This window comes from Helicoverpa zea, chromosome 10 (assembly GCF_022581195.2).
Source record: "Helicoverpa zea isolate HzStark_Cry1AcR chromosome 10, ilHelZeax1.1, whole genome shotgun sequence".
In the NCBI taxonomy this organism is placed as follows: domain Eukaryota; kingdom Metazoa; phylum Arthropoda; class Insecta; order Lepidoptera; family Noctuidae; genus Helicoverpa; species Helicoverpa zea.
The window spans coordinates 4363980-4436068 of record NC_061461.1 but is presented as its reverse complement, the minus strand read 5'-3'; the positions used below and the strand labels follow the sequence as shown (position 1 = coordinate 4436068).

The window sequence follows — 72089 nt, the reverse complement described above, 5'->3', positions numbered from 1 at the left end:
TTCCGTTACGGATTTATTTTTAATTGGAGTAGAGTAAGCGCTCCTTTTATACTCTGCGTGTCTCGTTTCAATAAAATTGATCGTAATCGCGCTCGTATGTTTTATCTACAAAGTCAGTTTTTGAGCGGCATACCGTGGCCACAATAAATCGTTGTTCATTACAGAAATCGCCGTAAAATATCTGAGCGATTCGACATCGATTCGAGGGATGCGCGGGCGGCGCGAGCGAGCCAGTGTGCGTGCATGCGCGCTCCACACCTCGGCGTACGCCGGTGTCGGGAACAGGTAGTGTTGTGTATAAACAAATAAGAAAATCGACTTGTCTTACAGAGCGCGCCAAGGTCGGCCTGGCCTGCCCGCGCCCGACCTGCCGCGCCGTCCATCCACAGTTCACTTTTGTACTTTTTTTTTCTTCAAAAGCCCTTATTTATTGTGATGGCTGAGTATTTGGGCGCACAGTTTGTATAAGCAATCAATTTTATTCATTTTGACTGAGCAAGTTCTCTTCTACAAATAAATAAGTGAATATAAAAATATTGTTACTGCCGACCGGGTTCTTGAGTCATCGAATGTAAGCAATTACATAACCGGACCGAAAAATATTTGTATTGGCCAGATCCAGTATAATCGAATACCGTAAAAAACATACATCCGCTAAACAAAACTAAACTTAACGGTGATAACCTAACAAATGCTGGGGAACGTGTCCGTGAAATCGATATCTCAAACGTTTGATTCTTCGATCGATTTCGTGATGAATGGTGGGTGATATTTGATACTGGATCGATTAGTGAATGGCGGCGGAAGTGCGAGCGTGGTTGGAGTAGAGCGTAAGCCACGGGGCCCCACGATCTAGCTCTGTGACAAATCGCTGCGTGCCATCACTCCTTCTAATCGTTCTGCTTTGCGTTCACAATAATATCGGTTTAATTCAATTAACGCTTCAATGCATTCTGCCCATGTGAACGGTTTTACAAGAACAAAAAACTTATAATTATTTTCGTCCGTGCTATAATTAATCTGATTGATGTGCATGCAGTCATGGTTCGTTTTGATTGATATTTGCTATCTCATGAAAACTTATGTATCCTTACATGCATCGAAGCCATATAATGTCTTAAATGTAAAAACAAATAATGACAAATGAAGTCGCAGAAGAATGCCAAGCTACAATAAAATCTATACGTGGCAATTATGCTGACCATACAATTAGATATTAATTTCATTCTAAGCTCGTGGGCACTGGGTGACAAAGACAGCCGGTCTACTAACAATGATGGTAGCGCTATTTTCCCATACACTTCACGTTATAAATTCTTAGAACAATGTTCCATATTGTAGACAACTAAAGCCCGCAGTTTAGTCATCAGTAGCTGTATTATTGTAACTTTGAGACAGTCGTAGCATGCCTACTTGAAGTAAATGAGTCTTTGATTACAATAATTGATCCATATTTTTCAACCATCCTTCTCCCTTCTTCTCCACCCTGAATATAATATGGTCCACACTTAATAGTTACATGATAAGCAGAAACAAAAACGAATCAGCTACAAAGTGGTTTACTTGTAATAAGCGGCGACAGGAAGAAAGCTAACCAGCAATTTTCCACAATTATCATATTCTTGAAATTGCTTCTAATGTCAAGAATTTCATCACAAGCCTCCTTGTTAGCGACAAAAAACGTCACGAGTAACAAGACAGTAGCTTGTATTAGGAGCTGTCAAAAAAAGCTTGTAAATCGATCCGAGACACGCAACTGCTCGCATGTCTCTGCCAAGTGTAACTGTATTGGGTTATGGGGTTTTTATAGAAATTTGTATTCCGGTGGCATTCGGAATAATTATGCGACGGAAATTCTCGAATTCCATTGAATTTTGTTCGTTAAAAGTGGTTTACTCGCACTAGATCATTGAGGAAAGCTGTAAGACCTACCTACATAGGTGTACATTTTTAAAAAGTAAATAAGGATGCCACTTCATAAGCATAACTTTCATCTAGGATTTCATAAGACGCAAAGACTGATGTTACTTGATAAAGCTCAACGAAAAAGAGCAGAACAAATAAAATAAATACAACAGAATGGTATGAAGCTCACGGACAATCACAAGAAACTGGTGATTACCCCGTGAATGCCAGCGATTGTTTCAAGACATCATAACGCACCCACTCGAAAAGGAATGCAAGCATTTTACATAATTGCAACTTAAAAAGACATAACACATTATATTTTCCTTTTATAGAAATCCTAACATTATTTTGCTTAAGCTATGTGCAGCTAGAAGCTGAGATCACCGCCTCCGTTCCCAAGCCAAGCCTTGACACATATCATCCGACAACAATGAGCAAGAACATAGTAAACGTCAATTACAGCATTACTCGTGTATCGCTGACTCAATCGTAGGCACATGCGGAATCGAACAAGCGACATGGTGCGCCGCTTATGAGAACACAATTACAATCCATTATATTCGCCTGAGACCTTTTAGGGCCGAGCTAACCAGCTAACCGGCTCGCAGGAGCAATGCGTAGCAGTCGGCAGACGAGGAACACAGGAGTCCGTGTCGAGGCAGAGCCGGGGCACAACATTATGTCCCCCATCCCGTATTGTTTGTCACTCAGACGGATTTCACGGCGACAAATGGCCTCGGAGATCCAGGATAAACACGCCACAGCACAATGCCTCTCGTATAAAATTAAAACAACTCCAACTTAATAAGAGTTTAGTGAGCTAGTTATAAAGGCAATTTTCTAAACGACTGCCTGTACGACTTCATTCTATACGTTTCTTCGTCTCTGAACGGCAGCAGAATAGTTCATTGTGGATACCTTAATGAACGTCGCCCATAAAAAAACGTAGGTGGAAACTTTCGTTCTTACAATCAACATGTGTATGGCTAATGATCATTATTCCGACAACTTTGTTTATGTATTCGAAAGTGAACAAAACTCGTTCGCCCATCAAAATTAAACCGCGAACGTAAAAGTGTATCGAATTGCAAAGAGCTCATCATTATAATGTTTGGAAAATATTGCGATGTTCGAGTGAAGTCATGTGGGTTGGCAATTGCTGCCGTAGCTATTAATGTCTATGCTAAACATTTATGTATTCTGAATGGCCTTTTCCGTGTCACCCTACACTCATTATGCAATAAACAGTGACGATTTGCAACCTAAAGGGCAAACGAGTGCGTACGAAATTGCGTCCAATTTTCCTCTCTCTCACACAATTGTAGGATTAGAGTAAAATTTATATGTCTGGCTTTTTCAAATTAGAGCGGCTGGGCTTAATAGCGTCTGAGGACAGCAGCCATTTCATTTGTCGCCTAACCCAGGGCTATCGTAACAATACGACTTTACCTTAACCTAGGTGGGCTTAAGTAGGCTCAGGCAAACTTTAAACACCATCTTCGCAGAAATATTTGTTGTTGCCTTTTTGCGTAGACCGTGTGACTGCTTTTGAATGGTAGGCACTCATTCTTCTTGTCACTGAAAAATATCTCAACATTCTAAATGTAAACCTATTTTTCTTATTTCTTTGAAGTTAAAGTTTGATAGCAAACTTGAATTTGGTATTTATTTCACACTACATAATCGTTTAATTTATTTTTCCACACTTCTATTACACAATAATTTAAGTGTTTTGTTACTAGGTATTCCAAATTTTTGGGTAGTAATTTCTATCTTACGTAACTTGCACCTTAGTAAAGTCAACAAAACCATAATAAATTAGTGCAGATCTTGGCAGATAAAGAAGATATACATGACATTAAGAGGCTGATAACCTTTATTCAAACCGTATAATTATTGAAGATACCATTTGCCGAGACTACTAATGTTTAAGTACACGAGTCTGATGATTATAGAAATATGAACTTTACTGCGTTGAGATAAGAGCTATGAGTGTGTTGTTCAAGTCCACGGTCCGTCAAGACTCGGCTGGCACGTAGCCTGCGTCGCCGCCACGAATTGGTCTATAATTAAGAAATAAGTTGAGATACGGTTTTTAGCTGACTTTTTACAAAGCATCTTACGGGCCAACGCAATTAACCCGCCTTGTAAATTGAATGTTTGCTTTATAGTGATTATATAGTAATTAACTTTTAAGTTTTTATAAAAAGTATAAGAACCCGTGCACGACCACATTGATCTTATTGATGCTGATTTTGTTTTGTTTATAGCGCGCAACTCAATTTTGTACACGGGGTATTAATTTAACCCGTGCTTCGTTTGTTTTTCTTGTAATAATAGTACGGTCTCTTACTCAAGTATTAAAATTACATAGAGTTAGTAGTATGAAAGGTGATCAATACATTCAGGGGGACGCTAAACAGTGTATCGAAATGTTGTAGTTATTTCCTCATGTTGCGTCACATAGTAAAATAACAAGTTTTGGTGGAAACTTGATATATCCAGTGAGCACATTTATTTTCTTCTCAATCATGTCGGCACGTTACCAATTTTTGATAAAGAGTCTTCAAAAACTTAAGGCTAGCACTTGCCAGATAACAAGTGTTAAAAAAGATATTATGACACAAAATGAAACAAAACAGCCACACATTATGTAGGTACCATTATTCATCAACACAGATAACATGGTTTGAGTACGTACTCCAGATCAGATAACCTAATCACATCCTGAGCTAAACGGTGGATGAGTAATTTTGGTATCAGATACAAAATCCTTTTTTACCGCAAATGTTGCACTAAGTATGAATACGTAGTAGACATGGGCGCCGCGCCGGCGTCGCCACGCCGCGACACGACCGCGCGCCGCCGCCGCCGCCGACATTAGCTGCGCGGCGTGAGTTAGGTTAAGACGTGCCATTTTGTTCGCAATTATTTAGGCAATACTCTTCTTCCTCCGAGCCTTTTTCCCAACCATGTTGGGGTCGGTTTCTAGTCTAACCGGATTCAGCTGAGTACCAGTGCTTTACAAGGAGCGACTGCCTATCTGAACGAAATGGACACTTCAGTTTCTTTAAATATCAGTAGTTTTCATCAATTTTGAGTAAACTATCCAAAAAACATAGTGCTGTTGGTCATGGAATCGAAGATGATCCATTAGATCAAGAATGTTGGCAATATCTTGCTTCTGCTATTGGGGATCGACCCATTTCCAAAATGCGGACCTTCCATCATTTTGGAATGAGAAGAAGACAGAATTTCCATGGCTGTCTACATTTGCAAGGGCTCTGCTGTGTATACCCGCTACAAGTACTCCGAGTCATCATCATCTTCCTGCCCTGTTCCCAAGTCATTTGGAGTCGGTGCAACATGTCTTTTTCTTCCATTCCTCTCTGTCAGACATACTTACATCCACTCCCTTCTGCTTCACGTCCTCTTTCAGTCATCAATCAATCCATCTTTTCCTCGGTCTACTTAGCACACTCTTTGTGACATGCGTTTCACACCGTCTCATCACATGCCCATACCACGACAAACTCTTCAAGGCTTCCTCTGATATACTCATTCCTGACTTTGTCCATTCTGTTAACCCCACACCTCCATCTCAACATTCTCATCTTTGCTACATGCACTCTATTCTCATCCTTCTTTTTCAATGCCCAACACTCTGATCCATACAGGACGACAGGTCTTATTACGGATTTGTAAATTTTGCCCTTCAGTTTGAGGGGCATCCGGTGGGTCACAAATAGTGCTAGTTACCTGTCGCCACTGCATCCATCCAGAATTGATCTGATGCGTAACATCCCTGTCCACCTCATCGTCACTTTGGACGAGTGAACCAAGGTACCGGAAGTCGGAGCAGACTGGTAGGGGCATGCCGGCTAGGGTTATGGTCATGGGTCTTGATATACCGCCAAAATCGCAATGTAGGTACTCGGTTTTGCTCTTGCTGACCTTTAAATCTACCGTCTTCAGTCTTAGCCGCCATGCCTCCAATCTGCTCTGGACCTCTGGCCCACTCTCCCCCACCAGAACAATCATTGGCGAAAAGCATACACCAGGAAACCTCCTCCTGTATGTCCGCTGTAAGGGCGTCCATTAACAACAGGAAGAGGTAAGGACTGAGCGCCGACCCCTGATGTAAGCCAACCCCTACACTGAAACTGGCGGTAGTGCCGGCTGTAGACCGGACTTGTGTACTGCATCTGCCGTACATCGCTCGAATCAACTGCACATGAAGTATGTGCAGTTGATTCGAGCCTGGCATACCTTTCTCCTTAAGGGCCCACCACAAAACCTCACGAGGTACCCAGTCATATGCCTTTTCAAGGTCAACGAACACCTTATGTAAGCTATATGTCGACAGGGTGAAGCCCTGTTGCTACCGGCTACTGCGTTTGATCTGGCAGTGGTCAACACGTGGTTCCAGAAGAACTCGGAGCACAGGATCACCTATAAAAGCGGTCCACGTGCCACACAAATTTATTACTTTTTGGTTAGACGCAGTAATTTGAAGAACATAAAAGATTGTAAGGTTATACCGGGTGAAAGTGTAGTCTCGCAACACAGACCCCTTGTTATGGAAGTGGCGTTTACAATAAAGTCAATAAAGGGCAAAGAAAAGTTACCTCCAAACATAAAATGGCACAGGTTGGAAAGGGCCGATTTGGCGGAGCAATTTAGAAATGCGGTGGTAGATTAGATGATTGAAATGGGAGATATGAATGAAAGGAGTATGAGTGTTGGAGGGAAATGGCAATGACTATAAGGATGACAGCAAGAATAATTTTATTAGAATCGAAAGGAATTGCAAATCTATTAACATGTATATCATCCACGCCGCCGGCGTCACGCCGCCGCTGTGTAAAATTCATCAGCGCGCCGCCGCCGCAAAATACTGGGGCGGCGCCCATGTCTAATACGTAGTAATGTATGGATTTTACTGAAGGCGTTTAGGTCTAAATGGACAGTTTGACAATAGTTGACGTATCTAGAGCTGCATACATAACCTCGAAAGGTGGAGAATATTGTTTAGTCTAATCTTTCCTGGCCCTCCTAAATAGATTTGGATCTACGACGTAGCTCTCAGTAGGTGCTATTTTATTAGTGCTTATGAGAAGTAAGCAAATCACTTTATTTCATAAACCTAGTTTTTGCCCTAACCTTCTCCGTCAACTTGCTCTACGACATCCTCGATAAACAACTTTCTTAAGCAAAAACAGCCACTACATATTCTGCAAGTCGTGATAGATCGACAGGAAATCAAAACATTGTAAAAGAAGCGATACCCGCACATAACCATGCATATTTCATAGTCAACAATATCACGGAACACATAACATATCCCAGTCTCAATATTCGATCAATTAGCAATAAACCATTTCGTCGTAGGGCGGTCGCAATCCTGCATAAATTCAATTAGAGCAACCTCGGTGCCGGTCCACAATTCCCACTGCCTTTCGAGACATAACTATATGGAATAATTGATCGGTCGACGATGAAACCCGGGAAACCCTTTAGGAATTGATATCGGAAATTATTGTCTCTTGCGCGTGATATGAGTATATTTATTTGCAGTAAATTATTGGGTTTATGAGCTATCGCTAGTTTCTGTGACATGGTTGCGTTATTGGTTGTTGATATGGTTTATTGAAATCGAATGGTGGCCTGTTTTACATAAAGGAAGTGTATGCAGTAAACTGACGGGTTAAACGATCATCACATTAGATCGTAAATATCTATTATTGAAATCGGTCGCCCTACAAACCGGTGTAACGGTCCGTCCAGTATCTACGTGGGATATTTCTGATATCATCTTCCTCCTGCCGATTTGCTATTTCAAACCCAGAACGACTACGCCGGTGTTATAAATGAATAAACTTCAATAATAGCAAAGGCTTCAAAAATGTCTGAAGTCTTGAGCTTAGTGACACTACTAGTTACTTAAAAACTCATGTTTTGTAGTAAAGATTACATACAAGAAATGCGATGTAATAGCTAATCCATTTTGGGTAAATCCCTTGATTTCAAGAAACACTGCATAGTTGTGACGATGATTCATTGTGTTGCCTATCAGTAGATCTTTATCGACCAAGATAACGATAATTACCCTAAGTAAGTTTTGACTACCATAATATTTACCGCAATTTAATAACTTAAAGAATACGTTTAGGCAAGGGCGATAATAAATTGTTTCTTAAACTAAATTGCTAAGAACTAAGAAAACTCAATAGTGATTTAAGATCCATACTTAAAGGAAGTGTACCATAAAACAATTCAGAGCACGTAAAGCATTTTATCGAAGCTATAAAATACAGCAGAAGTAAAGACCAGTGTATTGCCCAAGTCGTGTGCTGAGCAATACTGGATCGCACGCGCCGTAAGCACATGCATTGCATTAATCAGATTCGCTGATAACACATGTTAATATCGTATTCATTTGACGTATTGGGCACTTGGGCTTCCTTCAGTTCCTGATCAGATGGAGTGACGACATCGATAGCAATTGGCTCGATAGTGGGTCTCAGTATAGGTTATGACTAATCCTGTCTAACACTTGTATTTACGTCCGTAGTCACCTCATAAATACACAACGGTAATATCTTGATCTTCATCATTCGAAGAACTTTTATAATATAGACAGATTTGTTAGCCAAGACATATCAAAAGAAAGAAAGTCCCCGAAATGACATGTCAAAAGTAGAACCTAAAGAGTACCGACACTGATCTTACATGTGATCTTAAAACGGTCGCATCAATAGCTTATGAGAACAAAGCCATCTCTTATCTCATTCAAAATTTATTCCATTGATCAAAGTGATTCCGCACAACTATATACAGATTCTGAAATAAGTACTCTGGTTGCAATAATGTGGCCTTAAAAATAAATTGGTATACCAGCATAAACTGCTTTGAAATATTCCGACAAAGATATTTCCACGGAAGAAAATCCTAAGGCGATGAATTTTATGACTGATCCATCGAAGGTTGAACGAGAGAAATAATATCATTTCCGGCTTTTTAGGATTTGCCATAAAAACCTTTTACCGTAACATATTTTGCTTGAAGAAATTTTATAGTCATCTTGAATGGGCAAATCATTCTCTGATGAATGAATGAACATAGTGAGTAAATACTGCAGAAGAGGTATCAAGAATGAGGTATCAATCATATCCTTATTTTAGTAAGTAGAAGAGAAGTCATACACAATTCCGTATCGAATGCCTTCCGTAAAGATCTTAACGACTCTATTGCTATTGCAATTGTCCATCAATAAACGTTGGCCTATCACGTTTACTTTGATTTTACGCTATCATGTACGGCAAGGCTATTGAAGTCCTGGCGTCCTTTTTATTAAAGTCCAAGGAAAATGTTCTATCGGCGAAGCAAATAAAACAAAGCAGCATATAGTAGCGTCACGGAAGAGGGAAGCCTCTTGAGAGTACAACACAACATAATCTCCCGCCGCTGAGCCGACCGCTCCATTTATTTATTTATGGAGATTATTATCGTGCGTAATAATTCACTAAGTTTCAATTGCATAATGACGGCGGACAGGGCTACTAGGCCTGCTAGCTAGCGCTTAGGGCGGACGCACCGACTAGCGACCACAGATAATCTTCCACGCGAGGACTATTATTAAATAGGGGGCTGTCAGTGAAACGGCAGGCCGCCTCCTAGCGCGATCCCGCGATGTTATGTCCGACTTGTAAGACTGGCAACATCGAACAGCACAACATTCGTATTTTAAACACTTGATTAACGTTCCAATGCGTGCAAAATGTATTACTACATCGAAAATCGGTGAACATTAGACAACACTGGGATCTAGATTTTAAGATTTACGAGCTGGAAGTTGTTCCACTTATATAAACAAGATAAGAGATATCGGTAATCTTGTTAAGATATGCGTAAATCATTGAGAATTCGATCGAGGTGAACATATTATCACCTATCTCAATGTTATCTATGCAGAGTGGCTTCTACGCACAGTAATTCAATTGCAAAAATAAGAAACAGAACAGTTGCACAGTTACTTCGAAGACTTTAGATAATGATGGGTGCTAGAATCAACTTTAAAACGGACTCATCGACGTGATAAAGCGTGACTCCATCAACACTGAATGCCGGTAACCCATTACAAATCTGTTTCATTGCTGTACAAAAAGTAGGAATTTCACGGAACAAAGAAATTGCGAGAACGTGTGAATGATAGAAAGTATTATTACGGATATCAACAACTAAGTAACCGCTCGTTCGACCATCAACTAGGTGACGCCCTTTACATTTTTCGAATTCAATAGAAATTACTGCACGCCACTATTCAGTAGACAATGAATGAGCTTGTGAAACGTTGGGTAGAGCTGCGAAGTTAGCGGTCACCACAAGGTTCCACGTGAAAAACCAACAAGCGCTTCACACAGGAAAACTTCGTCATTCACAAACTAACACCAAGCCACCAACGAAGAGGGAAGTAAGTCTGTATTTGGAAAACTCCTGTACCGTTATCCGACATTGTTGTACAAGCACGCTTGTTTAGAAGCCAAACGGCGGAGCTCCCAGCCCCACATTCCCATCACTACGGCATCTCGCGCCGAACACCGTTACCTAAACAGATATTAATCATAATTTTCACTGACGCCTGCTCAACTATTTTAGATGATAGTTATTAGCTCATTTTGATTGTGACCCGACTGCGTGTGGGCAAATTCGAAAGAGCAGCTACTGGAAAATTGCCGTGTGACATCTAAAGGGTAATGGATTTAAAACTGCTCTCTGAGACACCTTTAAATAGCAAAATAATCACTTCCTGCGCAATTACCTTCACTGACATTACGACAACTTGTCTTGGTAGTTTACAGCCGTTTGTCTTTAAACTTTTAACATACTTGTAAGTTCTCTTGATAAGTATCGGACGTTTAACATTCGCTAGTACAATACGAACATTATGTTGGCCTTAACTTCGTTTGATTCATTTAATTCGAGGAATCCTTAACGGGAATGCGGACTTCAAGAGAACAAACGAAGCTAGTGAGAATGCGAAGGAATCCGACGTAAAATCTACACGTTTTTATAGTTCTTAATTGTTTAGAGACATACGCATGTAAATTAACAGAATACATTAAGACGGGTGTGGGAAGAACGGAGTATGTGACAGTATTCGTACAAGATGAATACCATGGCTTTTGTTACCGTCAAACACCAAAAATATGATTTATATGACTAGAAGATCGTTAGGAAGATTGCAAAGTCATAATATGTATTCTGTAAATCAATTTTATGACTCATCTAATCGACAATTTATGCAACGAATTATCAAATATTTAGTATTAATTTGCTAATAGCCACTAAGCGACCAGTGATTGAGAAATACCAAACGTTTTTGTATGACGCCCGAGGCTAAAAAACATTTTAAATCAAATTAATTTAGATGTCTTGACCATACGAGAGACGAATCGACGTATATCAAACGAATTGACGGGTATAACGTCTTAAATGGATTTTAATTCAATTGGTGACGAGGCCTAGTTGTCTCCGGGATTTATTCGGGTTCAATCAGATCAATTAGAAGACGGCAATTGTCATTCTCGAGGGCTGTTTGAACGGACTTGCTCGTCCACTATCTTACTTAGGAATATTTATGTCCGTACTGGGATAAATCTTAGATGTTCCCCATTAAACCGGAATGAATGAAGACCTAGAAACGTGGATAGCTTCAAATTGCTTAATGGATAAGGACTTATTACGGCAACTTATCTTAAGACTTCGATTTGGAGAGTCAGTATGGACTCTAAAAACTATCAAAATTCCCAAACTGCTCAATTTGTTTCCGTAGAACAAGGAATTCCAAACACAATACCATCAAAGCTTGCGACAAAACCTGTTTAATCATCAAGTGAGGTGCGTCACCAATTATCAAATATCTATCACCGCTTATTGCGCTCAGAAATCCGTGGAAAAGAATTAACTAAAATCGCATATCGAATCTGAGATGACTGCAGTATATTCTTGTGTGAACAAAACTTAGTCATCAAAAACGTATATTTTAAAAACTATCTTAATTGTTGTGATATTCCGTCATTATTTGGCACTATAGTTCGGCCATTCAGAGAATGCGTTCCTGACACGTCGCGATTGAACTGACGACGTAATAACATTCATTGATTATTGATATAATAATGTTGTTTTAATGCTCCTCAATTGTTAAAACGGTAAACAACCAGCAAAAATATTTTTATCGTAACTGCAACGCCATTGCAAAGTTACGTCGTCAGTTCAATCGCGACGTGTCAGGAACGCATTCTCTGAATGGCCGAACTATAGCTAGTTTCACTCAGAAACCGTGGGGGCTACCCACTACCCGTACTCGGATAAAAAATATAATATAGGACTGGAAGCCGACCACAACATAGTTGGGAAAAAGGCTCGGAAGATGATGATGAGTACTGGGGGATATAATCCAGCTTCCCGAGAAGTGGAGTGTGGAGTTGAAAAGCTAGGTACACTCTAACCGAGTAACATAGACAAGATTTTATAGCGGTACACGGGACACGGGTAAAACCGCGGGAAAATTTGTCATTAGTGCAATAATAAAGAATGTGAAAAAGAGTAAAATAACTTACTGAAACTAAACTTCTCTGTAGCGTTAATACAGTCATGTAGCATTGCTAAAAATATTATACCTTAATTTTACTGTTGTGCATTGTATTTCATTGATGCAAGCTGTAAACATGGTAGCGGTGACAACACTAGCGAGTCGGGACAGGCAACGTCATCCGATGTGGCCACTTGATTTAATTGAATTAAATTGAAACAATCGATGGCAGTTACCATCGGTTAGCTGACTGCTCTCCGATTTATAGCTACACAGTATAGGCACAGCGTGGTAGAAATATTTGTCCGTTGAATTGATTAACTGAAATCATTTGCTTTGAAAAAATGTAGACCGGTATGTATTTTTTTTCTTTGAAGATAAAAAATAAGCATATTCATTCAGCATATTTTTATCCTTATGAAGCAGAAATAGATTAAACGCGACTGCATTCCGACAATCTAATCTAGATAGAGATACCCACTTTCATGTTAACGACCCTTCATTATAACCCAGACGACAACAACACAAATATGCAACTAATTATGCGATTGTGTCATCACAACGTTATTCATGCATATGTGTAGTCAAAAATAACGCACACACACAAACAGGCGCGCGCGCACATTTGAATGACGCAAGAAAAAAAACAAAAGAGAGCTTTTATCAAAGCATTCGAATGACTAACAGCTGAAAAGATATTTTTAAAAGTCAACGTCAGTGTTCAAAAAACGCTAGCATTTATTTTCATTATAGCAAACATTTCACGAAAGTAACAACTTATTCACTGGCACTGGCTCTTGTTGCTTTTTAATACCCCCGAGGCACTAATCGTCGTACACTGTGGCTACAGCTGCTATGCGCCGTAATTGCTCACATATCAATCCACGAACAGTAAGTGCCAACTTAACATCCGTTTAAGATAAACAACCTGCTCCCTTTAATACAATTTATTAATCATCACACTTTTGTACAGATAACGTTATTACGAATTTTATTTAGGCATCGTTATCTTCCTATATGTTTATTTGTGGATGAGTCAAACGATGGACAAATATATAAATGTCGCAGCGAAGTAACGATATCTGTAACGTTTAAATAACAAAAGGACATCGATACTAACGCATATCCGGGCGAATCGCCACGTTCAGGGCCTTTAAACGCAACCGATAAAAACATTACTCGACGCTCTCAATAAATACACATTAATGTCCTGGAGCATTCTGGTTTACATTCCGTGCGGTTTCCAACGAGTTTTATAAAAGCTCCGTTCGGCCGCACACGCAATTACAAGCGCCTCTTTGCGGTACAATCAATATTTATTCCCTTACGAGACAATACAGGACACACTACTACATTACTGCGCGGGCTCCAGACCACGAACACGCCATGTTTGTGAAGCCGGCAATCAATTCCCGACTCTAAATTTCGTTCACGTTACAAGCGTAGCGATTTATGTAAGGGTGGGCGCACACTAGCCGGCCCGCAGAGTTCGTGTCCGTGCATAAATAACCCACCGTGCAATCTTCCAAGTTAATGATATTGCGATGCATTATCATTTCAGTCATTTGAAATCGTTCGTTTCGTTTTTCACGTCAAATCGAAACCTTCGAAGGCGCAAACAAATGACCTTTCAGCGAAAAATAAAGTGAGAGATGTCATTTAATCAAATTCGTAGCATGATTGTTTTTGCTTTCAATTTATAACTTAGATTCATGGATGTTCGAAGAATAAAAATAAAAAGGAAATTAATTGTGCCGACAAGACAGAATACAGGCAATCATAAAATAAACGGATAAATTTTATGGCGCGGAAAACAATGCTCGATTCGAACAATCGAAATCGCCGATGCAATGCGAAGGGATGTTGAAGTGAAAGCGCATACGCTGATACAAGAAAAAGCTTCGCGAGCCAACCAGTTATTACACTAATCGCAGCGATATAATTCCCGAGTCAACTTAAACACAGGTTCCTTGCGGATCGAAATGCAAACATGGCGGGCGCTTTGAGCTCGATAGCGCGGGAACTGACGGGTGCCGCCTGCGTCTTACGAATATCATGTTACTGAAAACTATCAATCTTAACCTAAACGAAACTTCCACACCATTAAGAAATACTTTCTTCGACAAACCACAACTTTCCTGAAGCAACGTCATTTATCTTACATTTGATATTGTCGATTTCTTTTAAAACATGTACCGCTTACAAGAGAGAGTAAACCACTAAACAACACTGTCTTAATTCTGTGATAGCTCTTGAAACAAACAATACGGTCCAATGAAGTTACCTAAAGCAATCCCAAAGACTACCTCGACAATAAAATGTTTAGATTCGGCATAAGTAGGACGCACTTACGGTCGCACCCGGCCCGTTTCGGTCCATCAAAACCCAGCGCGAAAGTCGCGAGCTTCGTTTTATCGCGTTCGCGCCAGAGTTATCTGGCCAATGCGCTCGCGCAGCGCCCCGGTACAAAACGGTTGCTCGATACAACTCTTTATATCCCCATAAACGTTTTACATGTTATTTATCACGATCTTAGTGGGTGACCCGCTTTATTTATGATGCTAAATAATATAATCGTCTTACTGTAACCTGATATTCAATTGAGTGTCTATATTTTACATTATACTATTGAACTTTACAGGATTCTTGAATAATTTCTATGGTTCTGCCTTAGTTTAACGGCACATTTATAGCAGAACACTAGCGGTTTTATTAATATTGTTGTTTTACTAAATTATGCCCATATAATTAAACAAAGAACAGAATTGGGCAATTTGGTTATTTATGGTTACGCATATAAATTAAAATGCGAATGTATTCGTAACACCTAGGCGGTAAAGGTGACTTTTACGAGCGATATGGTACCTTAATATTTATAGGCTTAGAACAAATTGAAAGTATAAATTTAAATTTTGAGGAACTAAAAGGTCCGAAAAGCATAATCATGCTGTCACTTGACTACCAAATCCTGTTTATTATTGTTGTACCCACTTGTCTCAGTCACCCGGAGTGAATTTTAATGGAATACACCTTTACAACTCGTATAATTCCTTCTATGTCTATTCAGTAACAGTTTATAATGCCACCATAATAAAACAATCCTATTCTTTTTTTTATACAGACTTTCATTAATTACATGCCACATTATTTTATTGGATAAAGCCTCTAAACTGCCATAAAATTTGAATAAATTCGGATTATGAAATTGAATAAATTAAGTATAAAAAAAACAAAAGTGTTAAATATTAATACATAGGCCTGGGGAATGGTAAAACTAAGCTAAGACGAACCTATGAATCTCTGCAGGGCCATCTTTAAACTATTTGAGGCCCTGGGCACATTAGGATCATGGGGCCCCTATGACCTTGAGAAAACACTATTTAGTCATAATATATAAAGAAAATAGACAAACAAGGTTCTAAATTTATTTTTATTTAGTTATTATTAAAAAATAGGATACATAAAAAATAATCTACAAAAGTAACTCGCTTTGCATAAAATCCTTAGACTAACTCTATGTTGATTGCAAAGGTACCCTTCTAGATTTAAGATGAGCAAAATCGTTAATCACTTCTTCAAAATCTATGGTAGGTATTGAGAATATCACATTCTATGGACATCAGCGACAAACTAGTTAATCTCTCTTGAAGCATTGTACTTCTTAATTCATTTTTTATTCGTTTCAATTTGGAGAAGGAGGGTTCTCCGCTAGTGGCGGCGTAGCGTCGGGTAGCACCCGGGCGGGCTAGGTACTTATTGAGTAAGTATTGATGTAAAGAATTCAGAGAAAACCACTGCTAAAGTGTAAAGCGCGAGCGCAGCGAGCGAAATTTTTGAGATTTTTAACACAAAAGTACCCAAACAAGTTTGAAAAAAGCACTGTAAAGTGAAGAAGGCGCGAGCGCAGTGAGCGCGTAATTTTTGATATTTGGGACGCAAAAAGATGTCTAAAGAAATTAGAGAAAATCACCGTAAAGTGTAGGGCGCGAGCGCAGCGAGCGCGAAATTGTTGAGTTTTGGAACACAAAAGTACTCAAACAAGTTAAAAAAAAAAGCGACCAGAAAGTGAAGAAGCGCGAGCGTAGCGAGGTCAACATTTTTTAACATTTGGGACGCAAAAGTTCTCCACCTCCGCTTACAAATAGCGCCTAAATAGCTTAGAAATATCCACTGTAAAGTGAATTTTTTTTAATTGTTATTTTGAGGACTCTCTAATTTACCTCAGAATTAAGCACAAATTAAAAGAAACCGCGAAAATTTTAAGCGAGCGTCAATTGTTTTTGCTACTTCAGTGCTTTAACTTTTTGCTAGATTGAGGACTCAAAAAATAAGCGCAGAACAAATTAGAAATGAAGAAGAGGCATTTTTTTTCTAACTTTGAGGAATTCATTAAAAGTAATCAGATAAAAGCAAAAATACAAAGAGAAGGGTGACAGTCGGACTGAGTGGGGTGACTGCCTCGATGTCTCACACATGCACTGTTGTAGGTTTTTTTTAAATTGGTAGTCAACCTAGGCTTCGCAGATTAGAATGACACCCTTAGTGACTTGTCCCTTCTGCCCGCGCCATCCTGGTCGTGCAGATATGTGCCGACCAAGATGGCACCCCCCGAGATGTGGCACCCGGGGCGGACCGGGGTGGCAGGAACTAGGGGGCCCCATTCGATCGCGGGGCCCTGGGCACTTGCCCATAGTGCCCAGTGGAGAAGAGGGGCCTGAATCTCTGCGCAGATTCATATATATAAACGGAAATTACAAGCAATATATCATTGATAGACCTCCTAGCAGTTGGATTAAGATTAGGCAATTAAAAAGATGTTCTTTTAAGGGTAGCAATTGAGCCGTAATATATTACCGCGGAGGCCGGCCACACAATTATTCGCTTAACCCCCCACGGTCGGCTGCACAGAGCACAGAACACCGGACTATATTTAAAATTTATCACTTCGATATTAAATGTCGACCCACATATAAATTACTGTCTGTAAACCGCGGTATTGGCACGATTACTGCACAAGTGATTTTGTATCGAGTTAATTGGAATTATTAATTTCTAATTGCCTTCTTCGGTACTTAATCGACTTCATCTAGTTAATAGTGAGTTTCGTATATAGGCTTGAGAATAATCGGTAGCATTAGTCACTAAAGTGCGGCCCATCCTACCAATTTTCTGCTAAATGGCCGATAGAACCTTCACCATTTTTTTATTCAACTAATATAACAAATTATATCAATTAATGCTAAGTTAACTTACTTCAAAAACATATAAACATTTAACTTTAAAAGCACTCGAACTGGCTTGCTATTTCACTAAGTGAGATTTTCCAACACAGAAACATTTCCAACTCACTTGAAACTGTATCTTTGCATCAATAATATATAAATAAGTCTGTACGAGCTACAAGCAGGCAAAAACTTACTGAAGCATATGACGTAGCGCCCTCTCTCGTTCCCTCCTCGCACAAAATGGTCAACTGAAAACTGAAAAGGTCGTATTTAAAGTCGTACAGTCGGACTGTTTTCAGTAGCGCTACGCACATTGCTGGGGACTCTGTTTGAGTTGACAATCCGCGAATGTATTACGACTACGAGTCAAAAGTTTGTTTCGTTCATTTAACTTCAGGTCAGTATTAATTACTCACTTATGCATACCATTTATCTTTAAGAGTTTAGATTGAATGACTACCATAAAATAAATAGTGAGTAAACATTGCTTAAGCTACACCATAAATCATCAGTAGATAATAATCACAGCTCCACACCTCGGTCGAGATCAATCTCAAAACATTTGAATTCCATTCAAATTAATTACTAAAATGTCACCTATTTTTCACTCCATAGCATCGTGACTGCAAACACGGTCTAGATCATTAACGTCATTACCTGCCTAGCTATTTTATAAATCTTAACCTGTTTCAGTAATTAGATAGACGTCTCCTACTGTGTCCTAAACACACCGCGACAAATTATTTAACCCCGCTGAGTTTTGAACTTGTCGTCCGCTCCCCAAAATAGTACGTCGACAAGGCCAGCGGAACAGGTTTAGTCAAACGTAAAATTATAACTTCGAATGCAATCTGTGCAAGTTCGCTTTCATTGCGAACTACTAAGGACAGCTCGGTACAGGTGGCTCCTACCTCGCACGGCATCGTATTTCGTTCGATTGTGTATCGCGAATTGCGATCGAACCTTTCCGGTCGGAACTGGGTTGCACGCCCATCGTAAGCCATTGTGAGATCCACATTAATTGGCCTCAGCCGCAGTCATTTAATATCTCGTAATGCGCTCGAAAAAACACAAAAAGGCACCCCGAAATCTCCCAAACCTTCAACATCCGCGCATTCAATGCGCTCGGTGTATAAACTGTAATGCGATATTTTCTTAAGCGATTTGTTGGCAATAGCAGATGGGTGTGTCTCGAAACAGGAAATAATTTCGAACTTGTTGCCACTGACTGATCTGTCTGCGTTGTGTTCGTTTTATGAACAAACCACGTGTATTTATCTTGGAGTTTCTTCCATTGAAACATGACTACTTGTATACGTAGTTATTATATTCATGCTCGCTGTAGTAGGGGAGTATTGAATTTCAAACATAAACACCATCTGCTGCTGCGTTTTGCTTTTTGTAAATTTTAAAGCTAAACTACCGAATACTATGTTGCACAACGGCAACTAACTTCGCAATTTATGCTAACTAAAGTCGGACTAATTTATAGGTTTCTTTAGTGTAATTACCAGAAGAACCGCCTTCCTTTAATCTTGAGAGGACAATCCCAAGCTGTTTAGGATTATCCAAACACGACAACGACAAAGTAGCGACGGTAAATTATTCAAGTAAAGCCTAGTAGAAGTTTATTCCTGTCAAATCTTAAAAAAACACTTCGTCTATTCGTGGGCACACATTTGTTTAACGGGACCTATCGCTAACTAACTTACCGTTCAGGTAAAGATAATATTTTTTTCGACGCACGATCTCCTCGCTTTCGTGTCGAAACGCCACGACGAGGGATTATTATTTCAGTAACATCTGTACGAGTAACTCTAACTAGATACTAATAGATAACCACTGATGTTTTTTATGCGATCCCGCTTTTTAATCTTTTGTATCGGGTCGTACACCAAATGTGCATTTTTATTTATAGGGGTCCGTTACAATGGAATATATATTGGGGTACTCCATTCGAAAATACAATAAAATGAATGATAGAGGTCGCACTTGTGACCACTTGTCGCTAATTGAATTTTTTATTAACAATAACAAACAAGTGTGTGGAATTACACTGACATTTGCGTTGGTGGTCCATGATGGGCCTGCGAACAAATACAAGTTTTAATTAAATTAACTTAATTTGTGGCAGGTACGTAATTATTCAGCGTAGTACTTAATCACAATTGTAAGCGACAGGCCGTCCGAAAAGTTCCAATAAGCTACTGCTAATTACGTAATTCAAGCACGTGACCGAAATAAAAAAGCTAGAATAAGTGGAGCATTGTGGCGGCAAAACGTAAAGGGAATGTGGATCCGGGGAGACGGGGCGACGGGACGAGCGTCACATTCTGTGGAACTGAGTAGTTGCGTTCTTGTTCCTTTTGTTACAGTCTAGGATGGAGGAACAGTGAATTAGCTGCAACGAATCTCTTGGCTGTTGGCCTTGAATACCGTTTCAAGCAGGCTTGATAAATGCTATTTTATACAGAGGCTACGGAAGAAACTATTCGTCAAAAATCTCTGCCAATGCTGGTTCAAATATAAATGATCAAAACATAAATGTTTTTATGGATTGTTCTATCCAAATTGACAGGTAAACTAAAATTCTTAAAAATAATACCTAACGTTTTACAAACGCGCTTAGATATCCCTTTTAACTTGTAACTCGGGGTAGTTTTTAACGAACACATATTGCGGGCAAGGCGCGACATTCTGTCTCCTAATCAATGTATTCAATTTCATCCACTTATTATGTTTTGTGACGCACCCCTACAATTTATTCGCATATGCCAGATTTTTGCTAACCACATGCATTGTGTTTTTAGTTAAATTTTCAATGGCTTTTAAATATTTTTATCTTTATGGGATTTTAATTAAGTGTGTTTAATATTCAAGTTGCAAGTTGAGATAAAATCAATTGTATTTTGACTTAACTAATTTTATACACATATGCATTTAGATGAATTATTAAATCTGAAAATACTTATATACCTACAATAAATTATTTAAAAGTATTGTGGGGAAAAAAGTTCTAAAAACGCACTTGTACAAAAAATCATAAACAAAATAAGAACCACTCCACAGATACATAAAAGAAATAGATAACATAAAAGAAAATCAAGAAAACACGTTTTGCTGTGGTACTTGAGCATATTTGCTAAGATTATGCAAATAAATACTTAAGTATGGTCAGTAATTATTTTCTTGCTACACAGTGAGTCATGTACGACCCAGAAGCATTTATTATGTCTGTGTTTACTTAGATAAATGCACGTTATCTCGGAGCATCCGTCTATAGCACGTCCGGGGAATTATCCGCACAGATCTTAGTCCCATACTATTTTACCCTTATCCTTAAAATCGAGCATTCCTTTAACTACCGCTAAGTAAAAACTTTCAACTGAATACCGTAGCTTCATATGACTAATGGCCTACAGATGTTTCCGAACTAAAACGTAGACGTATATCAAAAATAGAAATTAGGGGTTACGCGCTCGCCCTCGATCAATGATAATAATTAAAATTAAATTTTTATCTGCTACAAATCTTGCAAGCCACCCAAGTAACGTTACGGTGTTTTACATAAATAAATAACTTTATATAGAGCGTTAGTTTCATTAACACATTTGGCGTTTTATATCATTTTTATGACAAAAAGCTTTTTGCCGACGTTATCAGCAATTATCACTATAGCTAGTTTTATTACTATCTTTTAGTTTGCAGATTTTAATTAACAGAATACCACACAAAGTCACAAACGCGAAATTTAGGCTCTATTAATTTAAATCTGATGATTAAAATTAGCTTTTTATCTAAGTTGTTAAGTCATAAATGATTCAATCCATCGATGTATTGGCGTTCTATAAAATCTGCTTCTATAATCAAAAGAGTCGATTAGCTTAGATAAACAGAATATTATTAAATGTTTATTTTCCGCCTTTGTTTCGAAACATTGAAAGCGAAAAGTTAATTTCGAACAACAGCATATGCGTTACATTCTCCGCTTTCAACACTGTCACGGGCTATTCCCTGGCGAATTTAAATTTGTAATTCCTTCCTTCGCTCCTACCAATAACAGCGAAACATTTATTAAAAAATCCTGTGACTCCTCCTACCGACGGAAGCAGCTGCAACCCTAATTATTACAAACACGGACTCTTGAGCATTGGGCAACGCTATAGACTACTACTAACTAGTGTTATTGTTAATCATCTATAGAAAACTGTAATTTATTTACCAGCTGGATGAAACATACAAGTTAACATACAACTTGTTTATAATGTGGTAACTACTGGTTTAAGTAATCACTAGACTCAGTAATTACCTTCGCCAGCCTGCGATTCAGTGTCAATCGAATTGTAACCATGTATGAAAATTAATCGATCATAGTTTAAATCAATAAATAATTTCATTACAAATTTTAATTCAACCGTCATGAATTTTATTTGTTTTTATAAAGCTATAACAGAACTATTTTATTATGACATCGGAACATCCTACGCGAATCTCACGAGTTGGAACATTTCTTTAAACATTTCATTAGCTGGGCCTGGGATATTTACGATTTTGGATAGCTATGGGCGGTCACGTTTACGGTTATGGAAGTATCAGTTAATGAGGATGCGATACATTTACCTTGTGGCTAATAAGAGACAGCCTTCGTTTACCCACCCACGGATATTGAAATTGAGAGGTTAGAATTCAGACAAATAAGTATCATGAAAAGAACAAAACAAATGGAATAAAACAATCCCAAACAATAAAACAAATTGTAGATACTGGAGATGATTTACATATTCCGAGTGGAGTTTGCAAAAGACCTAAAAATGCCATCCGATTTATAGCAGCATTTTCATAAGAAGTGCCATTAATACTTTTGTAATAAACCTGTCTGAATACCGATAACATCACAATCTCAACTTCACCAAAAGCTAAAAGGTCGTTTATAGGGACATAAACGTTTATAGAATCATAAAGCAGAGCCAATCTATTGTTTCCAGTCGGCCTACGCTCGCCGGCGACATAACTAACCGAACGATTCCACTTTTTGTCTCTACAAGGGACATAATCAATTGTCACTTCGAGTTTAGCTATTTCCCACCTAAGTTTAAGATGTCTAAGATCCATTCGGAACGGGTTTACAATCGTCCGTGGACAATAAACGATAGGATATCGTATTCCACGAAGTAAAAAGGTGATGAGTGGCCGTTGTCGAAGTCTTGGCGCTTAAATGAATGGCCTGTATGTCATAGACATGGGACCTCTTGATGACGATCATTTAAATCCTTAACGACATTCGAACTTTGAAATCTTACCCGTATAATATTACATGAGCGATTCGATTAAGACATTTGCTATTTTTCCTTCGTATCTAATAATAGTAAAAACACATCAGCAGAATTGTGTTTTATTAACTTATCTTCAAGTGTTAATTGGGTAATAAACACCATAATTTAATATTAATTTTCAATTTGAAATAGTCCCAAGTGCTTCTTACCTATAAATGTTATGAGTTATCAGAGGAATAAAAACACAGAAACAACATGATACGTATTGAATGAAACCTGACACATGCGTGCGCGCACTCAACTCGTAATCGATTGATACACTTGCTCACACCACTACTTAACAATAAAGAGACATCATCGTAATCAAAAGTCAATTAAAATGCTGTTTATTCATCATCGGCCCGGTCGGCAGATGATTTATAATTTCGCAGCGGGCCAGCGGCGCGCGCGCACTGTCGCGGTCGCTTTTTAAATTAAAATCGTACGGACTCGGGCGTGATCTTATCCGACTCGATCAATTTAGATAAAATAAATATTTATACATTTGACTCTAGATGGGCGAACAAAGCGTTCGGTAAATTGATTATGTCAATGAAAAACTTATTTGACGTTTGCCCCTATTCTATCACCTGTTCCGATGGAAGATATGCATTTGCGAAATGTTACGACTTGATAACTTAAAGTTACATTCTGTTTTCTAACGTTATCTGTCACTGAGGAATGTTAACTTGTCGTTAAAAGTTCATAGTAAAGCTAAGGAAAAGTTTGTGTTTGGTAATCTCAGAAACTACTGTAGCAACTTCAGGAATTCTTTCACTTAGGAAAAATTACTTTACCTTTTAGTTTTTTATAGGCTTTAAGATTTATTATAGCAGTGAGCAAAACGGTATCAATAAAGGTTCTTGAAAACGAGACTGGTCTTTTAGATAATGTGTATAAGTTAGGCAAATAGTTCGATATATTTCTGAACTTTAGAGTGTCCCATCTGTCTACAAACTTGTGAAGTGTACGTAGCTCCATATTTATATGGGTAACACGTTAAATATATGGTTTGTACAATTCATTGACGTCTTTGACAGATGGTCGCCTTTGGACTTGCCTTCAGCTTTTTCTCTATAAAAGAGCCACTGTAAAAATGGTCTCTTTGCATTTGATAATACGAGCTATATTTGTGTGTATGTGTCAAGTGTAGTTTAGGGTTGTAAGAAACATAAAGACAAAAATAGTAGATAAAAATATTATTTTATTCATACTCTGCGTTTGGAAGCGTAATAAATACGAAAAAATTTCATATCCTAGCTAAAAATTACATCACAAAATTATTTACTTACGTATACTTCTTACAATTAAGCTATTTACAATTGACTAGGGTACATTTCAGTTCTGCAATACCTTTTACTTACATAGTTATATTTACAGTACATATTTCACACAGTTCTCACTTCACATGATATACTCAATATAAGTACCTAACATTATCACAAATACTCATGTCAGGCCTTAAAATTAATCAGGAACCTTAAAGTACCAGTGTGTGTAAGATACATTATTACTCGTTTACATTACAACCTATGCAAAAAGGAATGTATTGATTTTATTTCATTTATCTAAAAAGAACTCAAATACACAAGTGGACAGTGAATGCTATTCAAACAGGTACAAAAGACACTACAAATATGTTCAGAATTCATTACAGTCATCAATACTCAATAGTACTTACAGTACAATAAAAAAAGTTTTCAAGTCTGGCATAAAAGACTGATTACTGTTACATAATTCAATTTTAATATTACAGCACCAACAAAGATAAGCTTACAAACACAATTTGCGTCCAGTACATATGCCAGTTAATTTATAATATGTTTATACAATTTTATTCTATTTACAGATACATTTTAAATCACAATGATCGTTCTATACAAAATAAGTCTTTCTAGGATGCGTTGTGCTCGACATGGGAATTTGTTGTGCTGGCCTTAGAGGTCGTTCCTCGCACTGATGATTATCGATGGAGACGTAACTGTGGTGGTGCGGTAACCGATCGTCCGGCCGACCTTCGCTACTTGCAACCGAACACGTTTCGTCCTCCGTACTGCGCGCGGACACCTCTGCGCTCGCGCTTGTCGAGTGCATCGGACTCGACATCATCAAACCAGGCGGATTCATACCATACTTATACCAAGGATCGTGAGAAGTTGGCGGCGCAGTATACCTCAAGTTCCCATGACGACCAAACGCTTCCCTGTTACCACTTTTCATATTATTCGCATTATGAAGCGTCCGATTTGGAAGAGTCACGTCCACATCCGGTAACCGAAAATTTAGCTTTTCCCAACAATTTCTCTCGCCCCACACGATCACTGTACATGTTTTGAGTAACACTTTTAAGTCTGGGTCAATGTTTATAGCACTCAAGTCCGTCGTCACCAGGAATATTATCTTTTGACGTCTATGTCTAACATTCACTGAATTGATTGCACTTTGAATAGCCGCGTTCGATTCCGCCGCGTACCATTCTTGCTGCAAGAATGTTATTGATAGCACTATAACGAGTCTTTTTGAACTTTCTGAGGCACTCACTAAACTGTCACCAGAACGTCTTTCAACCAACGGCAAGTCTCTGTGTTGTAAACACAACGTATGTCCCATATTTTCGAGTTCGGAACTCACGGCGCGAGTCACGAAGTCTTCGTCTCGTGGATTGTACACAAAAAAAGCATCAAATCGTTTATTTTTGTTATCGTTCATATCTTTCGGAGTCGAACTGAATACTCTTACACCGTATCTTGAATGCATCCATAATTTAAAATCTTCCCGGAACATGAAGAGCAAAGCACACATTAGTAAGAGAATAATTGCTATTATCAGTACCGCAGCGATATATGGAATGTAATTTTCGACACCGTCATGCGATTCAATGAATAATCGTTTCAATGTTTCGGTGCCAGTCTCTTCGGTAGTCGTTTCTGTTTTACATTCCTTTGCTACCGTTGCAATGGTTTTATTCATGGCTTGACCATGGGCAAAGTAGCACATCATACTCTCCGTGTCTTTTGACTTTTTTAGTAGCCACTGATTCAGCTGGTTGACGTCTTTACAATCGCAAATCCAGTTATTCCCATCTACTGAGACGCGGGTGCGGGGATCGCTGTCTGTAATGACTCTCCACGGCATGTAATCAACGTACCCGTTATTGTCTAGGCCTAAGTATTCCAGTGAAGGCAGGTAATTAAACGTATCATTTTCTATAACCTTGATCTTGTTGTCACTGAGATAAAGCTCGTTCAAATTTGGTAATCTCGTGAATTGTGTATTTCTCAATACCTCCAATTTATTGTTCTCCAAATGAAGAATTCTCAATGATTCAATACCGTTAAATGTTCTATTTTGTATTGTATTTATATTGCTGTTATTGAGATACAAGACTTGCAACTTTTTCTTGCCAATGAAAACGTGATTCCCTAACTCTTTCAAGTCATTTCCATCTAAGTATATTTCGGTCGCGTCCATCGGTATTCTGTCCGGCACGTGATCGTAGCCAGCGTTCGAACAATCGACTACGTTAGTAGTAGTCCAAGTTTGATCATGATAACACGAGCATTTATCTGGACAAGTCATCTTACAATCACAGGCGTCAAAGTCACAACAATGGCACACCGCGAAACAATGTGACTCGTACTCGCACAGAAATTCAGAAGATTTTACTTCAAGCAATAGCATATCCGATCTGGTTCGTGAATGGGTTAAAGAGCACCTTACACTTTCTAAATCCATTACTCTGGGGCGCTGCCTGAGGTCACTTAATTGGTTAATTGTCTGCAGCCATTCCATTGTGCAGTCGCACTCAAACGGATTTTCGCTAATATAAAACTCTGGTAAATCTTTGTCATCTGGAACAGACGATATCGCAAAGGCACCGAGCTCCAATGTTCTTATTTTGTTTGCATACAACATAACTTTATTCAGATTATACTTTTGTAAAAATGTTCCAGGGCTTATTTTGTCAATGTTATTGTTGTTTAAAACAACTGTCTCTATACTGCTTGGGAAAGAGAACTCATCGATGCTTCGTAGCTTGTTGTAACTAATATCCAACATTTTTACTGAACATGATTCTTTGAGTCCGTATGTATCTTCAAGCTTTTCAATTTTATTCTCGTGCATATCCAGCCATTCCAGATTAGTAGGAATATGGCTGTAATCAAACCAAAGTAACTCGTTGTTAGACACGTTCAACCAAACAAGCGGTTGGGTGTTAGTAAATATGCCTTTCAAGTCCACTAGTTTGTTACCGTCCAGTCCGATTGCTTTTAACTGTTGGTTTGAAGCAAAAGCTCCGTCGTCTATTTGATCTATGTTGTTTGAAGCTAAGTTCAATATTTGCATTGAAGGTAAGGCAGCAAATGTATCCTTCGATATTTTTTCTATCTTATTTCCAACAAGTCGTAAGCCATACAAATCATCTAATCCTTCGAACTGTGACGTTGAAACTTTTGTTATCCTGTTCATGCCCAAGTCCAAGGAAGTCAGAAATCTCAATGTTTTTATAGCCTCCGGTACTTCTGATAACTGGTTTCCACTCAGTCCCAAGTCGTGAAGTTTCGTTATATTCTCAAAAGACCGTAAATCGACCTTTGTTATCCTGTTACCATCGAGGAACAGCTGATTCAGTACATAAAGGTTTGAGAAATGTCCACTGTCAACTTCTAATATGTTATTATGAGCCAGAGAAAGCGAGTGAAGGTTCTTCAAATTAGAAAATGCCCCATCCGCTACACGTGCGATGTTGTTATGCTCTAAGCTTAAAAACTGAAGATTGTTTAGATCTTGAAACAGCAGTGCATCTATTTTTGTGATTCTGTTATGTGACAAGTTCAGAACAATCAAACGGACTAGTCCCGAAAATGTGTCTCTATTTACCCATTCACTTGTTAATTCATTCACCGACAAATCCAAAATTTGAAGTTGGTCCAATCCTTCCAACAATCCGGGAGCAAGTACGCTTAACGAGTTATTATTCAAATATATTTGTTTGATATCTCTTGACGACTGGAACATTTCAGGTGGTAAGGCTGTCAAAGCATTTGTTGACAAATTCAGAATTTGCAAATCACTCAAGCCTACAAAAGCTCTGTCCGCTACAGCAGATATTCTATTGTTTTGTAAGAATAACTTTTGAAGCGCGCGTAAACTTGATAATCCGTTGTCAGGTAAAGCCCTTATTTCATTATAGGACATATCCAGTGTCTCCAACACAGTGTTGCACGATTTACCAGGAGCAGTTGGTCCATTGCCCCAGTCGGAAAATCCTAGATTTGATATGTCTTGTAATCTATTTTGTGTTATATTCAACTCTTTCAAATTGTACAAAAGACAGAATATCTCAGGTGGTAGGTTCCAAATATTGTTATCGCCCAAATCCAAGCTTCGCAAATCAGTGAGACCCCGGAATGTGTCTCTATGAAATTCCATAGACATCGCTGACCAATCTGTGTTGTGAGTTCTAATAGACAAGCTTCTTAATCCACTAAGCGGTGATAGTACTGCAGAGGGAACATAGCGAATCTTACAAGACTCTATCCTCAGTTCTTTAAGGTTATGAAACCGGGATAAGAGTTGTGTTCCTTCTTCTTTTCTTCTTCCAAAATCAAGAGAGCTCTCAAAAAAGAGAACATCTGTGCAATGTAGGTCTAGGACAGTGATGCGCTGAGCCTGCGACGAGCTTAGACCGGCCAGTAGGTCTGTTGCGCCGGCTGCCGTACGTAGCGAGCACGCCAGCTGGACGCGAGTGGATTCACTAGCATCGCCCGACACTCGCTGCCATTCACACTCCTGAGGCGCCTCCGCGACGCGGCTCGTGAGTGACGCTGCATCGGCACCCAAGTATACCCAACTCCAAGCGGCATACCACACAGCCAATAATCCCATCGATAACATCTCGAATAACTCACTTTAAACTGTCACTTTATTTAAATTGTCACCGTTTGAGTTGATATTATCGCGCACATCGCTACGTTAGTCCGGACGCGCTCGGAAAACTTCACGAATTTCCCGTCAAACTTGTTTCGAAGTACGACACATAACGGCACGAGTTGGCGAGCTGAGGTGCAGCAAGCGCCTCTCTCGAAGACTCGTGAGAAGCAACTGAGTGTAGCGCAGGCAAGTTGAGCGACCGGCCGGCGGCGGCACGCTCCCCGCGCACGGTTGCTCCTCCCCCGACAGAGACGTCCGATACGTGCGTCTCCGTCTGTTAAAAAGTTCACAACGGCAACAAGTTGCTCGCCGCAAGATTGGCATGAACAGAAGCGCGCTTTGCGAGCTTTTATAAACATGGCGGTGCTTACTTTGTTTGTTTTGTCTAATCATAAAATTTCAATAGAGTTCCAATTGAAAAGCGTGCGGAATAAAAAATATTTATTTGCTTTTATTACACGATACATAGGTATATTAAAACTTTGTACGTCTGAAAAATATATTTTTTCTTACAGTTTATTTCAAAACTACATAGGTACATAATATCTACAACAAAAGGAAGTAATGCGATAAATAATATGTTTTATGCTTGCTCAATATAAATAACGTTTAATTGCTTGTTACTTTTAATCCAAATGATAACCTGAAATAAACAGTACCTACAACAAAAATTACCTATATCTAATCTCAGAGATATTCCAATACATAAGATATGCAAGATACCTTCGATATTTATCACTCCTTATCACCTGAGAACTACGTGCATACTTTCACATGATCGCTGATAATGCAATACAAATCCATTATCACTTCTTACAATTTGCTTTTGTTCTACTAATCGGGACCTACCTGGGTTATGACGCATTTTCAACAACTCTTTTTATCTAGCTCAGCTTGTCAGAATGACGTCACAGTAGCGAGTTCGAACGTTCCTTAAAACCTCTATCTATGGGAACCTTCACTTCATATGACTGATAATCAGGTACTAAAGGATTAAAGTGTAAAGTAGGTGATTGGTAATTTCCTTACTTTATCAGTCATTCTTTATTTTTATTAATGCCAATGCATTTCTATTTAATTCCTTTTTCCTCATGTTGAGCACGTTATCAAAACAATATAAGTTTTAATTACACCCTGTATTAAAAACTAAAGCTACTTACCGCATTAATTTCACAAAAGTTATTTGAAGCATTCTAACTTTACTGAACATTAATTAAAAAATACCGCATAAAAATAACATTAACTTGAAAATGCCTGGACTACTGTACGGACGTGTTCAATACTTCGGTTTCTTTGGTAACATTTTATCAGAGAATCAAATGTAAAAGCGAACACGCAATTCAGTTGGACAAACAAAAGGCGTCGGGAACATGAAAAGGGCTTTATTGGCATTCTCGGCGGCGAACACAAAAATTGTACCGCAAAGAGTTAACTGATCTAAACGAGTGCACTTCGCACTGACGCATGACGTCTGATGGCGACGATTTATGAATTTATTGAAGGTTTTATTGAAATTATGAATTGGTTTTGAAGTTGGAACCTATATATTTTATAGCTGTACTTAAAAAAATCGAGTAGTGCTTAACTGCTTGCGTGAAAACTTAACTGAAAAAAAATGTGAAGTGGCCGATTTTTCAGTGCAGATTTTTTTTACAAATAACCACTAAACGTGAACTTTATTAGCACATAATGTTTTATTATTCACAGCTATTATATAGATATTTAGTTTTAAACAACTTCGGCGCAGCCTAGGCTGGGGTCCTCATTCAATAAAACAAAAAGGTGAAGTAATCATTTATAATTTAAATATTTATCCAGCCCACGTCTAAACTGGTTTTGATAAAATATTGCGATCTTTATCGAAAGTGATCATCGATAACGACCATCGATTGCCATCATCGATCTTCAACTTTTTTTGAAGACCAACTCGTAAGACAACTTAATTACTAATGTGCTTATAAAATAGACCTACTCAATAAGCTTAGTTAGTCGTCTGTCACATCAACTTTGTGCTAACGTGTGGCCCTTTTACTCAAGAAGTTATAAATCTCAACTGCCCTCCTTAAACACTTCCACCAGTACAATTTGACCTTCCATCTCTCCAAATTTCGTACGAAACAGACAAATGTTCGGATCCCTTGGTTCCCTATAAAGTAATCACGAGATAAAACAACCTAAGAAAATTTTAAATACTCAATTGTTCCCTTACCTCAACGTCTACTTTTAGAAAACGAAAACCAGTAACATTCTTCAGGTTGTCATAGTTTATCCCCTTAATGAAGCACACCCATCAAGTCCCCGATATGATAAATTGACATCATTATTCAATGAACCCTGATATGATGAAAAATTGTTTATAATAACTCTTATCGAGACTTGGAGAATTAGCGGTGACAACTCTTTAGCGCATAATTCCAAACGTTCCTTACAAAAGCGACACCAAATATATCTCATTTTGTATTTATGCACAGGTGCTGATGTGCGGAACGATAATGTATTCGTTTGGCTACAAGATATACCACATTAACCTAATGATGTCGAATGAAATCAACATGTGATTTTGATCACCATAACTAACCACATTACAAGTAGAATCGATGCTCACCAACTGTTCCCTATGGTTTCTGGATTCTATTATCTGTCAATAAATAGGGAGCATTGTGGGATTTTGCAAAAAACGCATAAATCGAATCGATCTTCCTAGCTGTCTGCCATTCACTTTGTTCCCGTGTTTCCAGGGATCTAATGGCCGATCCCCAAAGAGCCATACATATTTGGTGGTAGTAAATGTCAAAATATTTTGTATCAGTTGTGCTAATGGTTTGTAAAGTCGGCATTAAGGCCTTATTGTTATTTTATCCGGGCATGCTGTGGCCAAATGTGCGTATTTTTACCAAATTGACAAATCATATTCTTTTCATATCGAAAATTTTGCTAATGGGGTACGGCATGCTTAATGATTCTACTTAATTCAGTCTATTATTTTGTAGTCTTCAAATGCCGAAACCTGATACCTGAAGACAAAATGTTTCGTATTCTTTTATAGAAAACCATATCAAGCAGTAACTTCATTAAGTTCCAAAAGGCGTCTTCCATTTAGCGATTTAACACAATTAGCAAATCGCATTTTTGATTAGCCACCACAATCGCAGCCGCCGCTTACATTAACGTTTTATAATGAGAAAAGCACAAGGAGACGTTAAAAAAGATGAGAATTCGAGACCTATCTCGGGATACTTGACAAAATCCAACGAATGAATGTAATGCCATTATGATTAGCATTATTTTGTAGGGAGGGTCGCGGATTCCGGTTTACGGGATAAAGCGAAATTCGTCGTCACAATGAGGTTTTTTTGACATGCTTTTTAATTCCCCCTTAACATCTGTGGTGGTTGGGACTCTATAGCGGCTTTAATCGCATTTGTTGCGCCACACGTTATTGATAGTTGAATGGTTTGTTTAAATATTTTAGTCATAGGATGCGCAGAAGGTATGGCTGAGAGTTTAGTGGAACTGGTTCTGTAGACTCGGAATTAAGATGAAAAGACTTTGTGTCAGGATGTGACCCCTACGAGTCCGATTTGATATGTCTTTAGACTATATGTAATATCTCCTTAAGTTATTAGTTTATTTATTTATTTAAACATACACACTATCATTACAGCTTAACCAATACGATAGTGGTGTCGGCAGTTATTACACAATAGCTACAGCAGCTGAGTGGTAAGCAAATGTACTACGAAGACACAGGTCTAGGTTATGATCTTAAACATTTTCATCAGCTTTACGGAACTCTAAAAACGTTTTTTACACGGTAACTCGAAAACGTTTAATTTATGTGGGGGATTTTAATAAATAATTATAGACGTGATCTGTAAACAGTAAGCTAAAAGTTTTATTTTTTAACATATTTTATAGTTCTGGCTAATCCGGTTACGTTTGTCACGGAGCCTTTTAGTACGAGCTCGACTGCACTAAATATGAATCTTTATGTTTAACAGTGACATTAATCACAAAAAGCCCATGATTTATGTAACTATGCAACAGCACGGATCCGTTTACAGTTCTAACTAGAGTTTAGTAACATGCTTCACATTCAACAATAACAAAAGCATCGTTATGTATTTTATTAGTTTTTACAAGTACTCGACGCGTGGCTTTAAATAAAATATGGCTTTATGGGAACAAAGACTTAGTTTTGAGGAAGTATTTATTGACCTACTGCGGTGATTTCGAATTATGTAAGAAGAAAAACGTTCATTATCCATAGTCCACGCAAGGTTTCAATATCAGAACGCTCCTCATGATCGCTTTGTCGGCCGCATCGTCGTACCTATAAAATAGTATAATTAAAACTCAAATGGAAATATCCACGTAGCTCGCGAGTGCTCATCCCATCGTGTGTCAGTGACCGCTCCTGAATGGGCCCTAATTTTTTTCAGGCCTTCGATTTGTGGGTTCTTGCTTTGTGATACAAAATTAATGATTTTTGGTCTGTGCTTCGCAGCGTCAGCGGGTACAATGGAACCAGTGACAATGGTGTCCCGCTGTCCACGATATTGACGGAAGGCCGCGAGGCCGAAGCTACCTACGCTCCTGGCTGCCCTACCGGCCCCCGGCCCTTTGTCCACAAGAATTTTAGACACGTCATGAACCAAATGGAAGCTCGTGAGAATAACCGCGATATTATTAAAAAATGTATATTTTAATTTTTAATTATAACCTGCCAGCTATTTAGATTTTTTGTAGTATGAGTCAACACACTGCGTTACCCTTTTTAGATCGTGTCCTTTTCAGAAAGCTTAGAATGTTGAAGTCAAAATATTTCAGTAACTTGAACAAACATATCTGTATTAATATTTTAATAAATAATTCACACAGCCTACATTGTTCACAATAGTATTGTATTGGCCGCAACCTCAACGTCATCTTGCTTATTGACCAACTGCCCCAATAAATTACATCATTCATTCCTCGTAGCGGTCCAAACATTTACACCCAATAGTATTGTGACTACGAGCCACAGCGCACCCAAACATTAAGGGTGGTCTTACTTTTGTGACCAGTATTTAACCCAAATGTAAATAGCCATCAGTGTGGTCACCCCAGCTGCACATTGTCGCCTCTTATTTATAGCAATTCAATGTAATTTAATTAGCACCAAACTGTTTATAAATCTGTATGACCACAATATCAATTCGATTGACGACAGTCTGTTGTTATGGCCAATAAATTTTAGGATTATCTTGTCCGTGGGCCGTGATTAGGTGCCATCAATGTTTTGAGGGAAAGTCGAAAATTAAATCGTTTAAGCCCAGTTAATGGTGGGTCTACAATGACATCAATACGTAATGATAAATTACGGCAATGAAATAAAACCACGATATATCATAAATAATGTTTAGAACACCCACACATTATGTGTTTAATGTTTTGAATGCTGTTTACCATAGACTTTATTTTGGAGACCTAGGTTTTATAAGACATTTTGGAAAATAAATAAGAATTCCAATACTCTGGAATAAATTGTTTTGCAAGTTTATGAAGTTTAATCCCGAAGTGTGTGATAAAAAATACATGTTTACAAGACGTTCGACAATGCTTTACGCATTTTTAAGCGGTCGCGTTCGAGTGCTGATCCGAGTATTTGCTGCTTAAACAACAGCAGGCGCACGCCTAATTCTACGGCGTTTTTATCGAAAATCTTGTCCAAATTGGCGTGTATCGTTGTAAACAATTCCCGTAATTCATTCGAGATTCCCTTTGCGTCTAACAGAGATATACTGAAATGACCAATCACGGACGTGCGCAGACTATCGAACTGTGATGTTAGCTTCACCCTTACCATTGTTGTCACACCGACAAGCTGGTGTATTAGCAATATTTATGAAGCCAATTTATAGGTCTTACCTTCGTACAACTTGCCTTAGAAGGCTTTGGATTTCTAAACATGTTGTTTTATCAATGGAGCCCTAATTGTATGAACACAACACTATCGAAAATTGTTGACATAGGTACGCTTGCTTTTATTATTTGATAATTAGCTAATTGATGCGTAAGAATTAAAACTACCACTAAACAAAATAATTTTTAGATCCAAAAAATGCACTAATGAGGTCGATTAGTGGTTATTTTTTTCACAAATTCGAGCTATTGGCTGTGTTAATAGTGTTACCTCCCGAGTACCTCAAAATGCTTCTATACCTGTGCGCCAAGTATGTTAATAGTCATTAAGCATACTTACACCAAAATATTTCTTTAAAACATGGCTTGTACCAAAGAGAGTACAGCTCGCAAAAGAATTTCGGTGTAAGAATTCACGTACGCCGTGGTTCGAAACGATTCGATAGTACCTAACATTTGCTCCAAAATCGACTATTTTTATGTCCATTAGTTTAATGTGATTTCTTTTAGATGTTGGAAAACCATGTTGGTACTTATCTAATGGTATTATCCCTTTGGTAAAAGGTTCAATAGTATGTAGGTTGAACCTTCAATATACGAGTGTAGATTCAGGAATTTTACATTATCGTATCGGTTTGCTTACACTTTACGGTGAAAATGTAATTTAATGAAAACCTTAAAATATCGAGAAAAAAAGTGCTTTGATCTCATCTCGTATATCTTAAATTTTAATACATTTTTTTTCTCCTAGCATCCTTTTTCGCTGAAGGCTAAGTTTGATTTTACCTCTCTGAGTCTTCATTGTGTTAGACTGGTTAAAAGCATTTCAGGTTCAAATCGCTCCAAGGTCCCTAAAATTCCTCTTCAAATTGTTGAAAAACATCAAAGTTTAACGACCTGTTACATCCAAAACGATGAATAGCGGAAATTATACTGTCAACTATAAATTCAAACATAATTAGAGGATTCCTGTAATTACCTCTCGTTCTTGAAATTAACGTTAATTGGCTCATTAACATATAACATTTGTTTTATTTATTTGTGTCGAGATTCTTAATGCAGGACAACAATGACATGACACGACATGACATTCATAGCGTAACATAACAAGACTTGTGTGTTTTTTGTGAGATTAATTATAACTATGACCGTGTTCTCCTGTAGTTTAATCTTCGCCTAAGTTATTACACGATTTAATATAATTGGCACAGAATATGTTTAAAATACTTCTCTACTTTCAACTTCAGAGCTATGCCTAGTTTTGATGTTGCGTAGATTCTGGACAGGTTTCCTGTTTGTACCTATTTTTGAACCACAATTAATTTAGAAGGCAAATAAAGAAAGGACATATGGAAAGATCAAATCAAAATGTGTGTAGTATATGTACCAACGTAACAAAAATATAACAATTCGAAAACATAGGCTGGTGACATAAGCACTACGCATAGAACATACATTTTCACAGATACAGTTTCACAAAAGCACGAAACGGCTTTATCAAGTTTACTACTTCCATAGAACAATCTTTCGATTGTGACTAGGTAAGTATATTTTCTAAAGAAGAAAGGTCGACTGCCAATCTCTCGATTACCGTGTAGGTAACACTGTTAAGTATTGTTGTTAATGCAAATGCAGGCCCGCCGCTAGCTGTTTGTTCGCCCGCGTGCAAAACTGATTATGCCGCCGTACGACTACATACGTTTTGTCAACAAATATATAAGGGGGGGGGGCGGATCCAGGTGGTCCGGACCCCCCCCGCCCATTCATATCCATCTTACTTGTCCAACAGAAAAAAATATGTACATGCACCGCTCTGATTGCAGAAAACCCACCTACTTTTGGATAAATAACTATTGCAATACATAACATACATTACACATAACTTTTTATTTACTTGAAATGTTCAGAGTAACCTAAGCCCTAAGCAGTCCTGGGTTAGCCCATAAGCAAACTAAGCAATTGCTTAGGGCATCAATGCAGTGCAATCATTACCCAAGTGGCCCCTATGTATTGAAAGATTGTGATTAACTTAAACTAACGCACTTAAATATTTATAACAATGTTTAAAGTCAGTAAAATACGTTATTTGGTGGGTTTCCCGTTGAAAAATTATAAGACACTTTCCATATGTAAGCAAGCGCGAGCGGAGCGAGCGCGAAATTTTTCTTTTTAAAGGACACAAAACAAATAAAAATCACTGTAAATTAACAAAGCAAAGTCAAAAAGTAAGATATGCACAGAAGTGAAGTGCAAAAGCCGCGAGCGAAGCGAGCGCGATTTTTTCCTTAGAGTTTTCATGAAGTGAACATATCATAAAAAGCCATAACGGACGTGCGCGAAATTGAATGCCTCAACAATTAAACAAAGATAAAATGCGATATCTGACATGGAGCCGCGAGCGCAGCGAGCGCGAATTTTTTTGGAGATGCAAAGGGTGAAACAGTCAAAATTGATAGGAGACGACCAAAGCTAGGGCGGCTTTTTCCGAAATTTTATTGGTTTAATTTTGCCGCCCCCTAAATAGCATTTGCCCCACGCTACGCCACTGGTTGATCTTAAATCGTTTTTAAGAATCTTTAATTTTGAAAATGTCCTTTCAACAGATGTACCTAACTGAAACCGGCAGTGTAAGTAATATTCTTAGCGCTATTGCTGTGTTCGGAAATATTGAAATCAAATCATTAGTAAAAAGATATTGTATTTTTTAAATATTACGTGATAACTCGCTAGATTTGCCGCCCCCTAGGACGTGCCGCCCGCGTGCTGTGCACGCGCTGCACGCCCGCTTACGGCGGGCCTGTGCAAATGCACGTATGACCTGGTAGTTGTGATCGCATGCAATAAAGCAACACCTTGTTGTGTCCCCAGGGATTTTTTATATAATTTTAATATATTTACGAAGGGCTCTACTGTCTTTTATCTTACTAATAATTATTTTCTTATTTACTTTTAGCTTCAATGTCCCAAGACCCAATGATTGCCATGTCAAAAATAAAATTTTAAAGCATTAAATCTTAATCAGTGCAACACTAACTAGAGCTAACACCAAATACTTTATTCGTCAATAATTATCGTGAGTCAGTCTATTTTATTTTATGTGCCATTAAATTTAACAACAATTGCCTTTTAGTGACGTGAAAGTAGACATCTTTATGTTTATATGTCGTTAAGATTAAGTGTTCCTACGTTTCGAATGCAGGGTCCGGCTTGTAGGGACCTCTGAAGGTATCTGTGGACCCATTACCATAACTCAGGTGAGTTTCAACGCTATCGTTGTTATGGAGCATTTGTGAGTTGTTATATATAGCGAGCCATAAGTTTTAAACTCGACCAAAATGAAGCTTCTCAGATAGAGTTTGGACTGTGGACTGCACTAGTTCCTTTCTTGTACTTTCTCCCAGAACTTTATTTGATTTTATTTTTTTTTTTGTTAAAGCTAAGTGAAGCAAACTAAGTATTTATAAAATAAAACCCGTAAAAACGTTACTAAAATCATCTAATGCAAATACCGGAGAAAACGTTACTTAATTTCACTTTTTTTCTACGCCAGGTGTAACTTAGTTTTGACTTTGCTTGAACCTCATACAATAAACTTCGAGACCACACAAAGATGTCCATTTACCGCCAAGAATCACACTATTATGATTGTCAAAACAAGATCGGTTACAATAAATCTTATTATAAGCAAGGCCCGCCACATCGCCATTCATAGCCGGCCTTGATCCGACCTCAAAAGAATGGTAATGTTTACAGATATTGCTAAAAGGCTTTGTCGCAGCGCGCATCTGCTCTACCTACCTGAAAGCACGTGACGGGGTGAGAAATTGTTGCGGAATTTGCAAGTAAGTTTTAACCGACTTCACATAAATGCAGTTCTGAATTCGAACGCGATTTTATTTTATGCCGGTCGCGGATGACTTCGTCGTTTATGAACGGATTTTAATGACTTTTTAGTATGAAAAGGTATGCTGGCGAGTAGTGGTGAGGGCGGTCCCACTGCCAAGTCGGAATCTGATGATGGAAATCAAGGACTACCTACTCTCGAAAATTGTAGGCACGTTAGTATCGGGTATAAACATTAAAATTCGTAGGTTCCAATCTGACTTGATGATAGGATATAGAGTCAAGGGAACACCACATTGGTTTGTAGCAACTAGCGTGTGTGGGGTTATTTATTCTTGCATACATATTAATAACGAGATCTTTACCTACATGCGCCGAAATGTGTTCATATCACATAAGTAATTTACTCGTGTGCATGTACGGCTCGTCTAAGATTAAATTATGGTCTTGGTAGTCAAGACTTAACAATGAGTAATTTTTAAAAGGTACCTACCTACTTTATAGAAAAAACGGCTTGATACATTCTTATGTTTTTGGAAATGGCCGTGCTTTTGTTCATATTTGGTTTCTTCGGTATTATTTGGACGTAGTCAAAAAGAAGCGACTCTTTGGCCATCGCTAGGGATCGCATTCCTGAGGGTCGAATTGAATCTATCATAATGAACTTCTGTAGAGTAGTAGCATACATACAGTACAGTGAACAATTGGCGCGGCAACATGTTGCAACTCAGAGCTACTATGATGAGATAGCAGTTAGTCATAATTTTGACAGGTGGCGCTACTAGTAGAATGTTAAGAATTTCAGTAATGATTTGTAATGTAATTTTAAACACAATTATTTTTTACCTGAAGAGAATGATAATGATATCAGACATAGCTAAATTAACAGAAAACCGCAGTTTGGTACAATATTTTACCGGGATTTGACAAAGTTTGTTTTCAAATCATAACAATGTTGTATTTTTTTGTTGAATTAATTAGAAATGATTATTATTTGATTTAATATCTGCATAAAATATAGGAAAATTATTTATTATCCAATAGCTGTGATTATTTAATTCTCTACTTAATTTATTTTTCTAATCTGGTAACTCTAAAAAATGCATTCTGCTGTCAAAGGGCATTCCTGCCACTAGCATAGATGTACATCTTTAGCATTACTTTGTTAGTCTTTAACGCAGTTCCACACTGTTCAAAACTTTCACATGCTTGAAATGCTTAGTTATGCAGCACAAACTACCTGTATCTACTAGAAATACATTTTGAGTTTGACAGCTTCATAGATCGTGAGCCATTGCAGTTGCATTCACTTTGTTTGCTTTGTTTTGAACGTATTGCTCAACAAGTTTTTGACTGTGCCCGTGAAAATAACATCCTAACATATTATATGAGAAACTAAACCTGCACCGAAATATGGATACTCGTTTGCATCGAAAGGAGTAAGTACAAAGTTTTTGTTTAAACTTTTAGGACGGTTATTTTGTATTAAAATTTTTAGATTAGTATTTTATGGCTGAGTTTAGAAACGAAATTTCTAAAAAATTCAATGAAACATAATGCTTATGTTGACAAAAAGGGTTTATAAAGCTTTGATAACTTGTAAATGGTTGTAAAAGCAGCAAGTGCCAGCTAAGTCGTATTATTGAGGTAAAAGCTTTACAATTGACAAAAACAACACTATTTATGGTAAATAAAACATCAGTGCAACATTTCCTGGTGTCTAGGACAAATAAAATGTGTATTTCCATTGTGTTTGAGAGTGAAATACACTGCAGTGAATTATAAATTTTATTTTATTTGAACTGGTATTGTTTGAATAACTGTGTGCTATCAAATTACTTGATTTCTTGCATCATCAAACATTTTAGTAAGAAACACAGTTGATTGACCACTAAAATGACTGATTGTTTCATATTCTTTGTTGCATCACAAAAAAATTACACAATAATAGTTTCAATGTCTGGTTATCCAAGAAATCTTGAAGTTTCCAACCTCTGATTATGTTGCTTACACACAATGTTAAATCACTTTGTGTTGTTTTCAACTGGTTAGATTAGGTTTTGGATTAAACAGCTTTCTCCATTCATTTACAAACTAGAATAATTGTAGACAAAACAATAATAATTCTATTAACTTCAGCTACTCTTATAGCTAAGAGTCTTTCCATTTTTAAGCTTTCCATAGTTTTGGTAATTCCCTATGTGTCATAACATTTTTGAACATTCACATTATAGAAAAATTATTTAACAATAATTTTCTGTGTACATTCAGTAGATAGTATTCTGAAAACTCAAATTTGAATCAGCTAGACATTAAAATAAAGTGACTTTTGCGTGACCATTTTTTTATACTTCAAAAATATTGTGTACCCATTCTTACTCACATGTGGAAGTTGTACCAAGATTCAGTGGTCATTTTAATCTGTCTGAAAGCGAACTTTTGACTTAAGGTCAGGCAGAAGTTCTCCTAAAGTAAAACTGCAAGAAATAATTTAGACAATTTTAATGCTACTTAATTTACAGTGTATAAAAATAATACTTCTGGATTGTTGTCTGGCAGACAGAAATGTTTTAGTCTATTTTTATGCACAGTCAATGATATTAACCTTGACTCAAGAGTTAGAGCTAGTAAACAAGTTTAAACAGTTTTAGAATAAAGGTATAATATTTTAAAACATGATTATAATGTACTTCTGCAGAACTGGTTAATCAACTGTGATAAAATGTCTTTCTACTGCCCAATAAAACTAAATCTGTACAGTTGGTAGAATACTTTTATTAAAATTATAAATTACAAATATAATAAACAACAAACATTGTTTTGTTTATTTAAGGCTCCAAAACTACTGAGCCAATTATCATATATTTCACTGTTAAAAGCTAGACCGTCCTCGAGTAACATACACTATATTTTGTCCAGGCACAGTTAGAAGTTTCCCCAGGACACTGGTGACACAGCTAGTAAACTATCTATAGAGCTTGGCTATAAGCAAAACTGTAGTATATATTAGAAGTGCTATCACCCCATCATTTCATAGAAAAGAACAATGACTTTATGAGTCAGCACAATCCCTAGAATCAATTTTAAAAAATGCATTGTTGTAGGAAATACCTATTCTAAATTGTGGTATACCATGGTACCATCCAATTATTTAGGTACATTGCTACTTTCATTAGACAACATAAGGGGGAGATTGAACAACCTGCACCTAATTTTGTAGAGGCAAGACTAAATGGGCTTACCATACTTAAAGGACAAGAGAAGCTCTTTTTTGTGCGAGTGGCAATAGAAAGATCCAGTTATGGTAGACCGTTTGTTATCAATTTCTTTGAAGCAATGACTCAAGTCCAACCTGTCCCTGGTAGTTATTGACAATAACAAAAGTAACTTAAAAGCTCCAATAAATATATGTAGAAGCAGCACACATTATAGAACAGCCTATTTATTTATAATTTTGATACATAACTGTTTTTCCGATGAATCAGAGTTCATATCATATTTTTATCTAAATAGCTTTGATTCACAATTTATCTACCTGCAAAATCTTCAAGGGCGGATCCACCGGTAATAAGGTTGTGGGCACGATGGGCATGCCCACAACCTTATTACCTAGACTTGTGACATCACACTTTTACGATAGGCTGATGATAACACTAGGGAACAAAATAATACTTTTTTTTGTTGCATTTAATTTTATGACTGTTGTTTACTAATTCGAGATCACCATATTTTTTTCTTACAGCTTTAGTTTTTGAGGTACTTTTGTGTCCCAAAACTCAAAAAAATTCGCGCTCGCTACGCTCGCGGCTTTTTCACTTTGCGGTGGTTTAAGTCCAATGTCGAAAAAGTTAGATTAGTTTAAGTTAAAATTGAAAGTAGAAAAGAATAGCACCCCCACAACGCCCTCTTTCAGGACTTTCTGGTTAATAAGAAGCGGTGAAGAACAAAACAAACTTCCCAGCAACACAGCTGTCTATTACAATAAAATTATTATTATTTACAATAGTCACTATTTTACATTTTTTTGTACAAAACAGTACCAAAACTCAAAAAATCTCGCGCTCGCTACGCTCACGGTTTTTTCACTTAGCAGTGCCTTTTTTTTTTACTTGTTTCTGTGATTTCGTGTCCCAAGACTCCAAAATTTTGCGCTCGCTACGCTCGCGCAAATTTATACGGTTTTATACCATGTCTTCGCTTTTGGTTTTATAACTTGGTAACTACGACGAAATCTAAAAAATGTTCCGGCTTGCTACGCTCGCGCAAAAAACAAAACTACTCACAATCTTTCCATACATAGGGGTGCTTTAGTAACGATTGCACCCGGTACATAGGCTAGAGACGGAACTGATAGTGAGCATAATATGAGTTTAGATATATTAAAAAAAAAAACGTTTTTTTTAGCATTATTAGATTGGTTCGTAATTTTATTTTGTCGTTTTTTTTTTGGGGTGCTCAATAGGTAGCAGCCCGGGGTGCCACCCGATGCTATGCCGCCACTGGTAGTTGAGAAGTGCACCAAATGCGTCAAACCCTCCCTATATTGGCTTACTGGCTACTAGAAGTTATTGATTGAAATAGGTTTGGATCGAAACTATTTTTTTTTTTATCGGGTCCAACTTCCTCCTAAGTTTATTTTCATTTCTAATGCCAAAGTCCTGATGCTCAGAAAAAAGGAAATAATTTCATTCAAAAGTTCATAAACGACTTGCATAATTTTTAATGAGCATGTTCATGCTCCGACTTTTACTTTTCTAGTAGCCGCTTCTAGTTTCGATTTTCTAGTAGCTGTGACCACAACCTTTTTTGAGGGCTGGATCCGCGCTTGAAAATCTTAGTACAACTATTGCATTACATTTCTTGTATTTACAACAAGTTTCTTTAAAATTGCATAACAATAAACTGCTATCTTCTATCAGTCTTGCCTAACCACGGTCAGTTCACAGTCAGTACTGAGTGCGAGACCATCGTAGTAGGTTGAATTAAATTCAAGTAAGTACCTACCTCCTGGCATCATTTCATTAATTATTGCAATATTTCTCTACATATACCTTACCTACCACAATGCTATTATTATTGTTTTAAACATTTATGTACAAATGCACATATTTAATTAATGGGTACCTGCTTATCAACTGCAAACAACATAAAGCTGTTCATTAGTGAAATAGGTACTTAGCTATTGTCGTTATTAAATTCATTAAGGCCCATTCTGTGTTCCATTCAAATCTATCTTCGATGGACAGTGGACAGTGGTTTTTTCTACTTTTAAGGTTTGATGTCCCAAATGAGCAAATGTGAATAATGTCATAATTTCTGGAAATGAATTCGTAACCAGTTATTAATTCCTTCACGGAGGTTTAGTAGGCATAAATCAAGTAGATATCTGTTTTAGTCAGGACCACAACAATGAATCACTCATAGTGAACAAATCAATTGAGTCTATAATAAGTGCTCCTTATCAGTCTACTTAACCAATTTCCGTTCAAATGACACTAATTTAACGTTGCCTAGTTCAAGATAACGCAACATTGACACAGTAGCATAATTTTGTTTTGTCCATTAGGTATGCCAAATGATATTTCAAGGTGGTGCTCATTAAAAATGCAGACACGTGACGCATCATGGCGTGATTTTATGTACGATTTGTGACCTTCGTTTGTTTTTCTTTCTTACCACTGTGTTGTGGTACAGTATAGATTGATGAGGAAGCAATTTGTTTAAGGCATACCTATCATGTTCCTACGTAGTTACCTATGCGACGTTGCACATGAAAGCTTTGAAATCATAACGATTGACTCAGGCTTCAGTAAATACCGCCTTATTTGGCCATAAAATTAACTACAAGTTAGCAAATCATTTCGATTTTTTAGTTTTTATGATTTTTTACAAGAAACCGTACAGGATAATTCTTTGAGTTGGACTACTGAAGAGAGAGCAAAAGTACAACTTTCCGCATCTCAATTTCCTAACAAGAGACAACTTGCACTGCCAAAATGTACCTAATCCATGATCGTGTGTCGATCTTTAAAAATGGGTCCTACATTCACGAAACGCTGAAGTGATTGAGTTATTTAATACGCAAACTGAGATCCTTATTTTTGCAGAATAAAACGCTTCAATACAAAATGCTTACGCCACAGACGTAAGACAACTTGATGTAAAGCATAACCTTGCTTGAGGAAAAGCCATTCCGAAATTGGCATTCCTTGCACAAAAATTGTTTTTAGAATCCGGTCATTAATAAAGAGTAGTGTTTGTTGCACTCAGTCCCGTTAGTTGCAGCGTATGACTAAGGCGTTGTTTACGAATACGAGGAATTGTAGAAAAAACGACTTAGTCAATTCACTGCATTTTATCTTCATGCATATTATATGCATAGCCATTCATAACTGGCCAAAAGATCGATAATTTGGCTATTTAGATTTTTTATGTCTTGATCTAAATATGGTAAATACTTTATGAAATATTTATAAAGTTGTCTGATGCGTATTTTGTTAACCGCTTATCATTGGTCAATGACATTTGCACTCCAATGGTTCATCGTTGTTATTAGATAAATGTTAAGGGTTACTGAACTTACTAGGTCCTTTATTCAAAAACAGGTATTAAGCCAGTTACTCTTGTTAAAAGAGAAAACGACGACATTACCAAAAGTTTTGAAGTTGTGAAGGAAGTACAACAGATTTCTGTGAAATAATTTGGCAAACAAACCATAAGGAGACACGTATGATTTGACTTCTGAGAAACATCAGGTTATTTCGCCTAATTACTGACTTCCAGTCAGATGCAATTTCCCAAGCAAAAGAAAACAAAGTATCAAAGTGATTCTAATGAACCTAAACATAAATTAATAATTATGCTAAAGCTAGATAAACCAAATGAGTCATCGTTGAATGAAATACAACACCCAACATAATTAGATGATTATGTATGAAATAAAAATACGTTTAATAACAATACCGCTGAAACTGGGCTGAAAATTGACACTTTTAACTGGCCCCCCAGTTACAAAATCGTATAGAGGAAACAGTTCGGGAGGGCAAAACTTCCTTAAGCCGCGTACGCACGTACGAACAAATTTGTTGCGTTACATGATATGCAACAACTTGGTTCGCACGTGCGTACCACTATCGAACATCGAACACTCTGTTCGTCAAACATGTTCGCGGCGATCCTTGTAGTGTGTTCTGTATGGACGGTGTTCGAAGCGCTTTAATAACTTCACAATCGACCACTTCCAACGGCGCCGTCATGGCTACTAAGATAGAGTTCACGACTGTTGTTCGCGAACTCGACTCGAACTAGGTTTGCGTTCGTGCTCGAATATGCCGTCCATACGTACGAACCAAATGTTCGGGTCTGGTGTTTGTGTTCGCTATGTTCGTGTTCGTACGTGCGTACGCGCCTTTAGCAACGTACGAGTCCGTTGCGTTTGAAAAACAGTCAACTGCAACTGTCTTCAGGTCTAGCTAGGACTTTAATTGCAGATATTTCCGCAACATTGCCATATAATGCCGACTCTCAATGTTTTGCGGTTCAGTTGCTGATCGGCCTTGGCAATCGACGAGCGGTCAATGACTTATATATGTTCTCGAATTTTTAAATAATGTTGTTTACTTACCTAGTTATGTAGGTGTCTTCTACCGACAAGGTCGATGTTAAGTCATTGGTTATTCTCAGTGTGAAACTTAATTTGCATGCGTGTACTAGTGCCTTGGATTACATAAAGATATCCTCTACACTGTTTTACATTTAAATGTTTAATTGTGACTTTTGTTAAGGTAAATGCGTTCAGTGACAATTTAGGTTTTTTTGTGGGAATATTCTGATTTCAAGTGTGTTTACAGATGAAAAGTGAACCGGGAAAATGGACCTTAACAAGCGGCTGCTGCTGCAAAAGCACCAGCAGGACATTATCGATGATCTAGATGTGGTGTATATTTATGATGAGCTGTTCACAAAAAACGTCATTTCAGCCGAAGAGTTCCAACATATTCTCAATGTTGTAAGTAAACTTTGTCCCATAATCCTTTGAATGTTCAAAGCGTCATCTTGATATATAGCATAGAGCAGCAAGAGCATAAAATAAAAATAAATCACAATTCACAAGTAGTAGTTGGTATAGGTGGATGGTTTGTCCCTCAGACTTCAGTATCTGTCTAGAAGTTGTGAGCATTCAGTTATATTTATTTCAACTCTCGCCCTACAATTTGCTGTTTACAGGAAAACACCATGATAATTCGTTGCATGATAGTGCTAAGTATATGGATGAAGTATTTAATCGTCGAAATGTTGTGTATAAGCGAATGGGTTCATTTCTATTCTCTTCATTTCTTAAAATTACGGGTCTTGTTTGTAGAAACCAAGTTCGCTCGATTTTAACGTATTTTCCCGATAACACACCAGCTAGTTTATCAAAATTATTCTGTGGTTTGTGAATTGAAGCTAATAATAGTATTATGTTGACATTTGAATAGGTTCTATTATCATTTTTATACGAACTACGACTATTAGATTACAGGTTCTGTTGAAGGAACACGTTCTGTTGCTTTCTAGCAAAATAATAAACGGCACTTTGTTAATTGACCTGTCGGCGCACCTATTATCTAATTTGAGGCAATTTTTTGCAGAACTCTCGCGTCGAAAAAACTCGGTTCTTATTGGAATCGTTGATCCGTAGTGGCAGCAACAAGTCCTATGAGGCCTTTGTAGACAGCCTTCATAAAGACTACAAGTGGCTTTGGGAGAAACTGGCCATAGAGAACAACAATCCGATGCCTAATGATAGTTTTGAGGACAGCCTTAGCAAAGGCGATGTGCCGAGGCTGCCCGACCATCATGTGAGAAGAGCAAAAGTGGTAAGCAGAAACTGTATTATTTCGTAATTTGGCGTGCCTTATGTCTGAGTCACTGGGGAACTTGTATACGAACTTACGACTAACGCTGAAGTTGGCATGTTAGTAACAGCGAAATAGCTTGTAAAGGACATTGGGCAGATTGGTATACCCCACCAATAGCGATGTCATATATATCATTGGATAGGCCTTTTTATGTAGAACAACATTTACTTTGACAGCTTTGCTGAAATGTTTGTCCGTTCTGAGATATAGATAAAAAACTGTGCAAAAGTTAAACTAAAGTTAACTTAATAATCTATTGATTTTTAGAGGAAAAACTAAGTTCCACTAAGTGTAAGTCTCCTGAGTCCTACCTGCTGTGCCCGTTAGGGTCCATAATTGTTACTATTATTTAGCATTTCAACCTTATACTGTACCAACTGGATATTGGGCATAATGATAAACCCCACCAATAACAAAGTCATATATATCGTTGGACAGGTCTTTCTAACTGGAACAACATTTACTATGGCAGCTTTGTTCTATTGTTTGTCCGTTCTGAGATATGGCTAAAAAACAATGCTAATCAACACTTTAAACTGATTTTCTTTAAAAAATAACACCAATGTCTTTCTTTTTTTTCTTTTTTTAAATTCATTATGTAAGTCGTGGTGGCCTTGTCGGTAAAGAACCAACCTCTCAAGTGTGCGGTTTCGGTTCCAGGTCAGACAAGTACCAATGCAACTTTTCTAAGTTTGTATGTACTGTCTACCTAAGTATATCTTGGACACCAATGACTGTGTTTCGGAGGGCACGTTAAACTGTAAGTTCCGGCTGCCATTGAACATCCTTGGCTGTCATTGCGGGTAGTCATAATTCAGTAAGTCTGACACCAGTCTAACCAAGAGGTATTGAATTGCCCGGGTAGCTGGGTTGAGGAGGTCAGATAGGCAGTCACTCCTTGTAAAACACTCAGCTGCATTCGGTTAAACTAAAAGCCGGTCAACCGGTCGGTAACAACAGAAGACAAAGAGACTGGCAACCAATCTTACGAAGGGGTAAAGAGTTGCCCAGATTACTGGGATAAGGAGATCAGATAGGCAATTACATCCGGTTAGACTGGAAGCCGACCGCAAGATAGCTGGGAAAAGGCTAATAAGATCATATTGAATTATTTAAATGTACAAAGTAACGTATGAACGAAATGTGAGTACTATTCTTATATTCATATCTTCTATTTCATTCCGCAATGTACAGTATAAGGTGGAACTACTAAATATAGTAACAAATGCAGACTCACAGCAGGTACTTAGTACATCGAAGACATTCATAGATTTTCCTTTAAACACTTAATCTTAACTTTGTATTTTATCTATATCTCAGAACGGACAAACAATAGAACAAAGCTGTCATAGTAAATGTTGTTCCAGTTAAAAAGACCTATCCATCGATATGTATGACTTTGTTATTGGTGGGGTTTATCATTATGCCCAATATCTAGTTGGTACAGTATAAGGTTGAAATGCTTAATAATAGTAACAATTATGGACCCTAACGGGCACAGCAGGTAGGACTCAGGAGACTTACACTTAGTGGAATTTAGTTTTTCCTCTAAAAATCAATAGATTATTAAGTTAACTTTAGTTTAACTTTTGCACAGTTTTTTATCTATATCTCAGAACGGACAAACATTTCAGCAAAGCTGTCATAGTAAATGTTGTTCTACATAAAAAGGCCTATCCAATGATATGTATGACAACGCTATTAGTGGGGTATACCAGGTCCCATATATTTTTGCCCATTGTCCTTGGTATCATTTTTCGTCAATTCAAATTGTCCTTATGGATCGGATACAAATTAAAAGAAATGATCAGATCGTAATGAAAGTACTTCAGTGTTCAGTTCTCCTTTTAAAAAATGTATTCCAATAAAATATTTAGCAAAACAATAAATCAAGATTTTTATGCAAGATAAGGTCTTACTCTAATGCACATGCAGCAACCGAACCTATACCTACTCGTATTTCGCGCCTTCACTTGGCATGTAATCAGGCCTCTGTCACTCTCGGTACTTGCGCGCGATAAATGCCTACCGCTCGCTGGGTTACCGGTAGCCCCACGCGGCACAGGGCTTTCGACAGCCGCTCGCGACGCGCGCGTTTTATGTTTATTATTTTTATTTGTAAACATGAGACCTCTGGCCAGTTATGTACTGTGCTTGGTTGCAGATCAAGTAAAAGAAAAAATATAAAGCTTTCGTATTTCCGTTTACCTAGAGATGTAGACAGGTCAGTTATTGTTTATTTTTTATTTGGTTTTTAAAATTATCTAATGAACTGAAGAACTATTTTAATTTGTGTAGGTGTATATGTGACTATTTTAGGAAAATATAAAGGTTTCCTATTATATATGTATAGGCATTTGGAAATATTTTATACCTGAATATACATAGGTTTCGATTTTTTTAAGTAAAAATACTTATCTTCTTTGTCATTTTAAAAATAAGCAACTTACTTTAGATACTTAAATTATAGATACTTATACCTTATACTTAGTTATACATGCAATGATTACCGAGTTTTGTAGCTAAAAACATTTCGAGTATACATAAGTAGGTATAGTTCTCGTCCAACTAAATGGTGGCTTGGAACATTGCATATATCGCTGCGCAGAAACCAATTTTGGGTAAGTAGGTATGTATCAACGGTCAGCGGTGTTATGCCAGGGGTAATAGGTAAGTATAGAATACCTGCGTATTCTGTGCTCGAAAAGTAGTTGGGCACCTCCATTGATTCGGGAAGTCAGTTACAAATAAGCGTAACTTTGTTTCCCTATTTAATTGTAAGAGGCAACCCTACGCTCGCTGTCGGCACGGTCGCGGTCACTGAACTGTGCGCTATCGCATTGAAATAACAATCGAGCGCTGGAGTTTTTGAGGTTCATTTTATAACGCAGCTATGAATTTGTAGGTAGTTTGGAAACTTGTAGGTGCTTATAACAGTAGGTATGGACTTTTTTGTATGGAGTGATTTATCTGTTACGTAGTAACTATTATATAATCTGTGATGTAATGTCATTTATTTCCGCAAAGTAATGTCTGATTCCATATTTATCAAGCTTTATATTTATTGTGCACAGCTTCACACGCCAAGACCAATAATGAACCTACGATACAAACAAAAAACAATGAAAGGCCTTAAAGATTGAAGTACCACGATTGATAACATTTAGCATGAGTAATCTAATGAAGAAACTAGCACATCAATCCAACTGTGTTAAATTGATGCGTCAATATGGATATTAAGACGATTCAATCAATGACTTTGACTGTGTGAAGGGCACCGTATTTGGTGCACTTACACTGTTTGATATGCACTTTATGTACCGTACATCTAGGATAAAAACAATCCCAATAATGATCTTGCGTTTACTACCTATAGATAGGTTTATTATTTTTTTTCTTTTCTTAACGTTCTTTTTAACCCCCGACGCAAAAACGACGGGGTGTTATAAGTTTGACATGTCTGTGTGTGTGTGTGTGTATGTGGCATCGTAGCTCCCAAACGGATGATCCGATTGTAATGCGGTTTTTTTTGTTTAAAAGGTATGTCAGTCGGGAGTGTTCTTAGCTATGTTTGGTGGAAATCGGTTCAGGTCTTCAAGGTCATCAGCTCGTTTGCTAGATGTGATAGGAATGTTACACGATCAGTTTACTTGCAAGTATATGTGGGATCTGAAATTTGAAACACTAATGTCTTTTGGAACCACTGAGCTGGTCTGCTGTTAGGGCACGAAGGTAGGAGACGTAACCCTGAACTGCCTTTTAGTAAACTAAATTTTGACGTGTCGGGGGACCGCTTTTTACCTTCATAAATACTTACATAAATCAAATGATACCTACCTAATTACAACATTCGTTAAAAAAAAAAAACACGTATCTAAAGTAATGAATTAGAGCGGTCCCCCGACACGAAAAAATTTAGTTTACGTAGTGTTAAAAGTTATTTTTTGCTTTTTAACCTTTTGTCATAATTATTGCGTACTTTTTTGGGTCGGGGGTTTTTTTAAATTTATAATTTAATTTTTTAATCATGACCACAGCATTTGCACCGTACAGAAAAATAACCCAATTATATGCACCTACAATACAACACATCAGTCACGTAAACACAGGCTGCAAGTTTATTCACCGCGATTAGATCACTACACCCAAGCACGCTCCCTGAAACATACCTACACTGAAATGTCTGACCTATACCCAGTATTCGGCATTTCCCGACTGCAACCATAATGTTTATGTTCCTGAATAAATTCGTCACGATTTTCCTTTTACGTAGTTGACAAACCCCTCAATTTTTTGAGAATCTTCAAAAACAATTCGGGACTTCCCACATACATTCACCTCGAAAGCGTGGAATGACGAATGATATTGTTGCACTGCGTTCTTTTTGACGTGTATTCCCAACAAAAAAATGTGTTTTTGGAAAATGTTCTTATGTATTCTAGGAACAAATTGTAGCAGATAGCCTTAAAGCGTTGACGCGGCATAAGGTCTTGGCAATTCATGGAATGCCTGGGTCGGGGAAGACTTGCGTCGTACTCAGTGCTTTACGAGATAACCCTGATCTGGTTACCAACAATTTCAACGGCGTGGTGTTCTGGGTCAACTTTGGCAACTGTAAGACTGACGATGACATTATTTTTCAGCAAAGCAAGTGAGTTAATAATCCTGATTTCCAGTTTTGTTTAAAAATAGGGCCCGTATATGCGTAAACTTTGTCTCAACTATTTCAAAAGTGTATCCTTAAGTTAGCTTTAATCAATGGACACTTAATTAGACATATAACTTCTGCTTCAACAATGGAGTCAACAATAATTATTTCACTGTCTTTTTTGCGAGTTAAGATTCAATCACTCAATCCCATGAAAACCTCAATAAATACATAGTTATTGTCACTTACCTTACTTTCTTCTCATTCCCATTACAGACTATTAAGAAAAGCGTCCTCAATTTATACGCAAAATTCGTACATGAACTCAACAATTTCTATGTCGAGTATTGGTTCTAATGGCGATAGTCACTCCTCATCAAATTACGAGTGGACCATGATCGATCTCAAGGACAAACTGAAGGCTCAGTTCTCCGAAACGCCTTTGAAAGAGTCCCTTCTTATCTTAGACGAGGTGAACGATAAGAAGGGCTTGGAAGCTTTCGATATCGGATGCAAGATTCTGGTGACTACAAGGGACACGAGTGTGGTTGCTAACTATCACCCGCAGATCATCAAAGTAAGTGGTATATCTTTATTTTATATTCTAAATCAATAGTTATAAAATATAACACATTAATAGGGACACCTGTAAAATAGTTGTATGTTTGGTGATAAATAAATAAAAAGTATAGTGATCAAAATAAGAAAAAAGCTTCATGCGATGTAGATTTCATGCTGTAGCTCTAGTAATATAACATTTTTTTTACATTTATTCTCATAGTTACAATGTTATCGTTAAACCGCATGGGATATACCTACCCAATACATTAATGTACCTATATTGAAAGTTTTTTTTTTTTTTTTCAATTTTCCTTATTCTCATCCAAATTGTAAATGGTGTCTGCTTATATGGTTACAAAGCATTAATTTTGATTGTTTTCCCATAATTTGCTCAATGCTATTGTGATAACCGTGCAAGGAGACATCATCTCTAATGGCTACCTATTTAAAAATACTTTAAACTACATAATAGCAATGGAAATGTGCCTACTTAAAATTTGTTTCTAAGCGATACCAAATGTCGTATTTAAGCATGACTAAGCCATGTTTCAATGGCATAAGCCTTAGCTAGTAGTATTGTCATAAAGCATTTCACTACTGTAAAACTGGGATTGTTTCAATCAAAAGTCAATTTTAAAAAATCGAATGCCGCGGTTTCTTTGTACATGTTTGAAAACTTAAAAAAACTACGGACGATCACAAATATTTTAAATCAAAACTACTGATAGTTAATTAAAAGTCAAAAGTACATTAGGCAATGTTTAGATCGGAAACGTGGGTAATTGATGATTATTTTTAAATCAATCACATTGACGCATTACATCATTCACGTTCGTTCATCGCCCCCACAGTTAACGCAAAAACATTGTAGGATATGTTTTTACTATTAATATAATATCTTGCATTATATGTTATCGCCAAAGAGGTAGGCAGAAGTGTTCTTAGTACGCCCACAATTACTAAATATGCATAAGTCTCTTGTGGGCACAAAAAAAAGGTTTGATCACTTAGCAAAGACTACCGTAAGCTATATTCAAGTCAAATTACTTAGCCCGACCACAGTTGTCCGAAGTAGTGACTGCTCAAAAGTGTTTTAAAACAAAATGCCACTGTGCAAGCGGGAAATGTTGATGAAAATAGCCATTCGACTCCCGCATAAGTTCGTACAGATCTTGTCAAGATTTGCATTTGCTTGACCGAATTTGCTACAACTGACTTCCCAATTTGTACTTAATAAAAATAAAACACTGAAAGTACTATATTATAAAATTATTACATGCGTAGTAGTAGCATGAGGCGACAAATGGCCTCCAAAAAGCTATAAAATTGGAGTTGACTTGGATATTCACGGTAACAATGCATTTACAGCTTAATTTATATTTAAATTTTAATTCACAGATAGAAAACAGCTTAGAAGAAAAAGAGTCTTTGGAAATCTTCGCTTTATCTCTTGAAGTACCTGTGTCCAAGTTACCGTGGCAAGCTAAGAAAATACATGAGATTTGCAAAGGAAGTCCGTTCAACATCGGCCTCATTGGAGCCCAGTTGGCCGAAAATAGGGAGCGATTGATCGACGACCCAAAACGATGGAATTACTATGTTAAAGAGCTGAAGAAAAAGAACCATTTTTCATTGTAAGTATACACTTTCATAAAAGCAATATTATTTATAGACGGATTTAATCAGATGTTTTTTCAGTTTAACAATTAAAATAAAACCGTTCCTAAAAGAACAAGTTCATGGGCATGCAATGATGATGATTAATAACTACGCGGATAATTTCACAATATTGCTTCACAAAGATAAAGGCGCTCCCAGGTCGATGTGGCAGATTTATATTAATGTTAAAAAATAATTCTAGAAATTAGGTACTAAAGGCAAAGGTTTGCAATATAATGACTTTTCATTTTATATTACAGCATTCCAACAAGTCAGTCCTACAATCCAATGAAAACAATTGAAGTGTGCATCAACTCTTTAAACGACACAGTTCTTCCATTATTTAAGAAGCTCAAAATTCTCCCAGATAACGTCAAAGTATCTGCCAAAGTTTTAAGCAAACTATGGAATATTGACGCTACGAAAGTAGAATCGATTATGAAAGAGTTGCGAAGTAAGTCGTTAATAATCGAGTTCTACGATCGAGAGCAGAGAAACTATATGTACGAAATACATGATCTTATTATGAAGTACTTGAAGAGTACTAATGAGGATGATTGCAAGAAGTTGCACTCAGAATTCCTGAATAGTTACAACTATAATATCACAAACCCACCTTTAGATATTGTGGATGACGGCTATATAGCGTTTTACATCGGATATCATATCAAACATACGGAAAATGTACACGATAAGTGGAGCCTTTTCAACAAATTGTTCTTGAATCTGAAGTTTTTGGGAAACAAAGTCAGGGCGACGGGTACAGCTGACGTGGTTTCGGATTTACAGAACTATGAAAGTTATATTATAAAACATGTAAGTATTGTTATTCCATTGCAGTGTTACAAATGTTCTTAATGCACGCCAACCTGTTCTAAGATCAAGGAAACACATAAATTAATGGTGACGTACAGTCAGCACCAAAAGTCGATGAACAGAATCAACATGACAAAACACCTGTTCACAATAAAATGCCATAAGTTATAGTCGCAACTAGGAAACAAAATAGATTGTACACCAGAAACTTACAAAAGTCGTTAAACACGAGTATTTCAAAAGTATCTGTGCACTAGTATTCCTAAAGTCGCTGTACACCATCAATCCAAATGTCGCTGAACATCATTGTATCAAAAGTCACTAAACAGCAGTAAATACAAAATTAGGTTAACAAAGTATATTTTTAATGTTGCCGTGTGTTAATGTACTTTTGACGCTTATGTTGTTCAGCTACTTTTGGGACAGTACTTGCATGACCTTAATAATGTATGTAAACACATTAGTATCTATTTCAATAATTTTAATAATTATTTTGGAAATACACTCTTTTGCAAAAAATGCGGGCACCTAGTTGCGAAATCTTAGTTTTAAGGACTTTACGTGTATTTTAAAGGGTTTTTAATGATTGTAGTATGTTTCTAGCATCAAAAGGGTTAACCAAGCATGCGTGAGAGTGTATTCTAAATTTGAATTTTGTACAATTGCTAAGAAATTGGTTAAACCTTGTTTTGGACTAATTGCTGGCAGAAAGTTCGTCGGTGTTTTGAAAAGTTTTTGAAGTGATTTTCAGAAAACTGATAATGCAGTTTTAATTAATGATTAATATACCTTTTTGTTAGATAAAACATTTTTGAAAAAGTATGCGTATTTGATAAAATTTTCACCTGCTCTAAATGGGCTATACTGATGATTGATGGCAATGTTAAGAGTTTCGGTATTTTAGTGTAAAGCGTTCTTCTGTTTAGATATTATACCCACGTGTTTTAAAATATCGCTTTTTCATAATTAAACACTATTTAGAGGAATATCAGTACATTGGGCTGCGACAAAACCAATTTAAAGTAAGCAGTGCCGATCACAACTCGTCTCCTTTCGGACTTTAACATTTTTAAAAATCTTGAAATTCTACAAAATACAGAAAATAGCGCATAGACTGTGAGCACGAGGTCTTAAGGTCTCGTAATCACTGATTTTCAAACAACCTCTTCTCTTGGGAAACTCCGTAGACCTCCGAAGATCTATGAGTCTGAGCGTTCAAATAGCGTGTTTTCATCCCACTGACATTTTATTAAATAAACTTGCCTGCACCGAGATTTCCTAGCATCTACAGCACTTTCCTGCTTAAATCATAACAATAATTGGCTATCTGCTCATTTATTAAGAAACATACGTTTGGTCAATACTTTTGAATTCTTGACTCCCTTTTAGCGAAATCATCGTTTAGTAACCCGATACCTATGGAGTTATAGAGAGCTTCAACGCGGCAATAATTAGACTTTTTAGATAGCTTAAACCATCCTCATCATTTTTCATGTGGTTAATTTTATCATTTATCACAAAATTTGATATTTTTTAATGTCAAAGTACGATAGGAAACGAGTTGCGATCGGCACTGCTTACTTTAAATTGGTTTTGTCGCAGCCCAATGTACTGATACTCCTCTAAATAGTATTTAATTATGAAAAAAGGTTTAACCAATTTCTTAGCAATTGTACAAAATTCAAATTTAGAATACACTCTCACGCATGCTTGGTTAACCCTTTTGATGCTAGAAACATACTACAATCATTAAAAACCCTTTAAAATACACGTAAAGTCCTTAAAACTAAGATTTCGCAACTAGGTGCCCGCATTTTTTGCAAAAGAGTGTATTTCCAAAATAATTATTAAAATTATTGAAATAGATACTAATGTGTTTACATACATTATTAAGGTCATGCAAGTACTGTCCCAAAAGTAGCTGAACAACATAAGCGTCAAAAGTACATTAACACACGGCAACATTAAAAATATACTTTGTTAACCTAATTTTGTATTTACTGCTGTTTAGTGACTTTTGATACAATGATGTTCAGCGACATTTGGATTGATGGTGTACAGCGACTTTAGGAATACTAGTGCACAGATACTTTTGAAATACTCGTGTTTAACGACTTTTGTAAGTTTCTGGTGTACAATCTATTTTGTTTCCTAGTTGCGACTATAACTTATGGCATTTTATTGTGAACAGGTGTTTTGTCATGTTGATTCTGTTCATCGACTTTTGGTGCTGACTGTACATAAGAAAATACAATGACGTCAATATCTAGATAACACGTAATCGATCTGTAACTTATCGGTATCTTTGTGGTTACATAAATGTAATTGAGCACAGTTTACGAATATAATTTACATAAAAACCTATTTTCCTCAATATTTAAATAGGTTTAAACTATTAGTGTTTTATTACAATTAACAAAGGAGATAGGTACTTACGTGGTTAGCTTCAATTTTCCTTTATGACGAAGACATTTTATGCTACGCAATTTCCTTTAAAAAACTGACGTGTCAATCAAAACTTAATTATTATGTTTACGTAATTTTAATTTTTCCTTACAAAACATGTTTTTTTTTGTTTCCAAGATATGACTTTTAAATCACATCGTAATTTACGCAACTGTGTTCGAAATTTAAAAAGCTGTCCACCATTTTGACCATTGATTAAAGGACAGACCTCTTCGTTGAAAAAAACTTGCTTAATAGACACTGCTGTTTTTAATTTTCATTTGTTTTTCCATACTTTTGTGTGTAACCATGCTTTATTTCCTTAGGAGTTAGACAGGGAACTGCTAAACAGCATCAAAGCGTTCCTAATCACGCACGGAACTGATCTATTCCATTACCCTTGCACCGACATTATTCAGAGCATTCTGCAAAACGAATCGAAAGGCATACTCTATTCGAAAGCATCGCAGATTGCTCAGGAAAATTGCAATAACAATGAGCTGTATTTTGATTTTCTGTAAGTATTTTTTGGTTATTTAATTTGCTACATATTTTCGTCTGATTGTGTGGCCTTTTTCTGTTTCTTTCATTGCCTTTAAAATTTTTAATCAATTGTTGTTTTTGCTTATTCTTATTTCATTTTGCACAAATTATGTTTCATCTTGCATTTACTTTTATAATTTGTGCACATAAAAGTTAATAATAAGATTTCCAGTGTACCTATTAATGAACCCGTAACATGCTTTGTATAAAAATGATTTGGGCAAAAATCTATTACAGGATACAGTAATTGCCTAACAATTGCACAATATACATAATTTTAAGTCACGTATCAATAAATGATCGGCTGATTGAAATCTATATGGATATGATGGCAATCCAATGGCTAATGATATCAGATGTAGACATTTTATGTCTTGCAACAGAAGATACCGCTACACATAACGTTACTATATATATATTGCATTGTAATTGTCTAGTCAAATAAATATGATGTCCTTGTAATGTCAACAACATAAATTTTCATTGCAAAAACATATCAGTAGTCTAATCAGGCCCTGTCCAAATTAAGTATAAATAAGCTCTCAGAAACAACGTTGTAGTTTTAAAACCATCAGTTAAAATAAGTTTCTAAAAAGACCTGCTTTTTATGTGCTAAGATTCTGAAATAGTCACCTACTTTCACTACCTAGCTTAAGGTCAAAAATGTAAAATTGGTGTACCTAATAAAGAATATCTATCTATCTAGCAAGCCTACAATAACATCGCGCAATAAAAAAAAATTCGTTATCTTCAATATTCTTCTCATTACGGAATATGTTTGCACAACTCGTATTATTGCGCAATTTAATTCATTCGTCTAGTTAAGTAAGCCCTTTAAACCACCCTCATTACGCTGTTATTTTTTAATTCAAATTATCATTTTTTCGTAGCCATGAACAAAACGTGGATGAGATCAAACACTCTACAATTGACGTGAAGGACACCATCACGGCTGTATGCTTTTTAAAGGATTATGTACTTGTCGGTACTAACTCCGGTCTCATTAAGGTATGTTACTTTGTAAAAAAATACTGTTAATTTTCATTTCAAAATTGAACCCACAAACAAATATTAGTGTAATAATTTTGACATAAAAATAATTTTTAATTCCTATCTCTGGAAACTTTTGTCAATTAATTTTAAATATATTTCAATAAGGACAATGTCAATAATCGTTCGTATACTCATTTTACAATGTTTTTATTTCTAAAAATATCTACTAATTCTCCAGTTCTTCCACATCTTCACGAATAAACTCCGCAAAGAGCTCCGCGGTACGGGTTCTCCCATCAAATGGATCGGCGTATCTTGTGCTAGCTTCCCGCCGATTGTGGCCGCCTTAGCTTACGACGGTGTCATCAAACTGTGGTACGTTGACGACATCGATTGCGAAGAGACTGATGATGTTATTGAAGAAGGTTTGTTTCATTTTTTCTTCATTATTTTTGAGTACTTTTAATATTGAAAATATCTTGTGTTTTGGATTTTACAGTTTTATATCATTCTTCCAAGTAGGGATCTCATAAAATGTTATTTTAAATTCCTGCCCCAATTAATATTTGTGGGATGTATGAGGATTATCTGTAATCGATAAACTTTCCTTATATTTGTTTGAATTTTCATTGACAATTGCTACTTAACTACGATTATTACGATTTATGTAATTGGCTGTTAAAGCCGTGTAAGTGGAAGAAATAAATAAATAAATACAATCTCCACTGAATTTCGTAATCTAAACTTCTCTAAATGTGAAAATGTAAAGTTATTATACCAATTCATTACCTCTTTTACAGAACCAGAAGAAAACTACAAATACAATAACAGCTACGCAGACACAGAAACCATTCAAGGCTCATACCTAAACTGCAGATGGGCAAACAACGAAAAGTACCTAATCCTACACACCAACAAGAAGATTATCTTCTACGACCCATACAGAAATGAACGGAATAAGGTCTTCAAAACTATACAAGATTTCGACCGAGATAGAGAGATTTTATGCTGTGTCCCTTACAATTATGACAAGCATATCATCGTGGCAACAGACGGTAATACGAAGCTGGTCGAAGTTATCGACTTGAAGACTAATGGCAGAGTCATTACTTTCGAAGAGACTGATATAGTTTTAGATCTGGTTACAGTTCCTCGTAAGTATATAGTTTTTTATGTATCTTTTAATCATTTTTTTATTTGGTGTAATAGTGTTGTCATTGTCTATCGATATTTTACGAAGGTTTTAATGAAATTGGGATATATACTGTTTGTCTTTTGAAATCAAATTTCGATTTGTGTAAACTAAGCCTCTGCTTCAATTATGTATGTCTGTAAAGGCAAACGTGATTTTATTCATAGATTAACTTACGCGTCATTACAATTTTCTGCGAACGTTAACCTACGTAAATGTTTTGTCATCAAATTAGACTTTTATTCAAAAATAACAAGGAACATTATGCATATATTCTACTATTTTCCTTCTACGTAATGCTAGTGACGTAAAATGTGAAATTTGTATGAGAGTTAAATCCAAACTACGCATATTATGCATGTTCAAAATATGAGGAAAGGTTAACCGACATTACTGGTGCTGTTGATTCATCTATGCATGTCAACAATAAAATAAACAATGGAAATGACTTATTTTCCTTTTTTTTAATATAAAGAAGTGGATATAGGTTTGAAATATATATTCCTTGGTTATCTACTTTATAGGTTTTTGAAATTTCTCCTTAAAGTTACAACTATAGAAACTAGTTTTCAAAACTACCAATTTACTAAATTCAGATCACAAATACGTACGCGTACCTCCATCTCTGATACCTAAAAATGGATTCTGCGCAGTGACTCGCGAACAAGTTTAGTCGAGGTGGGTGCCCGCACTGTCTGAGTGAAGGAACAAGTTCCTTCTGGATCACTTTATGTACCAGGGTCGCCGAAACTCCCGCGAACAATCCCGCAGCCCCAACTATACAAATTCTATGTACTTTCCAGGTAGCAACAAAATCATTACTTTAAAACCCAACGAAATTATGGAGCATGAAATTAGACTGAACTCCAGTACATTGAAATCAAGTACTTGTCGATGTCGAAGAGTTATTCTAAGTGATGATATTAAAGAGAATATGTTGTTCTTGACTGTTGCTGTGAATAAAACTGGGACTCTGTTGTTTGTGTCTACTGATGATAGCAGAGTCGTGTGTATTGACTTGAAGACTTATACTTGGAGCTTTGATTTGGAGAATCGGAGGGGGTAAGTTTTTTGTATAAATTACTACTATAATTCTGACTACGAGTAATCAGAGAAAGAATCTGTCAAAGAAAACCAATTTTTCTTTGTAAATGCAAACAAAGAAAAATAGGTTTTCTTTGGCAGTTGTGTTTTTAAGAAATTATGACCCATAATGTTAGGCGCTTTTGAATTATTTTATTTATTCAGCTACTTTTGACAAAGATTGGAAACAAATTATATTCCTGTCACCCTTCTGTACCCAGTAATTTGACAACTCCCAGCAAATAAACCCAATTTACATTAAATTAATAAATCTTCAGCGTACTTTTTTTTAATGTTCACTATGAGATAAGTTACTCATAATATTTCAGTAACGTAGTAGCAATGGCAGTGAGTGAGATGATGTGGGATGAATTCGAACCCGGGTCTGATGTACTACTCACCGGCACTGGATGTATTGAAGATTCTGCCAAAGTCTGGTACTTGGATGCTTCGTATATTTCACAAACGGCGCAAAAGAATGGGTAAGTGTGATTTAATAGTAGTTCCTGATGTAAAAATTAGTATTCACTAATAATCCGATCAGGGTGAGAAGTGTAAATAAAACATATCGATTAAATATTAATAAAAAAATATTGCATTAACACAAGTATAGCCGTCTCCTAATTGGAGACTTTTTGCTATAAATAACTACACTTATGTATTAAAAGCATTACTTTACCTTATAGAATAATGTAATTAAAACTATGTGTATTTCATTAGAGTAAAATGTATTAATTTGATGTAACCAACACAACGTCACTAATAAAAAAAATGTTCTAATACCACACTTAACAAAGCACCCTATAAATTCTAGGAGAGTACGTCTAACAACAAAATTCGACGTGAGTTTCGTCAACCCTCTCTCGCCGCACACACCCAACTCAAATTCACCTAACAGTGGCACTGAGAGTGTTAACCCTTCACCTCGAAGGCACCAGTCATTTGCCAACCATCATCAAAGAGAGGTCACCAAAACACTACTTAAAAACTCCATGAGCTTAGACAGGAGCTCACTAAAACCGTTGAATTTGAAAGGAATTTGTAACAACAATGAAAATATTCTCCAGCCCTTATTGGCTGTGGTTGATGATAAGAATAATATTCAGGTATGTATTATTGATTTATGTGCCTGTCGTAATTTTAACATTCATATTTTTTTTCTAAACGAAAATTAATTGTTTCACTGTTGTACATAATATTGCACCTTCAACTGACGCAAAATAAAATTATTGATATTTGGTGCCTATGTATCCACACCAACACCAGCACTTAATAAAAACGACATCTTTTCAGGTAATGCGTGGAAGAAAAGTCCTAACAGAAATCATTGAGGAATCAGACAAATATATTACCAGAGTAAAAATCTCTCCGTGCAATCAGTACATTATTTACGGACTTAAATCTGGTACTGTGAAAAGATATACTTTACGTACGAAAGCAAATAAGGAAATATTAGATATTTACTGCCCAGTGCAATATTTGAACTTTGTTAATCCTAATTTGTTGATCGTTGCGGGTAAGAATACGTGTTTGATGGCTTATCGACTGACTGTGAACGGTGTTTGGGAGCCTGAAATGATGCAGAGGGGTAACAATAATCTTGGATCCCAGGAGATACTGAATGATCTTCAAGGTGAGTAGAACCCAAACTTGGTATATCTAAATTATTAAGCATTTTTAAGTATTGCAACACAACCTCATAATGAGTTTCTTTGTTAGATCTATGGCAATTCTGACTAATGTAATCTATTTGAACACGAAAATAATAAACAGTCAAACTAGCTGAAAAGCAAAAAGCTGAATCTCTACCTGCTGAATAATCATACTGTAAAATTACACTGGTCAACAAAATTTTAACTTTGGTGAGGTCTCGGACTTTTTGATATTTTTTACTTTAATTAGTGATCGTAAGAAAAATAAACAGCACAAAAAAATGTTGTTTGCCAAGAATTTGGTCTATTGATTAGTTTACAATATTAACCAAATTCATGGGCAAAGAGCATAAGTTCGCGCTAGTTTCAATTAGTTAAATTTTTCACACACGTTACATGAGATGTTGCAAGAGACCTGAGGGGCCCAGGATCTGTCTCGACGGGAGATAGAGAAACCAAACCATTGGCGATAAGACTCCAACACAAGATTCATAAAATTTCATCGTTGTTTCTTGGATGTAAGTTCTCCGCAGACATCACAAAAAGAGTTAGGATCATTATTATAGTTCCTCGACATGTTCACTGGGTTAATAAATCACAAAAATGTGTTCAAATTCAACGACAAATATTTTTGTGACGATTTACTTGTTAACGGTTCTGTTAATTTCTTGCAGAAGTGCTACTTATGAGTATGCCCTATACCCTATAACAACAAGTTTTAGGCTGATTATACATGAAAAATGCAATTCAATTATGAGGGTAGAGTGATAAAACAAAATAAGCTATCAAAGTTCGTGTAGCAAAACCAGTGTTGACCAGTTTTACATTTCTGACCAACATTTTTACTATATTTTCGTTCATCAAAAATACAATACACATTCCTTAAAAATTAATTATCTTCGTAGCTAAAATAACAAAAACTATTACAGGTGTCAAAAAAAAGAACGGCCACTCCGAAAGACTGCCAAGTTCAGGTAGCGATAACAGTATCTCTTCTAGAGATCGATTATTCCCTAATGGAGAAAACAAAAGTCTTTGCAAAGGCAGTGGCCTTGTCGAGTGCTTCTACGTTAAAGACTTAGGTATTATTACCATTGAGTACAACGCTACCATCAAACTGTGGGATGATAGTTTGAAACTTCGAACAATACTGAATGGAAGACAGGCCGATGTGTGCATCACTTCGGCCGCGTTGCAGAATAACGTGCTTGTTATTTGTGAGAAGAATAATAACGCGTTTCAGGTATGTTAAATTTGTGATCTCCCTTCAGGTTTTGTATAACTGTTTTAACATTAACTTAACTTTTGTAGAGAATTTATGTATTCTCTTCATTTAATTACCCCTTACGGTGAATTGCACCATTTAACTATTACGATAACCGAATCATTTTCAGTTGTCCAATCGCAACGAGCGGCGAGTATACGGCTGGTTATGGTTTCCATTCATTATAGAAGTCAAGAAGTTACAAATAATTTGACCATTCCAAAATTCATGTTTTTTACAGACATTTCAACTAAAAGTAGGCGATGATGTAGAGTTACAAACTATCCAGGAATATAGACTCAACAACGCCATTATCTCGTGCGATCTGACGGCTGACGGGAATATACTCGCATTGGGACTAGATTCCGGAATGGTTGTGGTAAGTTTCTGTTGACTCTTAAAAAACTCTTTTAGTACCCTTTCATTTTGTGAAAGATTATATTGCATTTTTATGACACACATTTTCTCGAATGTTGCTCTTCACTTCTTCTCAACCCTATTACCTACAGTAAATTATTTCATTACATCTATATAAAAACCTCATCAAAATCAGTTTAACCAAACGTGGGATCGCGTACAAACATACATGCAGGCCAAAGTAGAACCTCCTTTTTTGAAGTCGGTTAAAAAAAACATATTTCTTTTTTTTTCAGGTATGGAACGTGCGAAGTCAACGTCAACTGAGCCTACTAAAACACCACAAGTCGAAAGTCCACTGGTGTTCATTCTCCCCGGTCCCCGAGCGATCCAACCGCAACTCTATGACGTCATCACCCCACCCCGTGCAGTCGCCGTACCACTTCCCTTCCACGCAAGATGATGACGATAGTGAACAGCCGCCATTAGTACTCGTTACCATGGCAACGGAGATTGTTTGGTGGAATATCACGCAAGTTATGAAGGCGCAGAAGTTTAAGATGGGGAAGAGGTTAGTTATATACTAAGATCATCATTAAATCAAATTATTTAACCGATAAAGTGTCACTTAGTTATCTGGTAGTTTATGCTATCTACCGGATTAAAGGTTTCTTATTATTTATGCGACATATTGCTGTCCGAGATCTGAGTAACCAAAAGTTGTATTTTATCTATCAGATAGGTGAAATGCTATTTTTTGCTGAGTTACATTGTACATCATGCTTGAGATTTAAACTTGACTACATATCTTTTACCTTATCGTCCTCCTGATACCTACATAATAAACCATTGTACTTCTATTAATTTATTAAATGAGTACCATCTTTTCAGAACGTACAACGTAATGTCACCGATCGGCAGCCCGCTAGAGAACAGAGGCGACACTCCGAATGCTAACAACAGTTCTAATACAAGCTCCGCTGCACATTGCAATTTCTTCTTCGGAGACGGGTATGATATGCCTCAACAATGCTGGAAAGCTATCTGGAAGAAGAAAACGTGAGTACACTGTTTTATGAGGAGAAAAAAATATAATATATTTCGATTCAGCGTTATTTAACCAACTGAAATAGATAAAACATGAAAAGCTACATGGTTTTAAACTTTGTTAAAATTTCTATCAACTTAAATTACCTCTGGAGCATCACTTGATAGCTTGGATAATTAAAACCTTAAGTTATAATGAATTGAATGTTGTTCAAGAATAAAATAATTTCTGTGACATTTTATCTCACCACAAAACCGTTAAAAACAGGCACTAAAGTATCACATCATTCCTTTTACAGATGCAAACAAGGTTCAAAAAGGAAAGAAATCTTAGCCTGCATCAAACTATCAGGTATGAACGCGAAGAGGCTCAGCCACGACGACAAATTCTCCTGTTTCGTCACCGTGGACAATCCCGGCCATATTCACATCATGAACGTGATGCGGACGAATAATACATAGCATACGATCACTGCCATATTGTGCGCTATGTGAAGCAATATTCATGTCACTTATATCCTTTTACCGCTAAGAACCAAGTAAATAGGTTTTATTCAAAAGGTTGTGCCAAGCGTTCCATTTCTGAACGGATAATGTTGTGTCACTTCTCACAGGGTTGTGATTGGTCGATGACCGATGTTATTTGTGGCCAGTTGTATGTTATAGAGTGTGGATTTATAGAGAATTTAAAACGCCAAATAAATTAATGAGATTATCTTATGTATGCAGTCAAAATAAATTCAATGCAAAATAATGGTGCTACATTTCTATACAATTTATAATTTTGTAAAAAGAGACCGAACTGACAGTTATTAGTGCCAAATAATTTACTTAATTTTACCTTAAATAGAATTATTATATCTAGGGATGGGTAGGTGAAGGGTCGTTTTAGCGGTAAAGCGATAATAAACTGTTACATATCAATTAATAAAGATGACTATAGTTACTATCTGCTCAATGAAATACTTAAGGACTAAACACTGCCTTCAATGCATTTATTTTTAAATAGTGAAATAATACTCGTAACATTATTGTTTAGAAACTGCTCGCGGTTATATTACTTACAATATTAGGTGCTATTATTTTTGTCACAGATTATAATAAATACGTAAAGTGAATACTTTTTACTGGAAACTTGCAAACATTTTATTTTTTTGAGCTTTAAATGAGTAATTTGATTATTATTCCACATTACTCAGGAGCGTAAATGACAATTATATACTAAACTAGAATATGTTTTTGAGATTCTCATTTCTCTGTGCTAGTCCTTTGCATTTTTTCTTAACCACACATCAATGGATATTGCTTTACATAGCTATGTTATATCATGAACTGTTATTTTATAGAATAGTACATTTTAGAATGAGTTTATTGTAACTTCAATCCCACCAGTAGTGGTATGCTCTATTTGATTTGGGTAAACTATCACCACATTAGTTGAAATTAAATTATTTTTTAATCCTTTGGCTAAGTAGATGCAATTAAATAAATACTGCATGTGGGAGTGGGTGGCCCAGATCGAAAGTAACTATAATTTGAATGTTTTTTTTTTTCGATAGTTAATAATTAAAATCAATTATTTTATTTCTTATGATTATGTATGTAAGGGGTTTTTTGTATTTAACCCTGAAGATATTCTAAAAATACATGCAATAAACTTATGAATTTTTGAATGCAGTTGACTGTTGGTTTGTTACAAAATTCGGTAATCTCTAGAAAATATCTGTTTTTTTTGGGCTCAAAGGTTACGAACGTGTTATGTGCCATTTTTCGGCTTTTTAGAAATAATTAATTAATCTTTAGGTTAAAGGAGGAAAAATGAAATATGTTTATTCTTTTGAACAATTAAGAGTACATACGTAAATAGAGCTCACTTTGTTTGCTCATCGTACTTTAAATGCCCAGAATAATTCCAATATACTCTATACGTAGGGCAATTCTTTAATGTAATTATGTTAAGTCCATGATAGATCTCCCTGTTAAACATAATTTTGTAATTTTTATGAACTAAATAATGTAATGGTGCTTAATAATAAGACGTAGTATATAAACGTTTATATTTACCGACAACTATAAATTCAAATAAATTTACGACTGCTTTCAGCTAAAACATCATAATGGGAATCAAAATGTAATTTTATCAAAATCCATAATGTCACAAATCTAGAGCATTTATACTGGAAACAGCATAGTACCATCGCTCTAGAAATCATCTTTACAATATAATCACGCACAAAGTTACCTAATATTAATACTTATTTTGACAAGACGTTTCAGGCTGTATCCCTATTAAATGCTCTAGGTTTAAGAACTTTTTGAACATCAATGTATCATGAAAAGCTGACGAAAAAAAATACTTTGTGGTTAAGCATCAAATCCTAGGGTGCTAGATGTAAGAAGATAATTTTTAACAGGATTTATGAAAAAGAGGTAAAGATAGAACAAAAATGAACAACGATATATAACCATAAAATGTACATAAATTAATTACTTATTTAAAGTTGTCGGAATTTTATACATACAGTAAAATATTCTTTGTACAGATAAGAATATGAAAATGAGACTTTAGCCTTTATTGCAGTGGTTAGATTCGAAATTTTGTGATTATTGTAGAAAATTATAGCTTTATCTTAGTTTTATGCCACTGCACAGTAAGGTTAATCAAAAATTCCCGCCCAAAAATGTGGTCGTACAGACATATAATAAAAGAGTTTCGTAGTGCTTAATATTATAAGAAATATCTCGCATTGTGTATCCAAGATCCGCCTAGTAGACAAAATCAACGAATAAATACTACAGAGGATTGTTGAACAATTTGTGTTTAAAAGTGGCTCGAACAATATGCTGATAATTTGATGCCATTAATGGCATATTGATTTCGCTTTGTTTTTCAGGAGTATTTTTGTCCATTTTCTCCAAAACAATTGAACTGAACAGTAATCTCCTATGTCTGCGGAATGTTTCCACTAGAATTTATGCTCAATTCGTGTTTTACAATATGTACGTATTTTTACAATACATTTAATAATTATATTCAATTCAGCATAATTAATCAATAACAATGCAATGTAAAATTTTTACCGTCTCAAATTTTCAGCTAACATCGAAAATATATTTTATTGAAGTGATTGATGATTGGTTTTGTAATAAGGAAAATATTTTAAATATATTTTTTGATAATACGTTATTTTATTTTTAATACATATATTAAAAAATCTGTAGTTTTATTACTTATATATTACCCTATGGTGAACTTTTCATGGTCACTATCGTACGAGGTCAAGTCTGACGAATCGCTGACAACCGCATTAGAATCTGTTCAATCTGATGGTTCAATCAAACGTGGGATAATGGCACACAAAGACAGGCTAAACTGAAAGTGTGCGTTCGCGCAGCGGAATGTTGTTGAATTTAAAGATTTTAATTATGCAGATAATTAGTGTATGACGTCCTATAATTGTGTGGCGTTATTATTAAAAAAATATTTTTCATTCAAGAAATGCAATTGATTTATTTTTTCCTAACGCTTGTGTACGCAACTGTACCATATTAATAATTATACTAACCTTCCAAGTTAAGAACGTTTCTTATACATATGGCACGGCCGCTTTTTTGTAGCTATCCGAACTTGGTCGGATTATATAGGTTTTCGATGCTCCGTCAGTATTATAATTGTCTTTCTTTAATTACTGAATTTAATGACATGAAATATTGCAAGTGAATAGTTGAATGATTAAACTAATTATTGGCATACATTTTACCATGCAATTCCTTTAGAACGTCGTGATATTCGACTGCTTTGTAAACAGTGATCTATTCATGATAAAATATCCTATAACTTTTTAATTACTAACGGAACATCATTGATACTTGGCAACATGTTGGAGACACTTACAAGGTTTGTGTAAACGTGAAAATCTAGACCCCAAACTGCATACTTTAAGAACTAAGATGTAATAAGTGTATTTTACGTTTATATTTTTATCTTTTAAACCCTACGACTTTTTCTAAATCTGTTTTTTAAACAAATATAAACAAATTCAAAACAACGTATGTAAAAATGTACAGCTCTCTATGTAAGCGCTTTATATGAAAACTAGCTAATCGCCAAACGTTCGCGTAGCGGAAACTTGAATTTCTCCGAAGTTTATGCATGCACTGATTTCATTCATACATAATCAATTATACACAAATACACGCTAATTTTCGGACACATCTCTTTTCTTTTAAAGTCTATGGATTAAAAAAAGTTCCGCCAGGACAACGTTCGCCAACGTTCGCCCAGCGGAATCTGTTTTTGGTGAATTTCTCCACAATGGCTGCATACACAAATTTTTATTTACCATACACAATTATAGGACGTCATACACTAATTATCTGCATAATTAAAATCTTTAAATTCAACAACATTCCGCTGCGCGAACGCACACAACTGAAAGCCTTTTTTAAAGTCTGTTATAAATTAATTGGGGGACTTCACCATAGAAAATGTGGATGGATCCCAGCCTTCAAAAGATGGAAGATACGGTAGGAGTGCATAAGAAAGTACATAATATAGCGAGAGTACATAGGGATAGTATGTAATCAAGTACATACATAGGGAGAGAACAAATGAAAGCATATTGGTAAGTACTTAAAATTTTATTTTATTTTATTTTAAGAAGGCTTACAGACTAATAACATAATATGTAACAAAAATATATTTTCCAGTTGCTAATAACAAGCCTCCACAGATATGATAAATGTGTGTAATAAGTGTGACGTCCAGAATAATAGGATTACGGGAATGCCACTATTATGATACATAGATCTGCCACCATTATTACAGTAAACGGTAAGATGACGCCTTATGTTGTACCTATCGGTTGAATCTGATGTTATGAAAGAAAAACATATTTTTTCGTTCCTATCCTTTGCGCTTTAGGGTTGATTCATATTAGGCCGGGCCGTACCGTGCCGTGTCCGGGCTTTTACGAAATTCTAAAGACGAGCGTCGTTTCTGGCCCATACGGGCCACGGATCGTGCACTGTGTAATATAAACTGCTTCATACAAAATGTATGTAACGTTTCACATCCGTGCCCCGTACGAGCCACGTCCTCGGCACGCCCCGGACACGGCCCGGCCTAATATAAATCATCCCTTACGGGGTTATAGTAAGTTCAACTCAGTCTTGCGCGCGGCCTTATGTGTGGGTAACCCTTGTACATATACAGTGACTTTGTGTGCGTGACAAGAGGTACAGTCGGGTACAAATAAAGTTATTTAGGGGTTGTATAAGGCTGTTTAAAGAAAATCAGTTATTACGTAATTTAATGTTTATTTATTTATAATGATTCTGAATCGCTACTTGAAAAATAAATGATGAATTTTCAGATTCGCTACTCTCACCAAGGTCAATTATAAATTTTGACTCCATGTCAAAATGTCTATAGTGTTTGGTTTTTCTTTTGTACATGTCTACAGGTATTACCCAACACCCCTTCATCAGTTTGAATTAAACGTTCATTTATGAGTTTCATTATTTCTGTCTTATTTTGGTCGACATTATGCGAAGCAATATAATTTTAAAAAATTCCCCATACATTTTGTTTACATTATTATACTAGATTATACGTCTTTTTACATTCTTAGTCCACACTTTTATTTATTGTCCGCGTACCCCGAGCTAGAAAATATGTAAGAAGTATTTAATTCATCTTAGATATTTCACCTCATTTATTTCTTAGATACTGTCAATGTCAATTTGAAAAAACGTATGAGAAAATAATGAAAAACTGTAAAATGTAATAATAAAAAGCTTTGAATGTTTCATTTTTTGAAACGCTACCTGACTCCTTAAACATTTTCTCCGTGAAGAACTAGACATTTTCGTATAGTAAGTTCAACTCAGTCGTGCGCGCGGCCCTATGTGTGGGTAACCCTTGTACATATACAGTGACTTTGTGTGCGTGACAAGAGGTACAGTCGGGTACAAATACAGTTATTTAGGGGTTGTATACGGCTGTTTAAAGTACAGTTATTACGTAATTTAGTTTATTTATTTATAATGATTCTGTATCGCTACTTGAAAAATCAAATGATGAATTTTCGGATTCGCTACTTTCACCAATGTTAATTATAAATTCTGACTCCATGTCAAAATGTCTATAGTATTCTTCTTTTTTCTTTTGTACATGTCGACAAGTATTACCCAACATCCCTTCA

The 72089-nt window shown here is 36.5% G+C and overlaps 2 protein-coding genes across 3 annotated transcripts; one reads left to right on the top strand and one right to left on the bottom strand.

Moving 5' to 3' along the window:
• Positions 1–24223: 24223 nt before the first annotated feature.
• On the bottom strand, positions 24224–29129 carry LOC124633960 (toll-like receptor 6). The gene has a single exon (XM_047169345.1). It carries the CDS (start codon positions 28935–28937, stop codon positions 24915–24917), a length of 4023 nt encoding a protein of 1340 aa, XP_047025301.1. The 5' UTR covers positions 28938–29129; the 3' UTR covers positions 24224–24914.
• Positions 29130–40018: 10889 nt separating this feature from the next.
• LOC124633774 (apoptotic protease-activating factor 1-like) lies at positions 40019–69065 on the top strand. Of its 2 annotated transcripts, none has more exons than XM_047169106.1 (20): positions 40019–40159; positions 46571–46728; positions 47354–47581; positions 52066–52274; positions 52548–52848; positions 54231–54466; positions 54752–55307; positions 58079–58269; positions 59186–59303; positions 59527–59713; positions 60089–60442; positions 61284–61542; positions 61893–62045; positions 62378–62669; positions 62857–63196; positions 64145–64458; positions 64721–64858; positions 65133–65407; positions 65728–65895; positions 66183–69065. In XM_047169106.1, exons 2-20 carry the CDS (start codon positions 46591–46593, stop codon positions 66343–66345), a joined length of 4620 nt encoding a protein of 1539 aa, XP_047025062.1. In that variant the 5' UTR covers positions 40019–40159; positions 46571–46590; the 3' UTR covers positions 66346–69065. The 2 variants fall into 2 exon arrangements, with proteins under 2 accessions (XP_047025062.1, XP_047025063.1); XM_047169107.1 differs by lacking the exon at positions 40019–40159 and adding an exon at positions 46365–46504.
• Positions 69066–72089: the final 3024 nt, after the last annotated feature.

Bases quoted from the DNA above. Each gene is read 5' to 3' on its own strand.
- LOC124633774 (XM_047169106.1), top strand. From the start codon at position 46,591: ATGGACCTTAACAAGCGGCTGCTGCTGCAAAAGCACCAGCAGGACATT. The intron at 60,443-61,283 runs GTAAGTATATAG...TGTACTTTCCAG, and splicing joins AGATCTGGTTACAGTTCCTC to GTAGCAACAAAATCATTACT. The intron at 61,543-61,892 runs GTAAGTTTTTTG...ATAATATTTCAG, and splicing joins GATTTGGAGAATCGGAGGGG to TAACGTAGTAGCAATGGCAG.
- LOC124633960 (XM_047169345.1), bottom strand. From the start codon at position 28,937: ATGTTATCGATGGGATTATTGGCTGTGTGGTATGCCGCTTGGAGTTGG.